General features: G+C 41.3%; 8 protein-coding genes and 2 non-coding genes across 13 annotated transcripts in view; 4 read left to right on the top strand and 6 right to left on the bottom strand.

Annotated features, from left to right (window-relative positions):
* The window catches only part of LOC141906834 (phosphatidylglycerophosphatase and protein-tyrosine phosphatase 1-like), a 3367-nt gene extending 2898 nt beyond the window's left edge, over positions 1 to 469 (bottom strand). Inside the window, exon 1 of the mRNA XM_074796258.1 lies at positions 339 to 469. The gene's annotated coding sequence lies outside the window, so the exon portion shown is untranslated. The remainder of the gene's footprint in view (positions 1 to 338) is intronic.
* Positions 470 to 1842: 1373 nt separating this feature from the next.
* On the top strand, positions 1843 to 1914 carry Trnag-ucc (transfer RNA glycine (anticodon UCC)). Its single transcript has one exon. It is a non-coding gene; the product is annotated as a tRNA-Gly (tRNA).
* A 343-nt stretch (positions 1915 to 2257) lies between these two features.
* On the bottom strand, positions 2258 to 9277 carry LOC141907539 (solute carrier family 49 member 4 homolog). Of its 2 annotated transcripts, none has more exons than XM_074797216.1 (11): positions 8565 to 9277; positions 7929 to 8019; positions 7269 to 7432; positions 7069 to 7141; positions 6844 to 6905; positions 6205 to 6270; positions 5375 to 5504; positions 4544 to 4720; positions 4143 to 4261; positions 3627 to 3809; positions 2258 to 3082 (listed from the first exon to the last, which is right to left on the bottom strand). In XM_074797216.1, exons 1-11 carry the CDS (start codon positions 8950 to 8952, stop codon positions 2862 to 2864), a joined length of 1674 nt encoding a protein of 557 aa, XP_074653317.1. In that variant the 5' UTR covers positions 8953 to 9277; the 3' UTR covers positions 2258 to 2861. The 2 variants fall into 2 exon arrangements, with proteins under 2 accessions (XP_074653317.1, XP_074653318.1); XM_074797217.1 differs by having other exon boundaries at positions 2944 to 3392.
* A 14170-nt stretch (positions 9278 to 23447) lies between these two features.
* On the bottom strand, positions 23448 to 26303 carry LOC141907338 (juxtaposed with another zinc finger protein 1-like). Its single transcript, XM_074796949.1, has 4 exons — positions 26141 to 26303; positions 25748 to 26042; positions 24748 to 24882; positions 23448 to 24666 (listed from the first exon to the last, which is right to left on the bottom strand). The coding sequence occupies exons 1-4, from the start codon at positions 26238 to 26240 to the stop codon at positions 24072 to 24074; spliced, it is 1125 nt and encodes a 374-aa protein (XP_074653050.1). The 5' UTR covers positions 26241 to 26303; the 3' UTR covers positions 23448 to 24071.
* A 220-nt stretch (positions 26304 to 26523) lies between these two features.
* LOC141907406 (ATP synthase lipid-binding protein, mitochondrial-like) lies at positions 26524 to 29943 on the top strand. Of its 2 annotated transcripts, none has more exons than XM_074797032.1 (5): positions 26524 to 26579; positions 26783 to 26874; positions 28023 to 28088; positions 28418 to 28607; positions 29086 to 29943. In XM_074797032.1, exons 2-5 carry the CDS (start codon positions 26830 to 26832, stop codon positions 29247 to 29249), a joined length of 465 nt encoding a protein of 154 aa, XP_074653133.1. In that variant the 5' UTR covers positions 26524 to 26579; positions 26783 to 26829; the 3' UTR covers positions 29250 to 29943. The 2 variants fall into 2 exon arrangements, with proteins under 2 accessions (XP_074653133.1, XP_074653134.1); XM_074797033.1 differs by lacking the exon at positions 26524 to 26579 and adding an exon at positions 26618 to 26647.
* Positions 29944 to 31423: 1480 nt separating this feature from the next.
* Positions 31424 to 41138, top strand: LOC141906846 (uncharacterized). The gene is made up of 9 exons (XM_074796281.1): positions 31424 to 31799; positions 32428 to 32661; positions 32739 to 32918; positions 33453 to 34025; positions 34299 to 34468; positions 34881 to 35028; positions 36873 to 37009; positions 37913 to 38039; positions 38243 to 41138. The coding sequence occupies exons 1-9, from the start codon at positions 31736 to 31738 to the stop codon at positions 39904 to 39906; spliced, it is 3297 nt and encodes a 1098-aa protein (XP_074652382.1). The 5' UTR covers positions 31424 to 31735; the 3' UTR covers positions 39907 to 41138.
* Positions 41139 to 47868: 6730 nt separating this feature from the next.
* LOC141906986 (UBX domain-containing protein 4-like) lies at positions 47869 to 53451 on the bottom strand. Its single transcript, XM_074796507.1, has 11 exons — positions 53056 to 53451; positions 51528 to 51614; positions 51333 to 51438; positions 50707 to 50735; positions 50306 to 50577; positions 49720 to 49889; positions 49399 to 49521; positions 49213 to 49315; positions 48587 to 48712; positions 48218 to 48405; positions 47869 to 48144 (listed from the first exon to the last, which is right to left on the bottom strand). The coding sequence occupies exons 2-11, from the start codon at positions 51607 to 51609 to the stop codon at positions 48051 to 48053; spliced, it is 1293 nt and encodes a 430-aa protein (XP_074652608.1). The 5' UTR covers positions 51610 to 51614; positions 53056 to 53451; the 3' UTR covers positions 47869 to 48050.
* A 2897-nt stretch (positions 53452 to 56348) lies between these two features.
* On the bottom strand, positions 56349 to 56421 carry Trnar-ucu (transfer RNA arginine (anticodon UCU)). Its single transcript has one exon. It is a non-coding gene; the product is annotated as a tRNA-Arg (tRNA).
* A 1043-nt stretch (positions 56422 to 57464) lies between these two features.
* Positions 57465 to 61475, bottom strand: LOC141907109 (uncharacterized). Its single transcript, XM_074796677.1, has 6 exons — positions 61379 to 61475; positions 59889 to 60673; positions 59575 to 59699; positions 58750 to 58941; positions 58149 to 58424; positions 57465 to 57671 (listed from the first exon to the last, which is right to left on the bottom strand). Exons 2-6 carry the CDS (start codon positions 60658 to 60660, stop codon positions 57465 to 57467), a joined length of 1572 nt encoding a protein of 523 aa, XP_074652778.1. The 5' UTR covers positions 60661 to 60673; positions 61379 to 61475.
* Positions 61476 to 62966: 1491 nt separating this feature from the next.
* On the top strand, positions 62967 to 67801 carry LOC141906842 (splicing factor U2AF 26 kDa subunit-like). 2 transcript variants are annotated; one of them, XM_074796273.1, is made up of 9 exons: positions 62967 to 63032; positions 63255 to 63342; positions 63883 to 63949; positions 64291 to 64367; positions 65017 to 65088; positions 65180 to 65313; positions 66294 to 66338; positions 66809 to 66913; positions 67483 to 67801. In XM_074796273.1, exons 1-9 carry the CDS (start codon positions 62989 to 62991, stop codon positions 67667 to 67669), a joined length of 819 nt encoding a protein of 272 aa, XP_074652374.1. In that variant the 5' UTR covers positions 62967 to 62988; the 3' UTR covers positions 67670 to 67801. The 2 variants fall into 2 exon arrangements, with proteins under 2 accessions (XP_074652374.1, XP_074652375.1); XM_074796274.1 differs by lacking the exon at positions 66294 to 66338.
* The last annotated feature ends 2155 nt before the right edge of the window (positions 67802 to 69956 follow it).

The following is a 69956-nucleotide window of genomic DNA, read 5'->3' as shown; positions in this document are numbered from 1 at the left end:
CAACTTACCCCCGACCCCTCCCCCGCTAGTTTCAATCAATGTTAATACCTTACACAAACCACAAAATTCGTTTCCTAACTTAAAAAACGTCCATCATAATCCAAAACGACGATTTGATTTCTTTTAGGTCATTAAATTGATTAATAATTTATTTTAAGCGAAGTATCAATTCAATTCAACATATTCCATCAAAATAAATGTCAAAAGAATTGCTTCCTACTCAATCGATCCCGGAAATGGGGGTCAGTCTTAAACACACAGACAAACAGTGAACACATACCACCTCTGAACTGAGTAATTAAACCTGATTCTCAGCAGGATTTAAATCGTATATTTACCTCTGAAATCAATCAATCTTTCAATCCCGTGACTAGAAACTAACTGCGGCAAGTGAATAACGTTGTCTAAACGGGCAGTAAATACCTCTAACGCGTTTGACATCACCGACTTGAGAATGGTTTTCTTCTCGAGTACTTGGTACTAAGCCTTTGCAGACTGGCAGCCTTTCCCATTCAATTAGACTGGTTTCTCTGTTGGTGCGCCGGAGCTGCGGGCCTTTAATGAATCACTCTGAAGGCCGAATGGGGCCGAAGGGGGACATGCTTTCTTTATCAACCATATGTGAAATATATTCTGTGAATTGAGATGTTTGCATATTTTATCTGAAGTTTACAATAGTTGAATCCTTGTGGCACCCTTTTGTCAGTCGCGGCGATCCTCCGGCCCGACGCCACAGACCGAAGCGAGTTGGGACACAGACTTGGGTAAGAGCAGTAATTCAGATCGACTGGATAATCTGATCAGGCTAACCATAACCAGGTCCAGCAGCCTATTCAAAATGAACCGATTACAAATTTTATCGTAGTTTACAAAAGTAGTCGGGCCGCTGCGGAGAAGTATCATTACTAGCACTGATTCAAAACAAACAACAAACAACAAGATTTATTTATTTTTATGGAACATACAGATAACTACAGACTTAAACAAACCAGTAAAAACTGCGCATCATCATAAATAGAGGTATAGATAATGCTTAATACAAACAAACAAACTGTAGGTTTACCGAAAAACTTTACATGATTTAATCATCCAATAAAAAGTGTTGCAACAACAACATAAACAATTTACAGTCATAATTATTAAATTAAATTGGTATTTCATGAACCAACAATTATACCTTGCTAAATGACAGGTATTATACTCAAGGAATTTATTTTTGGGCCCGCAGTTGCTTTACAATACCCTCAATACCCCCTCAATCCACGCCTGTGACCAGACCCTCCAGTAACGTATATGATTCACGATTACAAGAGCCAAACATCGACTGCTCATAGAGAACAGGAAACATCAATCTAACCCAAAACAGCCATCTCAGAAATCATTCTTTCCCGTAAATATGTCTGCGCCCTTGAATCTCCTTATGACGTCATATGAAAAAAGTGGTGACTAAGAATGTGCTTATGACGTCGGAATTGATATGGAAAAGAAATTCCCCTATGACATCATGATCTCGATGTGGTTAGGCATGTGATACACTTCAAGAAAAGATGTTTGCTTCCGTTAATCCCCCTATGACGTCATTGAATTGATGCGGATATATAAACACACCCTTCTAGAAAACATTGGATAATGGCTGCCTTCATGGGTAACCCTTTGACATCATCGAATTTAGGTCACATCTGGAACATAACCCGTATGATAGAAATAAACATAAACCCGTATAAGATATGTAACCATCTGTTGAACACAATACGCCACATTCAGACGGTCGGAGATTTTATTTCAATCTCCTAACCACGTGTTAGAAATGGGTTACTAGTCGAAATGCACCGTTTGCAAGCGGCGTTCGTGGTGTAAAGGTTAGCATCGTTGCCTTCCAAGCAATGGATCCGGGTTCGATTCCCGGCGAACGCACGAATTAGTTTTTTTTTTCATGAAATTAAATATCCCAGCATTTTATTCTAACCAGGCACTCCAGGGTCCAGTTCTACAGTTACGGGTTAAGATTCATCTCTGAGTTACTGTAACTCACAACACTGTGGAACTGGGTTCAGTAGTCTTACTGCAGCCCTCTAGCCCGTAGCGACCGGGTGTGTCTCGGCGGTCCGTATCATATCTGTATAAAGTGACCACTAAGTGACCATCGGTCCTACGAGTTTCTCTAGTCGGCCGGACCAACCATCCGACCAGAAACTTTTGGAGCACGCCCGGTCTATATCTGGTGGGCCACTTCCGATGTGGTGATCGAACTCAACAAAAATAATATCATTAAAAAATTCTGTTTATTGAAGCCAAACAAATTTCTAAAAACTGTTTCTGGAAACAGCGCCACATTACGGCGTATTTACAAACTAGAATCACAGATATATTCTTCGATTTACACGCGGTATAAAAATATGTTTAGTTTCAATTCTTTTGGTTATGTACAATTCATTATTCACAATTACTGTCATATTTACAAAATAATTTGATTGAATTCAGTGTAAAATATTTCCCAGAAAATTTAAAGAAATATTTGTGAAATTTCATTTTTATTGCACGAAGCGAGGATTGAATTTGATTTTTAACAGCTAGATATCCGTTCATTACATTATATACGGTATATTAGTTGTAATCACATGTCCAGATAAGTTTTTTTCATTACTATTCACACCATACCATGGCACCCCCCCCCCCCCCTCCTCTCCGCCCATTCCCCCTCACTCCCCTGCTGGGATCTCCCCGACCTCCCAGCCTTATGGCATACAGAAACCATGATTTCGGGAAACAAATTTTCCTCGATCAAACATGTTTGTTTCCCTGTTTCCCTGCGTTGGGCTGGATCTCGATGGGGCAGGGGGTCGAGGGTGCGTCGGTTCTATTTAAAGAAAGTGAATTTCTGATTCTGAAGATATCGATTTACTGCGTCCGTATTCATCGTACTGTATATGATTCTCATTGTGATGTTCGTTACCATGGTGAAGTACTTCATCCGCATCCGGGACATCCAGTTCCAATCGGTTATAGGTGACTTTAGCGAACATTAATATCGGTATAGCGATAAACAGAGCACCCGTTAAACACCAGTTCATCCATTCCGTACCTAGAACATAATAAATATTGAACACGAGTTCATTATAAAACATCAGTTCATCCATTCCGCACCTAGAACATAATAAATATTGAACACGAGTTCATTATAAAACACCAGTTCATCCATTCCGCACCTAGAACATGATAAATATTGAACACGAGTTCATTATAAAACACCAGTTCATCCATTCCGTACCTAGAACATAATAAATATTGAACACGAGTTCATTATAAAGCACCAGTTCATCCATTCCGTACCTAGAACATAATAAATATTGAACACGAGTTCATTATAAAACACCAGTTCATCCATTCCGTACCTAGAACATAATAAATATTGAACACGAGTTCATTATAAAGCACCAGTTCATCCATTCCGTACCTAGAACATAATAAATATTGAACACGAGTTCATTATAAAGCACCAGTTCATCCATTCCGTACCTAGAACATAATAAATATTGAACACGAGTTCATTATAAAACACCAGTTCATCCATTCCGTATCTAGAACATAATAAATATTGAACACGAGTTCATTAGTCGTATACTTACCGATATTAGGAATATAGAAGAGTAGAAGGAACGTCACTCCACAGATATTGTTTAGTAAAGCAAACATGCCGCTGATCACAGACTCCGCTATCGGATACGCCGATTCACAAGCCATTTCAAAAAACAGTGCTATACACGTGTATATCAATAAACCGCCCACTATTATAGATGTATATAGTTCACCTGCGAAAGGAGAGTCAGAGAAAATATAATTAAATCTTAGGCAAAAAATATCGATACCATGATTCTCATTTCTGCTGAGTTTAAAAGTTGACCCGGTCCAGCCGCCTATCTACCCTGTGCATTACTTTTTGTTTTAATCGTGATTTATTTTATCATATAACAGACCCGGCATCAGAAATAAATTGATTACAAATTTAATCATATTTTACAAAAATAACCCGGCCGTTGCGGACAAGGTATCATTTTTGTTTAGCCTTAACAGAAAATTCCGAATTCAAATGATATTTGCTTTCTAATTAATCGTCTCATTGAGACTGGTGATTATTATCTTACCAGAATTGAACGGTATATATTGACCAATAAGTAACATGCTCCACAAGGCGGAGCCACCAGCACCAATAAACAACACGATACAAAATATCTTCATGTGACCCAGGAAATGATCGGAAATCCTACAGCACAAAACACAAACAAAGATATAATCATTTTGTGATAAATGCGTTTGCAGTTGGGACCAAATTCATTGATTTGTTGATGACTTATATACAAATGATGACTTACACTTAGTAAATTGAATTAGAAATACAAATTGAGACTCAAAAATAGAGATGACTTCAGTAATGTGACGACTTATCCAAATGATAGACCGAATTTTGTTTACCGTAATAATTTTCAGATAATCATTTTCATCTAAATAGTAATAATTCACTAATAATAATGATAATTTAGCTTACCAGGACACGATAAGGGCTCCGGTACAGCCGGCCATTACAGCGTAAAACCCGAGCCAGCCTGCTTCAGACTGCTGTATTCCTAACGGGCTCAAATTCACATCTAATATCGCGTTCCAACAGTTATAAACACCTAACCCTAATCCGTATGGTATTGCCATTACCCACAATCGTGCGTGACTAAAAATACAAACAAAATGAGTCCGAGATTTTCATCTGGTAAACAATTGAATTAGTTAGTTTGGAAGTTGGGGAGCAAAGAGTCATTAATATTCTTCAAGAAAAGAGTGATATGTAGTGAATGGCCACACGACCAGTTACCACACCTGACTGGTCACCAGTCACCACACCTGACTGGTCACCAGTCACCACACCTGACTGGTCACCAGTCACCACACCTGACTGGTCACCAGTTACCACACCTGACTGGTGACCAGTTACCACACCTGACTGGTCACCAGTTACCACACCTGACTGGTCACCAGTCATCACACCTGACTGGTCACCAGTTACCACACCTGACTGGTCACCAGTCATCACACCTGACTGGTCACCAGTTACCACACCTGACTGGTCACCAGTCATCACACCTGACTGGTCACCAGACACCACACTGACCAGAGAAATTTACAAACTCTGTCAGACGCTACAGGTCTATGGTCTAGGGGTTAGTATGCTCGGCTTGCATGCCGGAGGTGGCAAGTTCGAGTCTAGGGTTAGGGTTATTGGTGACTGGTTAACTGCTCGGATGCAGGCCATGGTCAATGGTACGACGGTTGCGAACACTAATTTTGTGCTGAAATATACTTTTTTTGTGAAAAGAAAATAACTTACCAGAAAGCCTGACCGAGGCCTCGTATGAAACTGACGCGATCTGTAGATGCTGATATTGTCGGCGGTAATGGCGGATGTGGAGGGAAATAGATGAGGATACAAATAAACACAATCACGTGGAACGCCTCCTCTACAATATATACACGTCATATCATCATTATACTATATATCTATCAAATTGGTATTAAATGTAGAAATATCGTCTACAATATATAGATAACATATTATTTTTTATTCATCTATTTATCCTATCAAAATTGTAGAAATATTGTACAGTGTCAAATGTAGAAAGATTTAGGCCCAATCGCAAAGCAAACCCAAGCCCAATATGGAAGCTGAGGCCTAATCAAAAAGCCGAGGTTCGGCCTCGAAGCCTGTCCGTTCACGAAGCTCGAAGCCCAAGCATCTCCCGAGGCCCAAGCCTATTCTCGAGGTCCAAGCCCGTTCACGGAGCTCAGACCTATTCCCGAGGCCCAAGCATATTCCTGAGGCCCAAGCTTATTCTCGAGGCCCAAGCATATTCCCGAGGTCCGAGCCTATCTCGAGGCCCAAGCCTTTTATCGAGGCCCAAGATTATTCTCGAGGCCCAAGCTTATTCTCGAGGCCTTTCATTGACAGCCAGACAGACAGATACTGAGTGTTTACCCTGTCGGTTGAAGTACTGAACTTAAGACGCGCTGAAATTCTTAATGAACTTTGTATCAAAACCACTATGCAAGAAAACAAACTCTGTTCGGCGGTTATCAGAGGTTATCAGCGAAATTATCATTTATTTATCATTTTGACTTGTGATATTTCCGACAAAGATCGATAATATATAGATCATATACCTATGTATAGAAGTATCATTATTTCCGCCCTTTGGGCCTCTATCGATTCGTTGTCCTTCGAAGGGGCTGAAAAACAACAAAACAACTTTACTAATTTACATCGAATACAATCCTACAATCCATGTTCATGTTGGTTTGTATATATTTTGTCTATTAACAGTTGTAGAAATCGTTCGAAATCCCACATATATTTTTATAGACCGGGGTCCAGTTTCACAAAAAAGATTAAGCCCTAAATCGATTCAAGATAAACTGAATTAATGAAGAAATTAAATCGATTTAAGAATAAAAACTTTTTGTGAAACTGGGTCCTCAATAGTCATTGAAAATGTATTAATCGTTTCATCATCATATAGTAGATAATTTATTGAAGAAACGCGATATTGCAAACTGATGCAACCCCTCGAAAACTGTTCTACGTAGGTTACACCGGGGCGGAATCGCAAGGTCGAGGTCCAGGAGAAAAATAAGGACATTTCTAGGATAATGTAGCCACGCTGAAGGCCACTTAGCGCGGTTAGGGGTTTGACATTATTCCTGAAGAAATGAATTCAAATAGATGCAATTTCTAAGAAGATGAGCTTCATGTAAACAGATTATATCGGTCTAATCTCTCGGGCAATAAGATAAAATCCTCACCTAAAGTTGGTGGCGCCACCGTCACATTGGAAGTATTAGAAAAATCAATAAAAATATCGGAACTGAAACAAATCAAAGATAACAAAGTTTAAGGTAATATATAATAAGTTCATAGACCCGATTTTCGACGAGCACCTGATGGTACCTGTCTTTGATATAAAATAACGAAGTTTATTGAGCAATCTGCATCAGGTACTGGTACCTGTAGCTGTAAATAAAACTCACCTGATGTAAGATATATTAGGAGTTGGAGTTGTAATATTATTATAGGTTGTATGAGTATTCACGATTAACGGACCTGGAATAAATTAACTCAGGAGTAATGAAATATTCAAATCCAGCGATTAAATTTAATATCTATATCAATAAAATCAATCAAATAGAATTTCCAATTTATTTTTGTAAACTTCTGCCGTGAAACTCACCCAAAATAAACGACAATGCTACTCCTAAATAGTTGGATACGATCATGATGGCCGTTGCTGTAGTTCTACCGTTAGCTGGGAACCAGGTCGCCGAAACGCACGGAGGTCCAGCCATCACTACCGGTCCAGCAAATCCGCTTACAATACAACCCAGATGTGCCAACCTATCCGATATCATTTAAAATTAAAATATGCAAATATTAATATGCAAATTCTGTGTCCAATTTTATTATGCATTTATTGGAAATTTTAATGGGGATTTGTTACAATCCCATCAGTAAATGAATCTGGTGCATATCCGAATATGGGATCGTATTTATTGGAAAAAACCCAAAGCCTTGACTGTTAAGTATAACAGCGAATCATCAGGCGGAATGTGACCAGAAACAGACGAAACACGTATTAACTCAGTGTATATACTTCTATTGTATAAGGAGGCCTATTAGAGGGACTTTGACTTTTCATTTCTACACTTGTTGGAATTTCAGGTCCCCCCTCAAAGGCTAAGTAGGTGACGACACGGGCCCAATGAATGACATCCTCGCTTGCCAGGGTTTGATTGCCGCCCGCTAAAGTCACATCATTAGTGTTGGCGTGAATCTATTTCCTGGTCGGGGAAGGGAAAATTGACGAATAAATAAATCGACGATAATTTATTACCAGGTGAAGTATGGATCCCACTTCGAGATACATTTTATACCGCATCCAACAACCAGTAAAGCGGAAGTCAATATCACCGACACGCGTAAACCTATTCAATAAAACATTGAAATATATACATGTTCAGAGATACCTATGATGAATTTAGTAATTATTGAATGTTGTTCTCGTATAAGCCTCTATTGTAAACTGTTAAGCCTCCTTTGTTGTGTATTGGATAATGATTCATTGATTCATTGGATAATTCCAGTGCAGGAATTATTAAACTTAGACATGTCCGATTCGGAATTTTAACGAATTCATTTTCTCGCTTCCTAAATAATCCTCCGAATAATTTTTTCTTCAGTTCTTACAAAAGTTAAAAAAGTTTCATCTGACAATTTTGAAAATATTCTCAACTCATTGAGACTAGAGCCTCTGCCTTAAAGGGTTGCAAGAGTATATAATAATATCGCTTTATGAACAATTATTCTTCTAGGGCCCGGTTTTACAGACTGGTTTAACCTTTAACCCGGGGGCTCACTTAATTCATTATCAATTGAGTTAGCCCGGGTCAAAGGTAAAACCAGTCTATAAAACCGGGCCTTGGGAATTTATTTCGTCTAATTCGGTCTTAAATACAAATTAGCGACAAACCTTTTACTTCTAGAAGCCACGAAAAGAATACTGACGACAAAACGTACGTAATACAGGCCCAGTTCGTGGATAGGGCTATCGTCGAGTCCTGCCAGCCGAATACATCTTTAATCGACTGACTGATAGGTCCGAACGAATTCCAAACACATCCCTGCCCGAGTCCTAACAGCGAAAACATGAATAAAATATACCAGCGCCGTCCGTAAACTTTTACTTCAGTCTGATTTCTGATATCTTTATTCCGTAAAACATCGGCGTAAGTGTTAGTCCTTTCTCTGTGACTGCCTTCAAAATCGACGGAGCGACTAGTCCCGTCGTCGTGGTCATCCGATCCCGGACCACCGGGGACCACCCGCAATTCCCGCGGTAATAACGGTTCGGTTTCCATCGTTACACAATTCAAATTATTTAACAATCAACAACAGTTAAAACGACATTCAATGAGCAGTGAGGTAGGAGAGCAGTACTGACTGGAACACAGATCGATACTCAGATCCACAGATATCCACAGGTTAGCGATCGAAATCCTGCAACTCACTCTATTATCACCACTGTAAATAGCACCCGAACTTAATGAGGTATTTCAGAATTTTTCGACGCTGTAGTTAAAAAGATTCCACAATAATTAAACCTGATCTCGATATATGTCATCAGAATAGCACTGATATAAACAGAGCCATACAACAGGTTAAAACAGCACTTCGATCCGTACTGTAGTGCCTAGCTGTGTACAGTACTGTGTACTGTATGTCAGTCAGCTGATTAATGTTGTGTTTATCTAGGTTACGTAGACGACACTTTAATCGATAGGCTATGAATAAATCGCCTTGCAATTACAACCGGGGTTCCGTTCAAGCACATTTAACTATTTAAAAAGATTAATCTTGTTTATTACGTAATTAATTGTCTGTATTATTACGGATTCGAAACCGATCGCTACGAAAATTCCAACTCTAGCAAGCGTATCTTGGTCAGTACTGTTTCTCAGCCGGCAGTGACCAATGGATATTCAAAAGGAGCGCTCCGAATACGTGAACTCGCTTCCCGCAGGCGCTTCGGAATCTGCATTTTGACGCGCAGATTTTCCAAGTATAATCTATATAAGGGAAAGACAGGGAGGAGGAATGAATATCTCTGTTTGTTTTTAATATGTATGTAAACGATACGGATAACAGAACGATAACCTGTCAAACGTGGTGAACGGATAATAAGATAAAACCCCACTATTTACAGATTAAAAGAATTTAAAATCAAGAATTTATTTATTCAATCTAAAATATATAAAATACACGACGTTTCGATCTCACCCTAGAGATCATCGCCAGATGTCGTGTATTCTATATATTTTAGATTGAATAAATGAATTCTTGTTTTTAAATTATTTTAATCTGTAGATAGTGGGTTTGTATCTTATGATACCAAATTGTTCATTAATCATGAATAGTCCCGGTGTAGACCACACGGGCCGGGCTATGAAAGGACCTCCTCGCACATGCGCACCAGTCACTCCTCGTATTTGAACGATAAGGATAATACACAATATCCGCAATACTTTCAGAGGCGGAGGAGGGGCTTAAAATTCCCCTGAAAAAAAATCATACTAATTGTGTCTTTCATTTTGTGTCGAGTAAACAACGCTAGAATTTTGAAATGTAATTTTAAAGATTGTGTGGTAAACACTGGCAGATTTTACTGATGATCTCGAGGTATCTATAACACATCGGTTGCTACAAAACGCCAGGGATATTCGTTGAATATATTTTTGCTATAGGCTGTTCGCAGTTCGCGACTCGTTGTATATGGTAATTGGTACGTACTGTGGATGGCGTCAAAACGTTGATATAACAGCCATTCTCTCTCTCCCTCTTCAACTCGTAGAGGATCGCTGAACACACAATGTTAAACACGACCGGTGCAGTCGTTGAGTTGACTGATTGCGAAAAGTGGAAACAGAGAGAGATCAGATGGGATTTTAAGTTCAGCGTATTTGTGTACATCTATTTCTTCGGACCGGCAACGATTTTCAGTATAATATTCAACAGCTTTACCTTCGTAATTTTGAACACGATGAAAAGTCGTTCTTATTACTTAGTAAAAGCGGTAGCGGTCAATGATGTTCTGTACTCGTTGTCTGTATTTGTCATGTACCCGCTGAGGACTATTCATGTTTACCGACTTCTGGGAGATATTGTTTTTCGTGTGGATGACTGGCATTTCGGGAGAGCATTTGTTAAAGTTTCTCACGGATGTTATTACATATTCTTGCTCACTCGCAACTGGTGTGTTTTCTTGTTGAGTTTTGAGAGGTGTGTTATTGTATTGTTTCCTTTGAAATCACGTGTTTTTTGGACGAGCAAAGTCGTCAACTCGTGGTTAGTGATTATACACCTCGGTTCAGTAGCCATGTACTTTCCTCAACTCGTCCCCAGATCGCCTTTCTTTTTTGCAAAACCATGCGGTGAATCGGGACCGACAATAAGTATGCACAAAAATATTCCACTCTGGCATTTCCAGGAATTACTCTCAGTGCTTCTGGAATGGATCGAGACGACCGTTAACGGGCCGGATTTCATATTCGGGGTTTTGATTCCGATGGTATTCCTTTGTATAACAAACACGGCCTTAATCGTGAATCTCCTTATCAAACGTAAGTCACGTGGTAAGATGCTGCAATCGGCGCAAAAAACTGAAAAACAAACGGAATCGAGTTCGATAGAGAAAAGAGTGTTGAGAATGGTTATAACTGTTGTGACTGTTTACATCGTTTGTGAGTCGGTGTTCCTTGTTCACCGATTCATTGGTAGGGGTTACATAAAAGTGAACTACAAATATAAATACGGATTGGTTGTAGGGAAAACGGGTATCGGACTGACTGTGGTAGATTCGTGCGCTAACTTTCTCCTTTACAGCATAACAAATTCCAATTTCAGGCGAGCTGGTTGGAAACTATTACAGGCTCGGTCATCAGTCGAGGATTAGTGAGCGCCAAAACCGTTTACGATTAGTTTCAATATTGTTTTGAAGTCCACATGAATTCGAAAATTAACGTATTAAACTTCAAGATGGTAAAATTTTTTTCAAATGACGGGTCACGCGCGCAGTCCGTGCGGTTAATATATCTAATCGATCCACAGTCTACACGTTATTTGGTCAGACATGTTTTGATGGAATAGTTCATGCCTCTTTCTATCGGGGGTTCGGCTCCGGATAGTTTTACGTATTCAAACAGGGGGGGGGGGGTAGGTGAAACTATGTATCATTGTTCACCTTAGTAACGCGAAGTTTCATAAGTAGTACATGTGCTGAGAGTGTGATATAGCACAGACTCAGATGTAAATATCGATTTGAATCCCACGATAATGATTGGTTTAAATGGAATATACAGTAAAGTCGTAAGTCGGATAATCTCTAATCGTATATCGGATGAATATTGATGGTCCAGATTTTTCCTCTCTTTTTTAAAGAAATTTCCAAAATTGAATTTCATGAGTCGAAACATCGCCTTGTAGAACTTCGCTTTGTCTGATAATAGAATATCAGTTAAATCATTCAGAGGTCAGGCAACTGACACTGATTCAGAGTGGTACTGATGCTGAATAGAGGATGTACAGGGGTGTCCCGGGTTCGAACACAGTAATTACTGACACTGATTCAGAGTGGTACTGATGTTGAATAGAGGATGTACAGGGGTGTCCCGGGTTCGAACACAGTAATTACTGACACTGATTCAGAGTGGTACTGATGTTGAATAGAGGATGTACAGGGGTGTCCCGGGTTCGAACACAGTAATTACTGATACTGATTCAGAGTGGCCCTGATGCTGAATAGAGGATGTACAGGGGTGTCCCGGGTTTGAACCCAGTAATTACTGACACTGATTCAGAGTGGTCCTGATGCTGAATAGAGGATGTACAGGGATGGCCCGGGTTCGATCCCATTAATTACTGATACTCATTCAGAGTGGTCCTTATTTTGAATAGAGGATGTACAGGGGTGTCCCGGGTTCGAACCCAGTAATTACTGATACTGGTTCAGAGTGCGGTACTGATGCTGAATAGAGGATGTACAGGGGTGTCCCGGGTTCGAACCCAGTAATTACTGACATAAGAGTCCTTGGTTATTATTCATTAAGAAACCTTTGATGATTGCGGTTTATCTCATATTTGGACACAACAATTTATGGGGAACAGTAGGACCTTCTCAAGGCGAATAAAACGGATTCTTTGTGATCAACACCTTCAAAATACAATTTCCACAATAGATGCTAGCCCGACATACATTAATTACAGGCAATACAAAAATGATATTAAATTAGAAAGATATATTAGTGAACTTGATGAAGATTTAGTAATAAGTTTATTCGAATTTAGAATTGGATCTTATCTTTTGCCTGTAAATAAATTATCAAATCTTCCGTTAGATAGAAATGATAGATTATGTTCGGCTTAATGTTTTAGGTGATGAATTGCATTTTATTTTTAACTGCAACCTACTGAATGTAATCCGTGAAAATATTTTGAATCTGAATTCTTTTGGCAATCTTGTTATTCTAAAAAATCCTACAATCCACCTTGTATAATTCATTAAAAAAGGCTTAGATGTATATAGATCCCTTCAATAATTAGTATGTTGTAAATAGTGTATGTATATATTGTTAATAACTTTGTTATATTTTATCAAAACAAGTTTAAACTTTCTGTTAATTGTAAATATTGTATACTTCATATAAGTCTCCCTCCATGTACCATAGAAATGGTTGGAGTTTAAGTAAAATCCTAATCCTAATCCTAATCCTCATCCTAATCCTAATCCTAATCCTAATCCTAATCCATGTATTGTCAAAACAAGTTCATTTTCATTGATATGTCATCACAGGACTAGTTTATCTAGTTTTCATTAACGTAGTTAGATTCTGGGTGCTCGAATCCGTACACCGCTTTACAAGCATTCAGACGCTTATGTTTGTAACTTATGTTGTAATTATATATTATTCATACTGCATATATACAGTCATGGTGATATAAATATTACAAATAAATCTACGGTCATCATGAACGAAGATCAAACGGACACGATTGGGCCCGGGCCAAATTGGCGCGGATCAGACTCGAGCCAAATTATGGTCCGTGCCGAATTAGAGAGCACGTTCACACGTAAACCACTCACGATATAAATAGCGATATGACCGATATGAGACCCGCAATATCGAACTCGCGCCCTTAATTCGGAACCCCTCGAGGAATAACAAATAAAAAAGTACGGACCACAATTTAATCCGGGTTCTTTAAAAGGGACGTTTTATCCGTCAGATTTTTTTATTTATTACAGATTTTATTTTACAACAAAAACAATCAGTAAATAGTTTAATAAATTCTTTCCGGAAAACTTTCAATGTTCCAATGTAGATAAAGAAATTCACGCAGAACACAAAGTGTCGAAATGTTTGCAGGAACCATGTTAAGTGCATCCATATACCACTAAGAAGGTATCGTAAATAAGGGTTTATTAAATGGGCAAAGATATATCTTCCTTTACTTCCTTTAGACGACCGCTGTAAGGTGTTTATTACGTCATGAATGGTTTTAACTACAGCATGCGGTAAAACTAGTAAAATATACACCATAACTATAACTAGAAGAGTTTTACTGGCTGAAGATTGATGACGATTCGCTCTTATCTCAGATCTCTTATTGCGAAATGAAGCAGTTAACACTGATAATATTACAATCATTATAGAAGGAACTTTCTCTCGTAAAATTCTTTTTGCAAGTGTCATTGCTTCTCTCTGGGCCAGGCTTGAAGCGATTGTCGGATAACACGAAAAATAGACGTATGTTTCGTTGAGTCTAAGAAATTTAACTAAAGCAACACGACTGCGCATGATTGCTGAATCCAAGTTCATAAAATACGCCCAGAAGATGATAAAAACTACTGCAATTTTACGGCGAGTGACGGTGAAATGTTTCATGTGAAAGAAAGGAAAACGAATAGAAACAAATCTCTCGATAGCGATCACTATAACTGTGTAGTTTGATACAGATATTGCCTGGTCGTAAAATAGGTTCCGTAGCAAACACATAGGAAACAGTTTATTGGGCAGATAATTGAAATAGTAATTGAAATAGTAAAGTGATGGACATAGTTTACTGTGTTTAGTGAATGTCAGATATCTACTGCGACATGCTCTATAAAATCCTAGACGAGAAACTACAAAGTCTTTCAAATACCAAGGGAAAGCCAGTAACTCAAACAAGACGAAAAATTGATCTGAAAACGCGATAGTTATCAGATAAGGGAACGTGTAACGAACTGACTGATATCTGCGACACTTAATCAGTAAAATTATTGTCAGAAAGTTAAACACACTTCCCGGTGGAAGTAAGAAGAGATAATTGAAGTCTCGGCTAAACACAATACTGAAGGCTGAAAACCTTATGAAAGCTAAGATATATCCCGGTGTCTTCACAGTGGTGCGGTATATTCGAGTTGTAGTGACGATAGCGGTAAAATTGTCCATGACAAGAACAGAACAGTTTGACGCGACAATCTGTGTAGTGACTGCGTCCCTCACATTGTGGGTTACAGCCGTGGTACCACGATTTCAAAATACTTCCATCAAACTCCTGCTACAGAACACACTATAATCATTTGAACATTTTACGCGCTCTGTTGAAATTACTACTCACACGATTCGCTCTGAGAGTTTACTAAAAATCCATCTGAAATAATCTAAGTTTCATATGAAAATTCGCAGCAGTTTTAGACTCGAGTTTATATACAGACAACTGTAGAACCATAAAGTTTGAATTTCGTGAATACAGGTCTCTGTGGTAACATGTGAGGCGTGAAAACTAATATATACTAGTATTACATATACCAGCACTGATACACTTCAAGTTCCATTGAGACACAAGAGGCGAAATGCAACAAACAGCATTTGGAAAATTTACTTATTTCCGATTATGTATTTATTGATTCAACCTTCTGTACATAGACAACAGGGAGCAGTTTCACCAAATAGTTTAAGCCAAAAAAACGGTTAAGTTTGAATTGTTGTCCTCATTGAAAACATGAAGTAACCAATGGCGGCAATTACACCTAAAATTTGGGTTAAATTTGTTTGTGAAACTGGGCCCTGTAGGAAGTTACTGTCAGTACTATTAGATCGATGAGACATATTTAACGACCATACGACATACATCGCGCCCGATCTACAATCGTTACCCCCACCGTCCTTGAAGTGGTGCTTGTATACCACAATGCTGATGGGATAGCAGGAGTTTCTGCGTCTCAACAAAAAACTCAACAATTCACCGTTATCTCTCCGTACATAAATGTTTATAACTTTACTTTCTTTGAACGAATTTGTTTTTGTAAAAATGTTTTACAACATATTTGAATGATTCAATTGCATCTCTGCAATGACTAGATTTTACACCCCAGCGCCCCCCCCCCTTACACTCCCCTCCGAGTCGAATACGAACTGTGTCTCTGTGGACTGAGCATTTACTGAGTATTTACTGAGTATTTACTATAAATACAATTTCCTTGTTCTCCTGCAGAATATGACTTAAGGCCTAGACCGACGTTTTTGGTTGGCCCAAATAGGCTCGGGCCCATTCGGCACATGTCTGAACAGGGCCAAATTTGGCACGGGCCAAAAATGCTCTCGTGTGATCGGGGCTATGGGTGGAAATCATACACGGATAGTGATTTCTGTTAGTGGAATCGGTGGAGTATTTATATCAGGGAAGTGACGTCACAGCTTAGCTCCTTACGGCTATTGTTGGAATAAACATTTGTGGAGATTAAATCACCTACATAAACATTAATTCTATTTATAGTTTCGAAAGCATTGAATTTCCGTAGAAATTAATGGACTACAATTTAATCCAACTTTAAAGGAGTCACGTGGAGTGATCAATATTTCAGTCCCCTGTATAAATAGTTCACTGATGAAATTCAGGTTCAGGAATTTCGAAAATGAAAATGAATCACACAGATTCGGGTTCTTTGAAGTTTATACGACAGATTATGTTCCTTATTTTACAACAAAAACAATCAGTAAATAGTTTGATAAATTCTTTCCGGAAAACTTTCAATGTTCCGATGTAGATAAAGAAATTCACGCAGTACACAAATTGTCGAAATGGTATCAGGAACCATCGTAAGTCGATCCAAATTTCATAAAGTAAGTATCGTAAATGAGGGTCAGTGATGTTTTTATCATTTTTTTTAATCACTTGGTTTAAAGCCAGTAGTAGATAGTAGATGCTTTTAACTACAGCATGCGGTAAAACTAGTAAAATATACAGCATAACTATAACTACAAGAGTTTTACTGGCTGCAGATTGATGACGATCTGTTCTCTTCGCTCTCATCTCAGATCTCTTATTGCGTAATGAAGCAGTTAACACTGATAATATTACAATCATTACAGATGGAAATATATCTTGTAAAATTGTTTTCGCAACTGCTATTGCTCGTGTCTGGGGCTGGCTTATAGCGATTGACTGACGACACACAAAAGAGTCGTATGTTTCGTTGTATCTATGAATTTTAACGAATTTAACACGACTGCGCATGATTGCTGAATCCAAGTTCATAAAATACGCCCAGAAGATGATAAAAACTACTACAATTTTACGCTGAGTGACGGTGAAATGTTTCATGTGAAAGAAAGGAAAACGAATAGAAACAAATCTCTCGATAGCGATCACTATAACTATGTAGTTTGATACAGATATTGCCTGGTCGTAAAATAGTCTCCGTAGCAAACACAAAGGAAACAGTTTATTGGGCAGATGACGGAAGTAGTAGTTGAAATAATAAAGTGATGGACATAGTTTCCTGTTTTTAGCTAATAGAAAATAACTGCCACATCCTCTATAAAATCCTAGACGATAAACAACGAACTCTCTCAAATGGAAAGGGAATTTCTGTAACTCAAACAAGACGACAAGTTGATCTGAAAACGCGATAGTTATGAGATAAGGGAACGTGTAACGAACTGACTGATATCTGCGACACTTTATCAGTAGAATTATTGTCAGAAAGTTAAACACACTTCCAGGTGGAAGTAAGAAGAGATAATTGATTGTGTTGCTAAATAAAAAACTGAACTTTGCAAACCCCTTGTAAGCTATGATATATCCCGGTGTCTTCACAGTGGTGCGGTATATTCGAGTTGTGGTGACGATAGCGGTAAAATTGTCCATGACAAGAACAGAACAGTTTGACGCGACAATCAGTGTAGTGACTGCTTCCCTCAAATTGTGGGTTACAGCCGCGGAACCACGATTTCAAAATACTTCCATCAAACTCCTGCTACAGAACACACTACAATCATCTGAAGATTTCACGCGCTCTGTTGAAATTACTACTCACACGATTCGCTCTGAGAGTTTACTAAAAATCCATCTGAAATAATCTAAGTTTCATATGAAAATTCGCAGCAGTTTTAGACTAGAGTTTATATACAGACAACTGTAGAACCACAAAGTTTGAATTTCGTGAATACAGGTCTCTGTGGTAACACGCGAGGTGTAAAAACTAATATATACCAGAATCAAATATACCTGACCAGTATCAAATATACCTGACCAGTATCAAATATACCCGACCAGTATCAAATATACCTGACCAGTATCAAATATACCTGACCAGTATCAAATATACCTGACCAGTATCAAATATACCCGACCAGTATCAAATATACCCGACCAGTATCAAATATACCCGACCAGTATCAAATATACCCGACCAGTATCAAATATACCCGACCAGTATCAAATATACCTGACCAGTATCAAATATACCTGACCAGTATCAAATATACCTGACCAATATCAAATATACCCGACCAGTATCAAATATACCTGACCAATATCAAATATACCCGACCAGTATCAAATATACCCGACCAGTATCAAATATACCCGACCAGTATCAAATATACCTGACCAGTATCAAATATACCCGACCAGTATCAAATATACCCGACCAGTATCAAATATACCTGACCAATATCAAATATACCTGACCAGTATCAAATATACCTGACCAGTATCAAATATACCTGATCAGTATCAAATATACCTGACCAATATCAAATATACCTGACCAGTATCAAATATACCCGACCAAAAGTTGTCACCATAAACCACGGATTCAGAATCCGTTAACACGATTTAGTTAAATTGATTTTCAAAACGAGTCAATAAACGAAAGCCTCATTAAAAAAAATAGAATCATTTGGACTAGCAACAATTCCATTTATTCTATGATATCCATTTCGAGAATAAGAGTTGATAGACTTATTGAAATGATTCAGAGTGGTCCTGATACTGAATAGAGGATGTACAGGGATGTCCCAGGTTCGAACCCAGTAATTACTGACACTGATTCAGAGTGGTCCTGATGCTCTATAGGGGATATACAGGGGTTACCTAAATAAATATTAGAATATCATTTACAATTCAAGTATCATTGTTTATTAGAATTAGGTGCTGGTTCGTTATATTGTACGTAATAAAGAAATATTATGTTCCGGCATTGGTTTGTTGTTTTTACTTTAGTTTACCGAAATCCCGCTATCGTTATTCATAGTGGCAGCACCAAACGGTTAAGATCTAGCACAGCTAGTTATTCGACTGTGGCATGCGAGGAATACTGATATTTTTCTCAGTCAAATTTCATCGATCACTCAACACTTGTTTGTTTTGAATAAATATTTTTATCAGTGCAAAAGCTTTATCTAAGGGGAATTTGCTTTTATAAACGAAGTTCGAGCCACTTTTAATAGAACTATTTTGCTCAGCGAATGTATTAGCATCCGGTGAAGCGGTAGAACCACATGCCACAGAAGGAATTTAAAGCAAATTAAATTATATTTCCAAAGATTTCTGACCACGAATTAAATCATTAATTGTACTACTCGTATTCCACGGGACCAATTAATTTTACTTATGTCACTCATGTACTATGAGAAGTTAACTGCCAAGCCGTGACCTTGGATCTAGATTATTTGATCTCCCGATTGTTGGGTCCAGCGGGGTTGAGTGGCAGGACTGGGAACCAAGAGGTCCCGGGTTCGAAACTAGCTCTGGCGTTGGCTGTCAAGACTCATAACAATGGGTTGTGAGCTATAAGGACCTGTAAAAGGCTTTGGCCATCTCTTGATCCCTTGCAGTGGGGCAAGACGTAGATCTTCCAACTAATCATTCTCACATTACAAATGCTGTAATTTTCAGCACTTTTTCACATTTGTAAGTGAAGAAAGGTAAGCACAAATTATTAGGGCCACAGAAATTGTTTCCAAAAAGTAGCACTTGACTTGCTGGTACTGATAATTAACAACACCAGTCACTCTATTCTGGAATATAAGTGATGATCGCTACTGTTATTATTTCAGACTGAGTTTATTTTAATGCATTCCCAGCTCACATTGCACGCATCAGATATTTTCATATCATTATACAGATAATAAATACATAAATTATTGGCAACAATTCGGATTCTGTTTTATAATTGCAGTTTGTTCTATTTTTCTACAACACGCGATTGATTTTCAGTCCACAGTTCCAGTTTGTCACTAATTTCAAATTTAAAGGCTTTACAAAAATGATACCTTGTTTATCCTCATCGGCCGCAGGTCATTTAACTTAGTGCACTTAAATAGATCATTACAGAGATCATTTCTATAACTGCCGGGACTTTTATTGTTAGCTTGACCATGATTTAAAAAAAAGTAATTTACGGCCGGGTCAACTTTTAAAATCAGTATAGAAATCGAGAAACAAGGTATCAATTTTTTGGGCCTTGGTTGAACTTCATGTTTTTCAGAATGAGAACAACAATTCAAACTTAAGCTGAAACTTTTTCGTGAAACTGACAAAAAAGCTCCACGCACATTTTTGGCCTAATTGCTATTGGTCACTTCAAACTTCAAGGATGTTTCTATGAAACTGGTCCATGACGTCAGTTTGTGTTTGTTCAGAGACTACGGAATGGGACACGAGACTTGAGTAATATAAATAACTAAAGAGACAGTGAAAAAACTATAAAAAAAATAAATACTAACAACGTGAGCGATTGACTGATAGCAACTTCAGGCAACTACTAATCCATCTATCATTAAATAAATAATAAAATTATCATAAATATATCACAATAATGCTAAAAGAAATTCAGTATCAAACTCCACAGTTCTAGGAGGTTACAGTCACTCGAAAGTTGGCTTATCAAGTTAACCGGCGGATAAATACCGTGATAATAATACAGTTTTAATTGATACTATGATAACTAGCCACTGGTATTTGAACCAACTTTTCAGTAACTGTCGACCTTGGTACAACATGAAATCCGTTCATTACTGAAGTGTTAATTAATCAAACCTAGATTGAAAATATAAACCGTAGAACTCAATTCTACGGTCTGGTATTAATCTCTTTACCGAACTGTGAGGTGCCGGGTGACCAGTTCCAAAAGTCAAAACGCACAGGTCAAATAGAAGTGACCTATGGAACCTAATAAACTGACTACAGTTGCGTGACTATAGACTGTACTTAAATAAATGCACTTTGACAAAATGATAACCTTAACATATTATATATATATATATATATATATATATATATATATATATATATATATATATATATATATATATATATATATATATATATATATATATATATATATATATACGTGTAAACTGATTACTGGTTTTCAAAGTTAAACTCGCTATAAGTCGTCAATTGGATGACTTGTCACATTGCCGAAGTCATCTCTATATTCTTGAGTCTGTATTTGTATTTCTTTTCCAATTTACTTAATCAATCTTCATTTGGATTTAAGTCAATGACAATATGATGAAAAGTAAAACTTAAACAGTTACGACTTAGAAAACCGTAACAAGTTTATGACTGGCATTTGATTTATACACATTTAATACTTCTGAATGAAACTTTGACTTCTCAGAAAAACAAGTTTCGCTTTCAATTTTTACTCTGACTATTTTTCATAAGACCAACTCAAAATGACTGAAATAATGAATAGAATATTTCTTACTCTTCTATCAATTTTAAGTAAATCCGAGCCTTTTACACCCCTCACACTCCCTGCCCTCTCTGAACCCCTCACTCTCCCTCCCCTTTTCACCCCCCTCCCCCCTCAAACTATACTCTACACTGTATCAATAGATGAACTGTTTTAGGCATGTGTATTAAATAATGCAATATAAAGCAACATCTGAGTACAACATCAACAATCACAAATACAGGCACACTTACCCCCTTCCCCCCTCCTCCAGCACGAATAAAAATAAAATCAACCCCCTCCTCATTCTCGTTGATAATACACACTCACGTCACTACATATACAATCTTAATTTGGTTTTAAGCAACATAGAAAACGGTTTATATTCAATAAATGCAATTGATGTTTGTTTTATGTACACAACACAAAAATGTCAAACAAGAGAGAATGCACGCCGAGACACTCCTGAGTCACTCCTGACATTTATCTGACGTCTATCTCAGAGACAGCTCCTCAAATCAGAGATAACTGTACCCTTTCAATAAATACCCTATAGTGCTGAAGATTATTTGAAAATTCTGAAAAATTCCAGTCCAGTGTGTTGAATGACAGGAATATCACTATAATGCGTCTACACCACGGCGCGGTGTATCGTTAGTTACTAGTATTTCACAATGTTTGACAGGTGCTGCCATTTTTCAAGAGAGATAATTACTAATTACATCAATACACCGCACTGCAGTGTAGACACACTGAAAGGGTTAACTCAGAGATCACTGTTTAACTAAAAAAAATGTTTAACTCAGAGATAACTGTTTAACTCAGAGATAACTGTTTAACTCAGAGATAACAGTTTTGTGGGAATACTTTTTCAAACCCTTAAAATGTATGAACTAATACTAACTCACGATATTGCATGCCGGACAAATTGAGTTGAGTGTTCCACCAGCAGCAGGCTAGAGGTGGCGTTGACTGGAAGGGACACATTGACTCTGGTTTTATACATGGTGTGTACACACAATAATACTGAACAATTAAATAAGGCAATATTTACAATACAATAAATACAGGACACAATAGATAATAAATTAACACTAATCACAGGAGCAGAAGCAGCTCAATAAGAGCAAGTCTAGCTTGAGAGGAGCAGGAACTAAGTGTAGCTTGAGACAAAAGTAGAGCAATAAGCGTAGAGGTGCAGCAAGCAACAGGAGAAGAGGTGCAGTAAGGGTAGGAGCAGCTGAATAAGGAGCAGTAAGGGTAGAGGTGCAGTGAGGGTAGGAGCAGCTGAATAAGGAGCAGTAAGGGTAGGAGCAGCTGAATAAGGAGCAGTGAGGGTAGGAGCAGCTGAATAAGGAGCAGTGAGGGTAGGAGCGTAAGGGTAGAGGTGCAGTAAGGGTAGAGGTGCAGTAAGGGTAGAGGTGCAGTGAGGGTAGAGGTGCAGTGAGGGTAGGAGCAGCTGAATAAGGTGCAGTAAGGGTAGAGGTGCAGTAAGGGTAGAGGTGCAGTGAGGGTAGGAGCAGCTGAATAAGGAGCAGTGAGGGTAGGAGCAGCTGAATAAGGAGCAGTGAGGGTAGAGGTGCAGTGAGGGTAGGAGCAGCTGAATAAGGAGCAGTGAGGGTAGGAGCAGCTGAATAAGGAGCAGTGAGGGTAGGAGCAGCTGAATAAGGAGCAGTAAGGGTAGGAGCAGCTGAATAAGGAGCAGTGAGGGTAGGAGCAGCTGAATAAGGAGCAGTAAGGGTAGGAGCAGCTGAATAAGGAGCAGTGAGGGTAGGAGCAGCTGAATAAGGAGCAGTAAGGGTAGGAGCAGCTGAATAAGGAGCAGTAAGGGTAGAGGTGCAGTGAGGGTAGGAGCAGCTGAATAAGGTGCAGTAAGGGTAGGAGCAGCTGAATAAGGAGCAGTAAGGGTAGGAGCAGCTGAATAAGGAGCAGTAAGAACAGAAAGTGAGAACAATGAATGTAATATTTCAGCGACTATCAATAATTTACACACAACATGTAATAAACACTTAGACAGAGACACCTATTGGTGAATATTGTTCCCTGTTTGATCAGCTCATTGTAACTGTTCATACAATACAAACAGGTCTGTACCTTATTCATTTAGCTCACAGGGGGCAGCACACTCCACAGGAAGGCCCGGGACCCTTTCTACTCAGATTCCTCTCAGTGTCTATTGTGCTAGGTTTGTTATTGTAGGGGGCGCTGCGAGACCCCACTCTATTCGGCTACAATTTGTTCTATAGCTGATGATACTGATTGTACTAGGTTTGTTATTGTAGGGGGCGCTGTAAGACCCCCCTCTATTCGGCCACTATTTGTTCTATAGCTGATGATACTGATTGTACTAGGTTTATTATTGTAGGGGGCGCTGCGATACCCCCCTCTATTCGGCTACTATTTGTTCTATAGCTGATGATACTGATTGTACTAGGTTTGTTATTGTAGGTGGCGCTGTAAGACCCCCCTCTATTCGGCTACTATTTGTTCTATAGCTGATGATACTGACTGTACGAGGTTTGTTATTGTAGGTGGCGCTGTAGTAGTTAAAGCGTTATTTGTAGCGTTTTGAATGGCCTGTACGACCTGTTTAGCCTGAGCCTGTGCGTGAGCTAGTGCGTGTGCTGCCTGAACGTGAGCTTGTATATTATTCACGTTTCCTACTCCTCCCCCCACCGGATTAATCCCTAATCCAGGATTAATCCCTAATCCCGGATTAATCGTCGTCGTCGTATTCTTCGTATTCGACGGGTGATTGTCGGTAGTCATGGTTACGCTAAGCGGTGCTGCCATTGTTGTGACGAGTGTTTGCGGTTGCGGAGGAATAGGAAGCGGAGTGATACAGGAAACGGCTGGTATCGATAACGCCAGCGTCGGCTGCGTTACTAATTGAGAAACGGTTGCCGTAGCGATAACGGCTTGCGTTGTTGTAGCTGTATTTGATTGTTGCGTCGTCGCTGTTTTAAGAAGCGTTGTTACCGGGTGATAAAGCAGTTGATGATTGCGTAAACCTTGAGCCGACCGGTAACTTTTACCGCATTTGCATTTGAACGCTTTTTTCACTCTGAAAACGTAAAATAAATCACCATGGAAACGACGAGGTAAACGACGAAACAATGAACGAATGACGGTTATGAATATTTACACGAATCGTGCGTCTTTACGATGACCGTGTCTCGCGTGATATTTGATTCCATTCACATTTTTATATCGTTTCTTACAACCGGGAACTGGACACGCAAACGGTTTATCGCTCACATCTTTTATATTCGCCATCATACTATAATTAATTATAATCATAATAATCATCATCAGGATACTATACTACAATTGATAATGATAATCAAACTATAATTCATGATAATTATAATAATCATAAAAATGATAATAATCTTATTATGATTAATAATAATAATAATCATACTATAATTAATTATAATAATCATAATCATCATCAGGATACTATACTACAATTGATAATGATAATCAAACTATAATTCATGATAATTATAATAATCATAAAAATGATAATAATCTTATTATGATTAATAATTATAATAATCATACTATAATTCATTATAATCATAAAAATAATGATCTTATTATGATTAATAATAATAATAATCATACTATAATTAATAATTAATCATATCCCAGAATTACGTCAGTAAACTCCTCCTAATCGGTAGTGTTTATCTCAGTAGGTTATTGGGTGATTTTGTGAGCACATTTCTATCCACTATACTAAACTCTGTTTCTAATTCTGTAACCTCCTAATTGGCTAACAAAAAGATCCTTGTTTCAACTGTACTGATTTAGGTGGTTTACTATACAACTACAAACATGTCTGATTGTATATTTCTAAAAAATTGAAGGAATTCTGACATTTTGCTCAAATTGAAGGAGTTTCAAGCACATTTAAAACATTTTCCATTAAAGGGCTGCAGTTGCTCAAAAGTTGGTTAAAGATAACCGGCCAATAGCAACAATGAACTTCTAATTGTCACAATGTCAGCTATCAACTGAGAAACTCTAACCAACTTTAGAGCAACTGCAGCTCGAGGAGTTAAAGGAATCGAGGAGTTGTAAAAACCCTCGCATTTTACTGACGCCATTTGTCCGGAGCCAAGGGTTAAAACACCCACCTGAGAATAACTTCCGATGAAAATTCTTCTTGCGTCGTCCAAGAATCATCGCTATCCTCGTCGTCGCTGGCGGCAACGACATCATCGTCGTCCAGCTCGCTCCCGGTCGGGGTAACGCTACGAGCCGGTGAGACAGCGCCACCTCGTGGTCGTTTCTTCAACTCATTACTGACGGCAGCGGCGGCCTCAACGCGTTTTGTACCACCAGCCTCACAAAATAACCTGAGTATATAACTTAATGGAAGAGATGGAGGCTGCTGTAATTCCTGTTTCTCTATAACTCGTGGATCCGACTCTTAAATAACAAACAACAAAATTAGAACATTTGAACAACTGTCAAAATCTAAAAGTTTTGACAGTGACACCTGTCAAACTGAGAGTGTTGATATTTACCGATATGAGTGTCCTCAATATGCTGAATGAGGTCACCCAGAGTCGAGAAATTCATCCCACAACTATTGAACTTGCATGTGTTCATTAAAAACACAGCCATGCTCCTCGGGTCGTCATCCAGCCCTCTCTTGATGCTGCTGATGCTGCTGAGGCTGAGGCTGGGGCTCCCCAAATCTTTACTTCCGGGTTTCCTCGGGCGCTTTCCGAACTCTACCGGAAATTACCGATCGGTTTAATTATCTCTCTTTTTTTAATGAGAATTTTTGAAATGAGTAAATTACCGTTCCTAATGCCTACTGTCTATAAGTAGGTATATGGATGTATTTTCTAATTGTAGGGTTTGTTTTAGGGGTGTCTCCTATTGCTCGACCCCTCTACCAGTAATTACCAGCTCGTAACGACGCATGCGCATCTCGACTCTCTATCGGTGATATTTTAGGTAAGCCGGCAGTCGCTTTCAAATTACTCCTCTAATCCGTTCAAATAACACATTTCTACTAATCATCTGTAGGTGAATATCTGTGATAAGATTTATTATATCGTTTTCTTTGATTTTATGAGAATAGTTCGTTTTATAAATCTTAATTTTGAAGGGAAATTGTCGGCGATTATAAATAGTGAAGGTCATTCTGTATATTTCAGTGGCTTGTAACCCACCCGCAGTCGGAGCAATCAAATCATCTACTATCATGTATTCCTGCGCTAAATACCTCACACCCATCACACGCAGTCTGGTAAGTCGTTTACGCTTTTATTCGGAAATAATGTCTTGAAATTCATGAAACAATTTCTTCTCTTGATTCGTCCTTGACCCGTTGACAGTAGTCTCGGGGGCGTATGTTCAGTTTGTTACGTATTCCCTGAGTTAAATTAGACAGTTTATTGACTAACTGGTAATTAAATGTCAATTTGGGAAATCATTGGAGTTAAGTCAGGACCAGAGGAGGCCGAGGGGTACAAAATGAGTTCAGTTCCTGAGTTCGGGGGGGGGGGGCTTTACTGCTGAAACCTCTTCTATCAAAGTTGTTTTAAGCATTGTAACTAAACAAAATGTTGTCTTAATGTGTTACTATCACTCAATGCAGAGGGGACCGAGGAGCTGTAAAGCACAGGCACTTGAATGTGGGCTTTGATAATGGATAAATATTTGATAATTTACCAGCGATACGTTAATCCTACTTTAATAGATCGCCATGTTTTATAATAAATTTACCCATGATGCAACGAGCGCCAGTCGTTTAGCTATACTATACAGAAAGGCTGGAAACGATCCTATCTCCATAATGCTTAAATCTACCTGCAGTTATCGGGACAGATGACGTCACAGCAATCCCGAAGAGGCATCGTGAATTTTCAAAAATCAATTTTGTTGCCATTTAAAATCTTTAACGGAGCTAAAACGGTGTCAATGTTTCCAAAAAAATCATCTACAATTGAAATTATGGGCGCTCCTTATATATCAGGGTTAAAATTGACACTAAGGACGTACTTCGGCAATCATCGGCAGTGTTCGGCTGTCCCGATAACTGCGGGTAGATTTAAGCATTACGGAGATAGGGTCGTTTCCAGCCTTTCTGTATAGTATAGCTAAACGACCGGCGCGCGTTGCATCATGGGTAAATTTATTATAAAACATGGCGGATCTATTAAAGTAGGATTAACGTATCGCTGGTAAATTATCAAATATTTATCCATTATCATAGTCCATATTCAAGTGCCTGTGTGTAAAGTCCCAAAGGGAGTTCTGATTCTGCAGAGGTGTGTTCTGTGTTGTTTAGGGGGGGGGTGTTCTGGTTGAGCCCACTCACTGCGGAGATGCTGTAAGTAGAATTCACTGATTCTGCCGTTGTCTATAGTGAAATATATTTCTCATTATTTATAGGTTGCGTCGAGAGCGATTACAGTCACTCGTCCGATCAGCTCCGCGGTTACAAGCCGTAAACAACCAGTAAGTATTCAATTCTCCAGATTCTGTAACGCTCAGCGCCACCTCACTAGATGCTGCGTTCATTAGACACTTATCTGTATTAGAAATGGAAACAGTCAGGAGATAGTTTGAAAAGAAAATCTAAACTTGGTGGAAATTTGTTGAGATAGCTAGAATCAAGTTCAGTTTCCATCTGGTGTAAGGACTGGGTTAATTGATCGAACTCTTAGCAGATCAAGTCTGGGAAATGGAATACACTTGGAAGTCCAAGAATACGCAAGTCAGGAAAGTGTCACACCCTGATCAGCGATTGTAAACTAAAGTTTGTTATTATATTGTGTGTTTTCTAGGTAACCGTGACGAGTCCCGCTGCTGCTGTTAACAATGTATCGACAATGTGCACGTTAAATAATGTTAATTTAATGTCCGTTCTGAATTCACAAATACGTAGTCTACAGACATCAGCCGTAAGGCGTGATATCGATCAAGCAGCTAAATACATCGGAGCTGGTGCAGCTACTGTCGGTGCAGCTGGTTCAGGTACGTTTACTAGCTATCATTCTACATGGTTCGAATTTGGGCAGCGACTTAAACAGTCTCAAAATAAATCCCCGAAAATTCTGTCAAGACCAATCTGTAGAAAGTTGTTTGGAATTTTAGGAGGAAAAGGTGCCGACTTTTTGTCTCTGTAGTCTGATTGCTACAGACCTTATGTTCAGCCCTTAACGGTTTCAATTTTCCGATGGTTTTGATAAATTGCATTTATCACGTTTTTCACTTGCTGTTGTTTTAAATTGAGACTTGAGCGACATCTATTGGATGTCTGGCGGATGAAGAACATCAAGGATGTATGAAAACGTTCACAGCCCTAAGTGAATGGTTGTGAACTTCCGCCCAAAACCTTTTAAGGGGTTGAAGATTGATTTATCTCGTAAATTTCAATGAAAACTGTCTGACAAAATACTTTCATCTCATCCCTGTCAACATCTAACGCAGTATTTTAATTATGATATTTCAGGAGCTGGTATCGGAAGTGTATTCGGTAATTTAGTAATTGGTTACGCCAGAAACCCGTCGTTAAAACAACAATTGTTCTCGTATGCTATTCTAGGGTTTGCTCTGTCCGAAGCTATGGGTCTGTTCTGTCTAATGATGGCGTTCTTGATTCTGTTCGCTTTTTAATCCGACGCTCGAAGCCTAAACGAAAAAATAAAACTAGCAAACGATTCTATTAATTGATAATATTGTGTATAAATTAATGATTATTATTATTGGGTTTTTTTTTTTTGTGCGTTTGAAGAGTCGGGCGTTGTAAAACCGGGGTCGAGCTCTTCTCGTAGAAAAAAATAACCACGTTTTTGATATTAAACGTAAAAAAACAAAAAACTATGTCAAAAGTTTAGACGAAAATTTAGGCCGAACATCATTAATTAATTGTTTTAAAGCAGAGATGAATAATAAGTATTTTGCGAGGTTTGTGAAATGATTTGATAGTTTAGATTTGATTGACCACTAACGTTACTACATTGGGTAATATATATTTCCGAAAACTTTCGAAGTGAGCAAGAATTATTGTTCTTAATGACGGTCGCCCGCTCGCGGAGCAGGACGTCTAGGTACGAAAACTGTGGACCATAAATATATGCATGTACATATTACTAAATACATCTCTGTAATGTGCTAGTGTTAAAAAAAAATGTTAAATTAATTTATTGATTGAAGCGGCGTCGTCGTTAAGAGTGTAAAATCTTGAATATCACCCGATCACCACCACTAGCGCCATCTACTGGTATAGTTTAGAGTTATTGTACAGCCTGAGCAGAGCGATTTCTTAGTTGTAACAAAATAAAGTTGTGATTCCATAGTAAAACATTCATTTGTTTGTTTCGTCTTTCTTCTGGAGTTATTTATCTTCGAGACTTCACTGGATTTCATGAAGGGACCAAAGGAAGGATTTCTTTCTCGAATACTGTAAGCAGCTAAATCTTGACTATAGATCCCAGACTGGACTTGAGGATTGTTTATTTAACCTCAAGACTGGACCACGGTCTCGGAAGTCCACTGTGAAACAGGAGTTTGACCCAGCTCTGAGGCTGACCCTATTGAATTGTCCATCAATCCTATTATGAGCTGTCTGTTGCCGCACACTAAACAGGTCTGGACCTACTTAGTTACCTAATCGTTGGTAAGCTTTTTATAATCGGATGGACTTATACCAATATACCAAAATATGTGGTTTGTTAAAATATCCGATTGTGAAACTAAACCACAGACAGGTTACTGACTAGTCTGGACTCAGCTCGAAGACTGATCCTAGTATTGGATTGTTCATTGACCCTCCTGGTTTTTAAACTGTTGCCCGCACACTGTTAGCTGCCAGCAGGAACTGGAACTTAAAACTAAGCTGCACTGCAAATAGGGGCTACTTAATGTGGGCATTTATATGTGGATCACCTGAAACTTGTTAAACTACTTAGTACTTCAAGCTCCACATGCATGTTTATAGATAATTACTAATTGGACTATTCTTGGCGTTTTCCGGAAATGGAATCTGACCCCAAAGCTTCCATCATCTAAATCAATAGAATTTAGAGATTCATGAAAAAAAAGTGAAGCGAGGCATGATATATGGGATTCGAACCTCATTTTCAAGATAAAATAGATTCTTCCTGTGGCATGCGAGTTTTCGGTGAAGCCACGTACGCACTGTTTTAACTCATTATAACCATTTATAATCACCAGTGTAGGAAAGATAGATGAAAATTATTATTTTTAGTCCGAAAAAACCGTTTACATCGTTTGTTTATCAACTCTGGAGTAATGTCAGTTCATGCGATCGCATTACGTTAGATGGCGGATGAGTCGTAGGCGTTTTTGCACTTTTAGCGAGTACAACACGGAGGAAAAACATCGAAACGCGAAATATAAATGAATTTAAAACTTCATTTATCGGAATTGTTTTCAAGAGTTATCTAACTCGGATATTTGCAGCAATTCGACGACGTTTACAACGAGTCACATACATTTTTTATGCCTTTTTTTATTTTATGGTGATTATGCACTCCCTCTCACGGCAGACACGTCGAACTACGATCGACGGCATCTCCAGACATTAGACTCGACCTTAATAGGGAAAGTGGCTTCAATGATAAAATGTAAATAATTAAGTCTGGAAGCAGTTTCTCATCTCAGAAAACGACGAAATTTTCACAAAACTTACTTAATTGAGTAAATAGCAGACTAAGGGTGGAATATTAGTGGATTAGTCTATGAAGTTGATTTGAAAGTAAATCAAAGATTACAAAGTCAAACCTACCTCCCCTTTTCGATAATGGAAGTAGCTCAATGATCAGACATTGAAGGTGTCTTCATTTTTGACGGAAATTGCTGCAAATCTAGTAAAATATGCGTCTAGAACGGCGTAGAACAATGAAACAATTACAGATCTCATATAGTAGGCGCAGTTCTATTGAACCGACGTGTCGACAGTCGAGTTGAGGCCCTGTGAAATATGGAATCGGCGTCTAAAGACAAGTGAAAGTTGGATGTTGTTTTTTGCTGGTTCTGGTGTGTCAGAATGACTGAGTACTCAGTGCGTGGTGCGGTGATTACAGGGTTGATCCTGCTGATATTATAGATTTACGCAGTTACCGAACAGTCTATAGACAATGGTTTTGATAGTGAATATTCGGTGTGGTTTGTGGTTCACGGGGATAGCTCTAGTTTTGACAGGTAAGTTGCTGTGATTAGTTGCCGCAATCGAGATCTTCCATCTTGGACAGAGATCAGTCAAGTGTGTCCAATAAGCAGTTCTTTAGACCATAGAATACCTGATCCTACACCACTGTCCCCCCGCTCAGGCCATCATCCCCTCTACTAGCAGAGAGACAGAGTCTTATAAAGTTGAAATCCCTGCCGCTGAGGGAGGAATGTGTCAGAGTCTCACGATGTCATCAGGTTCGAATCCCTGCCGCTTAGGGAGGAACGTGGCAGAGTCTCACGATGTCATCAGGTTCAATCCCTGCCGCTGAGGGAGGAACGTGGCAGAGTCTCACGATGTCATCAGGTTCAAATCCCTGCCGCTGAGGGAGGAACGTGGCAGAGTCTCACGATGTCATCAGGTTCCCATCCCTGTCGAGGGAGGAACACGTGATAGAGTCTCGCGATGTCATCAGGTTCGAATCCCTGCCGCTGAGGGAGGAACGTGGCAGAGTCTCACGGTGTCATCAGGTTCGAATCCCTGCCGAGGGAGGAACGTGGCAGAGTCTCATGGCGTCATCAGGTTCCTGCCGATGAAGTAAATACCTCTAAGGGCGAAGGCCTAAATACCTGAAATGGATGTAATTTCTATATATTTCAGTGGTTCCTATAGGAGTCAGGTCGACTGTATGTCGTTTCTATGAAAGCGCTAAAACGAGCTCAGATGGATCGGTGGTGAACCCGACAATGGGTCTCGGAGCTGAACCCAGTACCGGTAAAGTGTTACCCGACGGACAGACTGTTCACTGTACCGGTGAAAGTGGACACAGTTTTTGTTTCTCGTACTGGAAACTGGGAGGCGCCAACAACGATTCTATCATCTGGATCAAAAGAGGTTTGTGTGATTGTTCTATCGGCATCCATCAGGTGTCGCCACTGTTAGTAACTGTAGTGTTGTATTATATTTGGTAGGTTGCTGGGATCATCCCGATAAACAGAATTGTCGCAGTAACCGTTGCGTTAATGATAAGCCATATAGTAAAGAGGATGCAAGATTCTGTTGTTGTAATACAACTCTGTGTAATACACACGTCTCTGATGTATATAAACCAGCGCTGTTCTCTCCAACTCATAAACCTAAATCTACCGCTAGTAAGTATCGATATCAGACAGCAGCCTGGAGCCTTCCCTTACAACCTGGAGCTATCCCTTACAACCTGGAGCCACCCCCTACAGCCTGGAGCTATCCCTAGCAGCCAGGAGACATCCCTCACAGCCTCAAGCCATCTCCATTAAACCTGGAACCATTTCTTTCAACCTGGAGCCATCAAGTACAGCTAGGAGCCATCCCTTACAGCCTGGAGCCACCCCCTACAGTCTGGAGCCATCCCTTACATCCTGGAGCCATCCCTTACAGCCTGGAGCCATCAAGTACAGCTAGGAGCCATCCCTTACAGCCTAGAGCATTCCCTTACAGCCTGGAGCCACCCCCTACAACCTGGAGCCATCCCTTACAGCCTGGAGCCATCCCTTACATTACAACCTGGAACCACCCCCCCCCCCCCCCCTTACATTACAACCTGGAACCACCCCCCCCCCCCCCACAGTCATTCTGCAGTCACTTCTCCGGGACAATCAGTTTTTGAAGTTGTGTTGATGAAATAATTTTCTTTTCGAAAATTTCAGCTCAATTCTTACCGGACCACGCTAATTACCGAGAGAAAACGATCATAATCGCTCTGTTGTCCGTCGTCGGGGTAACGGTCGTCGTAGTTTTACTTTATTTATTTTATCGCCTATGGTTGAGCAGGCGTAAATGCGACCTTGACCCTTTACGGCGAACGCGCAGCGACGACGACGACCTTGACCCGCCGAGTCCGTGTTACGAGTTGAGTCGATTGAAACTGGATAAACTGTTACAATCGGGTCGTTTCGGCGATATCTGGCAGGGGGCGCTGTTCGATCATACGGTAGCGGTGAAGGTATTTACGTCTGCTCAGAGACAGTATTACGTAAACGAACGAACCGTTTACACGCTACCGTTTATGAATCACGAGAGTTTATTGAAGTTCTACGGATCGGAGGAACGTTTCACTCCAGACGGTGAATCACAATTCGTTATTGTTTTAACCTATTTAGAACTCGGTTCGTTGAATTCGTATTTGAAGAATAACACCGTCGACTGGCTCACTTGCCAGAGGATGTGTCACTCGATAGCTAACGGTTTAGCTCATTTGCATACTGATCAGCTGATCGGAGGTAAGTACTACATGCAGCATCTTCACCCGTCAAGGGATTCGAACCCACAACGCTAAAGCTGTTCGCCGAACCCCTTGACCTCACGAGTAGTTGGAGTCGGTTACTAGCCGACCAGAGTCAATAAAGAAAACATACATCGTGGTGCAGCCAGGGGGCGCTTGTGGAAGCGAGTTCGGGGGTGACCCCTGGCAAGTGAGGATGTAAACGCAGGTACCCGGAACCTTATCAGAGAATGAACTAATTGTACTAATCGTTTTCATCCTATTTTTGCAGATAAATTTAAACCGGTAATCGCTCACCGGGATTTAAACTCGAGGAATATTTTAGTAAAACCGGATTTAAGTTGCGTAATAATTGATTTTGGTTTCGCGATGTGCATCAGCGGATCACGTTTATCCAGAACGGGACACGACGATAATACTGAACAAACTTCATTGATTGATGTAAGTTAACCACGCCCCCAACGCTTCTCTAAACTCCACCCATCTCTTCTCTAGACCACACCTCTGGTGTCCCTCTAAACCACACCCCCACTGTTCTAATGATTGATTGATTGATTGATTGATTGATTGTAGGTTGGTACATTGAGGTATATGGCTCCTGAAGTTTTAGATGGTGCTGTCAATCTCAATCTAAGCCACACCCAGTACCTCTAAAACCACACCCCCACTGTTCTAATGATTGATTGATTGATTGATTGATTGATTGATTGATTGATTGTAGGTTGGTACGTTGAGGTATATGGCTCCTGAAGTTTTAGATGGTGCTGTCAATCTCAATCTAAGCCACACCCAGTACCTCTAAAACCACACCCCCACTGTTCTAATGATTGATTGATTGATTGATTGATTGTAGGTTGGTACGTTGAGGTATATGGCTCCTGAAGTTCTAGATGGCGCTGTCAATCTCAGAGACTGCGAAGCATCTTTAAAACAAATAGATATTTATGCATTAGGATTAGTTCTGTGGGAAGTGTGTTCAAGATGTGTAGATTTATATCAAGGTAATTTATTTTCCCGATTTCGATCGATTTCTTTTCAATTGCGGAATTCTGGCCGGTGCTTTCAACCAGAATAAGCTCTACCGATTCCTGAATTCTCGCCCTGGTTACGTTCATTTCAACCGGAATAAGCTCCACCGATTCCTGAATTCTCGCCCTGGTTACGTTCATTTCAACCGGAATAAGCTCCACCGATTCCTGAATTCTCGCCCTGGTTACGTTCATTTCAACCGGAATAAGCTCTACCGATTCCTGAATTCTCGCCCTGGTTACGTTCATTTCAACCGGAATAAGCTCTACCGAGTCCTGAATTCTCGCCCTGGTTACGTTCATTTCAACCGGAATAAGCTCCACCGATTCCTGAATTCTCGCCCTGGTTACGTTCATTACAACCGGAATAAGCTCTACCGATTCCTGAATTCTCGCCTTGGTTACGTTCATTTCAACCGGAATAAGTTCTACCGATTCCTGAATTCTCGCCCTGGTTACGTTCATTTCAACCGGAATAAGCTCCACCGATTCCTGAATTCTCTCCCTAGTTACGTTCATTTCAACCGGAATAAGCTCTACCGATTCCTGAATTCTCGCCCTGGTTACGTTCATTTCAACCGGAATAAGCTCTACCGATTCCTGAATTCTCGCCCTGGTTTCGTTCATTTCAACCGGAATAAGCTCTACCGAGTCCTGAATTCTCGCCCTGGTTACGTTCATTTCAACCGGAATAAGCTCCACCGATTCCTGAATTCTCGCCCTGGTTACATTCATTACAACCGGAATAAGCTCTACCGATTCCTGAATTCTCGCCTTGGTTACGTTCATTTCAACCGGAATAAGTTCTACCGATTCCTGAATTCTCGCCCTGGTTACGTTCATTTCAACCGGAATAAGCTCTACCGATTCCTGAATTCTCTCCCTGGTTACGTTCATTTCAACCGGAATAAGCTCTACCGATTCCTGAATTCTCTCCCTGGTTACGTTCATTTCAACCGGAATAAGCTCTACCGATTCCTGAATTCTCTCCCTGGTTACGTTCATTTCAACCGGAATAAGCTCTACCGATTCCTGAATTCTCGCCCTGGTTACGTTCATTACAACCGGAATAAGCTCTACCGATTCCTGAATTCTCGCCCTAGTTACGTTCATTTCAACCGGAATAAGCTCTACCGATTCCTGAATTCTCTCCCTAGTTACGTTCATTTCAACCGGAATAAGCTCTACCGATTCCTGAATTCTCGCCCTGGTTACGTTCATTTCAACCGGAATAAGCTCTATCGATTCCTGAATTCTCGTCCTGGTTACGTTCATTTCAACCGGAATACAATTCTGATTCTGGAAAAGCGTTCTGTTCTGGGGTGTTGGTTTTTCAACCAGAATACTCTCTATTGATTCAGGAATTGTATAATCAGATTACTTTCAATCAGAACCGGCCGAAATGTGTGTAAATGCCTCGATAAGTTAACAAGTTCTAGATCAACTGTGGTTAATTATATATAAATGTAGAACAACTGGTTAACAACTGGTTAATTATATAAATGTAGATCAACTGGTTAATTATATAAATGTACATCAACTGGTTAACAACTGGTTGATTATATAAATGTAGATCAACTGGTTAATTATATATAAATGTACATCAACTGGTTAATTATATAAATGGGGATCAACGGGTTAACAACTGGTTAATTATATATAAATGTAGGTCAACTGGTTAACAACTGGTTTATTATACATCAATGTAGATCAACTGGTTAACAACTGGTTTATTATATAAATGTAGATCGACTGGTTAATTATATATAAATGTAGATCAACTGGTTAACAACTGGTTAATTATTATATAAATGTAGGTCAACCAGTAAATGAATATGAAGCGCCGTTCCACAGTGAACTGGGAACTCATCCAACGCTGGAGGAAATGCAGTTATTAGTTTCGCGTAATAAACGTCGTCCTCTTTATCCACCCGCTTGGAGGGATTCTAACGAGGTAAGGTTCCACATTCCATCATCCACACTTCATCATCCACAGTTACTGGATCCAGGGTTCCACAGTTACTGGATCCAGAGTTCCACAGTTACTGGATCCAGAGTTCCACAGTTACTGGATCCAGAGTTCCACAGTTACTGGATCCAGAGTTCCACAGTTACTGGATCCAGAGTTCCACAGTTACTGGATCCAGAGTTCCACAGTTACTGGATCCAGAGTTCCACAGTTACTGGATCCAGAGTTCCACAGTTACTGGATCCAGAGTTCCACAGTTACTGGATCCAGAGTTCCACAGTTACTGGATCCAGAGTTCCACAGTTACTGGATTTAGAGTTCCACAGTTACTGGATCCAGGGTTCCACAGTTACTGGATCCAGAGTTCCACATTTACTGGATCCAGAGTTCCACAGTTACTGGATCCAGAGTTCCACAGTTACTGGATCCAGGGTTCCACAGTTACTGGATCCAGAGTTCCACAGTTACTGGATCCAGAGTTCCACAGTTACTGGATCCAGAGTTCCACAGTTACTGGATCCAGAGTTCCACAGTTACTGGATCCAGAGTTCCACAGTTACTGGATCCAGAGTTCCACAGTTACTGGATCCAGAGTTCCACAGTTACTGGATTTAGAGTTCCACAGTTACTGGATCCAGAGTTCCACAGTTACTGGATCCAGGGTTCCACAGTTACTGGATCCAGGGTTCCACAGTTACTGGATCCAGGGTTCCACAGTTACTGGATCCAGGGTTCCACAGTTACTGGATCCAGGGTTCCACAGTTACTGGATCCAGGGTTCCACAGTTACTGGATCCAGGGTTCCACAGTTACTGGATCCAGGGTTCGTACAAATCGTACAATTTCAACTCAACATTTCAAATAATGTGATGATTATTGTGTTGCTAGGCGATACGGTTGCTAAAGGAGACAATAGATGATTGTTGGGATCAGGATGGTGAAGCGAGATTAACAGCTCTCTGCGTAGAGGAAAGATTCATTGAGATTAGCACTTTATGGGATGTGAAATATAGAGGTAAATATTAGCCAATCACACAGCAGTATTTCGTGTATCAGCCAATCACACTGCAGTATTTCATGTGTTGACCAATCACAGATCAGTATTTCATGGGTTGACCAATCACAGATCAGTATTTCATGCGTTGACCAATCACGGATCAGTATTTCATGCGTTGACCAATCACGGATCAGTAAATGTACTATTTTTCTATATTACAGGTACAACGCCTACCTCGCACCCCTACGGTAACAGTGGACTACCCGATAATAGTGTCATGTTTCGTAATCTAGTACCGACCAATCAGACGCGAGATCTCGATAAAAATACAAACATCGATCGACCATATATGGATTTACATCAGATTCACCACCCGGGGTCGTTCGGCGCGGAACAGAGTGTATCGGAGTCTACTGCTGAAACAACTCTATCACCATCTGAACCGTACCCGTCAACCGATCTCCGTAGTAACAATACCGCACCGGTCACCGCGGCAACGGTCGCCGTAGTGCAATCTAATTATAAAGGACAGAATCCTACGCTGGAATTAAACACGCACAAACGTAGCGACGAGGAACTTACCGTACGAGGTAACGTTTTACTCATAGATGGCGCCACTAGGGTCGAAATGTTAGACGCCGAACGGAGGTACGATTTATTGGACGTCGCTATGACGACGACTAACGATAATTTAGACTCGTCTCTCGTTCAAAATGATTTATTAAATCAGCAGACGCAGAGACCGATTCCGTTCTTACAGAATCAAGTATCCACCGACCCTCCGGTCGTTAGACCTAAACAATCTAATCGACCCGGTAACGGTTACCGAGCAACTAAATCTGACGTGAACGCAGCTCGTGTTAAACTAACTAATCACAGACAACAACAGACGACTAATAAACTGAACGGTTTTAAATTCTCATTTTTAAATCCGTTTGCTAAAACATTTAACGGTTTGATATCGGATAAAAACTGTAAACCATCGCCAGGTGGAGCCACCGGTCAGTCTCAATTAGCACCAGGGGGAGCCGTCGGTCAGTCTCAACAACCACCGGGCGGAAGCAACGGTCACACCCAACAACCACCAGGTGGAGCCATCGGTCAGTCTCAACAACCACCAGGTGGCGCCACCGGTCGGTTTCAAGCACAACCAGGCGGAGCCACTGATCAGTCTCGTGCGCCACCAGAGGGAGCCACCGGTCAATCTCATTATCATAACCAGTTAGGAACTGATTATTCTAAATCTAATTTACTTCAACATCAAAAACAACCTTTAATCCAAACGCAGGTTCGGCTTCTCAATGGTTCGGCTGTAGTGTGTCCTACCAGTAGTCCGAGTCCTACCAGTAGTCCGAACGATCAGTTACAGCAGAGCTGCGTAATCAGACCGGCGTTATTACCGTTATCTAAAACACATTCACCGGCTGTCGCTACTAGCAACGGTCGGCTCGGTATAGCTGAGGTGGGCGTCGCTAAATTACAACAATCGAACTGCGAACTGACGGCCCCGCTTATAAAACACCGCAACCCAGCAACAGCGGCAGCCGCATCGCCGCGCCAACAACAACCTGAACAGACTTCATTGTTACTCAACGATGAACTACGAGACAAAGAGAATAACAACGAAAAACAGCAACAACAGCAGCAGCAGCAGCTGAGCGCTGTGAAACACAGAGTAAAAACACCGTGTCACCTAGCAACTAAAACAACAGGACGTTTCTCATTGTACGACGATCGCATAATGGGATCAAACACGGACCCGGGCCCGGGCCCCGATCAACCTCATTTCATCATCTGTAAATCTAGTATTTCATTACATCATTTCAAACCTGATGAGATCATCGATATCGGCCAGTTAAAACAGCGTGAGGATTTCCAGTTCTAATCAGACTGTGGCTCCACCTGGTGTCGACAGACTGCAGCTCCACCTGGTGTGTCAACAGACTGCAGCTCCATCTGGTGTCAACAGAGACTGATATCATCGATATCGGCCAGTTAAAACAACACGAGGATTTCCAGTTCTAATCAGACTGCGGCTCCACTTGGTATCGACAGACTGCAGCTCCACCTGGTGTGTCAACAGACTGCAGCTCCATCTGGTGTCAACAGAGACTGATATCATCGATATCGGCCAGTTAAAACAACACGAGGATTTCCAGTTCTAATCAGACTGTGGCTCCACTTGGTGTCGACAGACTGCAGCTCCACCTGGTGTGTCAACAGACTGCAGCTCCATCTGGTGTCAACAGAGACTGATATCATCGATATCGGCCAGTTAAAACAACGCAAGGATTTCCAGTTCTTATCAGACTGTGGCTCCACCTGGTGTCGACAGACTGCAGCTCCACCTGGTGTGTCAACAATCAGCAGCTCCACCTGGTGTCTGTGAGACACGAGTGGTTGTTGCGGATATCGACTGTTGACTAGTCATAATTGCTACGGTAACCGCGTGCGGATCGCCGTGGAAACAACTGTTGCTCTGTGATTGTTGTAATTTACGGTTTCTCGATTGTTAGTTATACAACAATACGTGACAATTACTGCCACCTGGTGGTACCTGTGTTATATTATTAAATTGTGCTTAAACTCTTGTTTCACCTGATAGATGGCACCACTGAGAATTCACCTATCATTGGCGCTTAGTTTAGTTTCGGCCATTTGCGAAACTGTCGGCCATTTTTATCATGCATTTATATGCAAATTAATGAATATTAATTGATAAATCAATAAAACTCTGATGTGTGTGAGACATGTGCGCATGTATAAGGCTCAATTATATGTGTAGATTAGTAGTAACATTAATCCGGGATTAAATCTTACTCTGTCGATATTATTAATCTATGTTACTATGATAACTAGACTGGTTCCCATAGAAACTGGAGAACCAGTCAACTAAAGAGGACACCTGTCCAGAGAGGGTTCTGAGGGGAGGGGATGGGGTTGTCTCAAAGATTTGTGTGTTAATTAGGAGTAAGAAAAAAGTGTCAAACACTTAAAATGTTAAAAATGGCTAAAATTAAGTAAATAAATGATTAATTAAATTCGCTTCATTTTGATGAAAAATTGACGTATTTTCTTTTTCATGAGAGGTAGTTATAACAGCAAATGTCCTGGGTTCGAATCCAGTAATTACCGACACTGATTCGGAGTGGTCCTGATGCTGAATAGAGGATGTACAGGGGTGTCCCGGGTTAGAACCCGGTAATTACTGATATACTGATTCAGAGTGGTCCTGATGCTGAATAGAGGATTACAGGGGTATCCCGGGTTCGAACCAAAATTGCTGAGGCGTTTTTACGAGCATCCGATTTTTGCGATCGATCGTAGGAACGCATTTACGAGCACCGATTTTTGCGATCGATTTCACGATCGGCGTTTTTACGAACACGATTTTCCGATCGATTTTTGAAATCGACCAACTCGCTCGGCGAGCGATTTGGCGATTTGATTTCCAAGATGGTGGCACCGGGTAGTTCAAAACCATACATTTTTTTCCTCAACGTCGCCATATTTATGTCATGTGATTAGCCAAATCCATCGTCATTTTTACGAACATTCGATTCGATCGTACGATCGGAGCAAATCGTTCACGAAATCGATCGCAAAAATCGGATGCTCGTAAAAACGCCTCTGATCAACTGAGAAAATTGAGACGTGCTGCCCACTACACCGTCCGGTGCTGCCGCTATGCTCAACATAAGCGGATTTTTCATACACTAACGTGAATCGACTCTGGGAATCAAGGAGAGTCTACTGCCAGAGTCAGTTCGTGTTAGTTTATGCAAAATCCGCTAATGTCGATCATAGCGGCAGCACCGTATAGCATGGTTTACTAACACTAGATCAGTGGCGAGTGTGTACAAGAGTGTCCCGGGTTCGAATCCAGTAATTACTGATACTGATTCAGAGTGGTCCTGATGTTGAAGAGAGGATGTACAGGGGTGTCCCGGGTTCGAACCCAGTAATCACTGATACTGATTCAGAGTGGTCCTGATGTTGAAGAGAGGATGTACACGGGTGTCCTGGGTTCGAATCCAGTAATTACTGATACTGATTCAGAGTGGTCCTGATGTTGAAGAGAGGATGTACACGGGTGTCCCGGGTTCGAACCCAGTAATCACTGATACTGATTCAGAGTGGTCCTGATGTTGAAGAGAGGATGTACACGGGTGTCCCGGGTTCGAACCCAGTAATCACTGATACTTAGTCATAGTAAACTCCGCAGCATTAAAAGAATAAATTGAAGTAATTTCTATAATTTCAATTTTCATCGTTATCTTTATTTCTGAAATTTCTTTACATCATTTTTGTTTATGCGGCTTTGAGTTTATTCCTCACATTGTTCAACCTTGTAACGATCATATACCCGGTACAGCCGACTATATTATCAGTGGTGTCGTGACCTTGACATTCGTGATGAGTTCTCACCGCGTACAGGCAATCCTTCACACACGTATCGGTGTTAATTGTGTTGCACACATTTTTCTCACAAGATTCTCTAACCACACTCTCTCCGGGCCAGTCAAAACCATGAGCATTCATCACCACTGATAACACTATATCAACAGAGAAAGAAACTAGCATTAACTAAACAGTTATGAAAATTAGTTATGAATAAAAAGACCTCAACAAATTCACCTAAAAACTTTATTGACTACTTAAGAAATAAACTTAATATTGTCGAAAATAGATAACTGACCCCCTCAATGACTGCCCCCTTAATGACTGCCTCCCCTTAATGACTGCACCCTTAATGAATGTCCCGCTTAATGCACTGAACCCCTGCGAGCTTGGGCGGATTTATGAGGGGGAGGGGGGAGGTATTTGACTCGGACCCCTTTTAATCATCAAAATATCCTTTTTTATATAAAGCCATGGTCAAAATTCTTTATTTTACAAGGGAAAACCACCCGCACTAAACCCGGCGCGTGCTACAATGCTAGAAACACAAACAACACTTCATTATACGAAAATAGAAAAGGGCACATGAACCTGTGGTCGATCTCAGAACCGCTATAAATAGGGGCGGATTTAGCGGATTTCCCCAGATCCACCCCGATAAAGATGCTCAGAAAATGATCCTTTTTTTCAAATATTCTTGTGAGAGGAGACCTAACCGCCAACCCCCCGGAGACGCCTCGCGGTGATTGGAGTTACCGCACCCGCGAACACTTTCGGGTGTACGGTCTCCAACACCTACCAGGTTCCACGAGACCGATCCGCGAAGCAGCCGAACAAGACTGGATACGACGACTCGACACGAACACGCCCCGAGGCATCAACGTCCCGTAGACCGCCTCACTACAACAATTAACTCTTACTACTTTTTTACAGGGATAACCCGCTTCCCGTGCACTAGTGGGGGGACTCCAAACCTTCGGTTCAGTCCCCTAAGCCCTGACCCTCCTACTAACTCCATACCTCTGAGATAAACCCTTACCCTAACTGTGTACATACCCAACGCAACGAGAAATAGTGTTTTATTCATGATGACTTGGAGATGACGATATCAGCTTCGTATGAACCACACAGAATATGAAACCAGTTGTAATGGACATCGAAACATTCAGAAACAATCGCTTTTATCCCGACGCGCTACAGGCTTTTACTTGAGATTTCTAAACGGATTATTTCTCAATTGCTTTCGAACACAAAACGAACAATGGATTCCACTGATTATTGGTTATACGTTCATTTGTTCAGGTCATTTTCTATTTTCTGACGCGCTGCACCTTTCTACTTGAGATATTTCTAACGGATTATTTCTCGATTGCTTCGAACGAGGAATTCACTGAAGATTAATTGTTCTGATGTGATGTGTTTTCACGCATTTTGTTCAGATTGCATTCGAACGAAAAGAAATCAATAAAACGAAATAATCGATGACGATTATTGGTCGCATTCAGATGATTCTATGCTCTGTTTCTATTTGAGAGATTAGTCTATCGCATTATTTCATTATTTCTCGATTGTTTTCGAGCTTATTGTGTATAAAAGTAGTCGAATACTCAAATCCGTGCACACTGCAGATTATCGAACAAATCCCACAATTCCAATTTTATATGTTTTAAATTATCATTTTTATTTGAAACTGCAAATAACGTTTCGGTTGTTGGCTAAATTCCACCCGATGATGGCTGCGTTAGTCAACAGCCGAAACTTTGTGGTTTCAAATTGATGAATCTTATCATAGAAAATTCGAATTGTGTATTTCTTCGATAATGCGTACATCAGTTTCATAAGGGGTCCAGGAAAACATGGACTGGTAAGGAGAGAATCCCACAATGATAATAAAAAGTCCGAAAATGAAACTTCGAGATAGTAGTTTATTCAACGTTTCGACTATATCCTAATAGTCATCTTCAGGAAGGATATAGTCGAAACGTTGAATAAACTACTATCTCGAAGTTTCATTTTCGGACTTTTTATTATCATTGTGGGATTCTCTCCTCATCGCGTCAACACGGATATTGTGTTTTACCAATCGTGATGGACTGGTAAATTGGGTTTTATAGATTGGGATACCCCAATGTGTTTACGTAGATCCGGGATACCCCAATGGTGTTTACGTAGATCCGGGATACCCCAATGGTGTTTACGTAGATCAGGGATACCCCAATGGTGTTTACGTAGATCCGGGATACCCCAATGGGGTTTACGTAGATCCGGGATACCCCAATGGGGTTTACGTAGATCCGGGATACCCCAATGGTGTTTACGTAGATCCGGGATACCCCAATGGGGTTTACGTAGATCCGGGATACCCCAATGGTGTTTACGTAGATCCGGGATACCCCAATGGGGTTTACGTAGATCCGGGATACCCCAATGGTGTTTACGTAGATCCGGGATACCCCAATGGTGTTTACGTAGATCCGGGATACCCCAATGGTGTTTACGTAGATCAGGGATACCCCAATGGTGTTTACGTAGATCCGGGATACCCCAATGGGGTTTACGTAGATCCGGGATACCCCAATGGTGTTTACGTAGATCCGGGATACCCCAATGGGGTTTACGTAGATCAGGGATACCCCAATGGTGTTTACGTAGATCCGGGATACCCCAATGGGGTTTACGTAGATCCGGGATACCCCAATGGTGTTTACGTAGATCCGGGATACCCCAATGGTGTTTACGTAGATCCGGGATACCCCAATGGGGTTTACGTAGATCCGGGATACCCCAATGGTGTTTACGTAGATCCGGGATACCCCAATGGGGTTTACGTAGATCCGGGATACCCCAATGGTGTTTACGTAGATCCGGGATACCCCAATGGTGTTTACGTAGATCCGGGATACCCCAATGGTGTTTACGTAGATCCGGGATACCCCAATAGTGTTTACGTAGATCCGGGGTACCCCAATGGTGTTTACGTAGATCCGGGATACCGCAATGGTGTTTACGTAGATCCGGGATACCCCAATGGTGTTTACGTAGATCCGGGATACCGCAATGGTGTTTACGTAGATCCGGGATACTCCAATGGTGTTTAGCATTTATTGTTCTGGATGTGCTACAGGTTTCTAGTTGAGATTTCTAAACGGATAATTTCTCCAATAGAGAGAGGATTTGTGTTCATTCAGATGATTCTATGCTCTGTTTCTATTTGAGAGATTTCTAACGCATTATTTCATTATTTCCCGATTGTTTTCGAACAAATAAATCATTCACTGAGATATATTGCGTATAGGGGTCCAGGACAACATGGGCTTGAGTAAATTGGAGTACCCCGTGCGGTTTTTGTAAATCGGAGTACCCCGTGCGGTTTGTAGACGTCTCATATATTTCGCATTTTCTATATAATATCATGCAACTATGCGTTTATTCAATTTCTATTTGAATGATTAAATCGATAGGTTTTCGGGATATTTGTCAAGTTTGGATCACATCGCATGAAGCAATAACAAAATTATCATAGCGCCATTTTGCAATCAGTCAAATTCTTGATTACTCGATGCAGTTCTTGGGGCCACCAATGACGTCATCCTGCGTAAGATATTGCATTTTTCACAGATTGTTATTTCACACAAAGGAAACTTGAGAGATTTCTATCATTTCATTATTTCCAACAAATAAATTATTCACTGAGAAACATATGCGTATAACCCTAATAATGGGGTTTGTAGATCGGGGAAACCAATGGGGTTTGTAGATCGGGGTAAACCAATGGGGTTTGTAGATTGGGGTAAACCAATGGGGTTTGTAGATTGGGGTAAACCAATGGGGTTTGTAGATCGGGGTAAACCAATGGGGTTTGTAGATCGGGGTAAACCAATGGGGTTTGTAGATTGGGGTAAACCAATAGGGTTTATGTAGATTGGGGTAAACCAAAAGGGTTTGTGTAGATTGGGGTAAACCAAAAGGGTTTGTGTAGATTGGGGTAAACCAAAAGGGTTTGTGTAGATTGGGGTAAACCAAAAGGGTTTGTAGATTGATCGCAGTCCTGCAGGTATTTCGCTATATTCATACGCCCATTATATTCTTAGTTGATTTCGATAGGAAATTATCTAGTTTTTCTGATGTTGTTGAAATCTATATTTGCGCAGTTCTCACAGATGCAGCTGAACCCTTCAAGCGCCCGAACAGAACACATTCACAAATATAGGTTTGATTCCAAGTGGTTTTGGTTCTGTGAGATGGATGGTGTGGATTTAAATCTGGTAAAAGCTTTATGCAAAACTTATATGTGCATTATCTGGGTCTGCCGTGTGGCCATCCACTTGTAGGCTATCCATATAGCTGCCTATCGCTTTCCCTAGCAAACTACCATAATCTATTCCAGACTTTAAGCGACAAAACGAATGGGGCGTAAACTGTGATATATCAATTTCAGATTAGTAATTGTAATGTTCTGCTCCGTGCTTTAGTGGTGACTGACAATAGAACATAGCTCAAGGTCGTGTGGGTAATTGTAGCGTGATCGATGGTGTTTTATGATAGTGAATAAAAATGGTATCAAATAATCGAGGATCTCTGGTTTTTATCTTTGTTTCGAGGCATTTCAGTAATTACTGATGGTTGCTAGGATACAGTAAATCTGTACCTCCTCTAATCAGCAATGGACCGGTTTTGAACCCGGGACACCCCTGTTTATACTCTCTTCAGCAGCATCGGGACCGCACTCTGAATCAGTAGCGGCTTAACTGTAACTCTATATCAGGTTGTACTGGGTACGAACCCAGGAGACCCCTGTAAATCCTCAATTCGGTATCAGGGCCCAGTGATCGACACTGATTCGGTGTCAATAAACTGTACTGTACGGTGCTGCCGCTATGATCGACATTAGCGGATTTTGCATAAACTAACACGAACTGACTCTGGCAGTGGACTCTCCTTGATTGCCAGAGTCGATTGACGTTAGTGTATGAAACATCCGCTAATGTTGAGCATAGCGGCAGCACCGGACGGTGTAGTGGGCAGCACGTCTCAATTTTGTCAGTTGATAAGTAATTTGGGTTCGAACCCGGGATACCCCTGTAATCCTCTATTCAGCATCAGTACAACTCCGAAACAGGTCAGTATCAGTAATTACCGGGTTCGAACCCGGGACACCCCTGTACATCCTTTATTCAGCATCAGGACCACTCTGAATCAGTTTCAGTAATTACTGGGATCGAACCCGGGACACCCCTGTACATCCTCTATTCAGCATCAGGACCACTCTGAATCAGTGTCAGTAATTACTGGGATCGAACCCGGGACAACCCTGTACATCCTCTATTCAGCAACATCAGGAATTGAATCCTAGTAGAATTGAACCCTGGTAAGTGGGTGTCGATGCAAACCCTAATCTAAAATCTAAAACAATTTTTTTTTGTTAGTGATAAAATTTTATTCCACACCAAACAAAAAGCTACAAGTTTTTATTATTGTACAATTGACGAAAATCATTATTTATGCAGGTAAATAATTTAACAATAAAAACAGAAACACCGGCGACACCTAGTGTCAGTTAGTTTAACTAACACACAGACACCGGCGACATCTAGTGTTCAAACACAAACCCCTTGAGGGCAGCACCGTTTACATCTGTTGCGTAGAATTGCCATTCCAGGTGGCGTTGTCATCTCCATCCGGACGTAAATCGTGTAATCTCCCTTGACGACGTCGAACACCGCTGAAACAATACATCACAACAATACAACGGGTCGTCAACAGGTCGATTGATGGTTACTATGGGAGATACGTACCCAGTAGCGGTAGTGTCAGTGGATGGAGGAGGCGTGGCTACTGATGATGATCCCGGTTGATTGACAGGTGAATGCTGACGACCGAACAGTAATGAATACAGGAATGTCCAAATAGCAATAAACGGAGCAAGAATCATCGTTACGATACTAGCGGCGCCCCCTGATGGTCGACTTACAGCACTAGATGACTGAAATATAATCAATAATAAGTCAGAGAGCAGCTCCACCTGGTGGTACTCACTGGTATCACAATAATAGCAGCAGACGGAGCTAGTCCGAGAGCAGCTCCACCTGGTGGTACTCACCGGTATCACAATAATAGCAGCAGACGGAGCTAGTCAGAGAGCAGCTCCACCTGGTGGTACTCACCGGTATCACAATAATAGCAGCAGACGGAGCTAGTCCGAGATTGCGAAATGTATCGCTCATTTCGTCATCCGTAAACGTTCGTCTGGGAAACATTGTACTTAACGATACATTCGATACACCAATACGCTAGAAATGATACAATACAATACATTAGAACCGAGTCTCTCACCTTCCCTTTCATATCTCCTCACATCTCACCCCTCCTCCCCCTCCCCACCTCCTCCCCTCCCCCTACCAGCGGTACTGATTACCTGCGATATAAACAGTCTAGCTCCCCTCTCACCCCCTCCCCACCTCCTCCCCCTCCCCACCTCCTCCCCCTCCCCACCTCCTCCCCTCCCCCTACCAGCGGTTCTGATTACCTGCGATATAAACAGTCTAGCTCCCCTCTCACCCCCTCCCCACCTCCTCCCCCTCCCCACCTCCTCCCCTCCCCCTACCAGCGGTTCTGATTACCTGCGATATAAACAGTCTAGCTCCCCTCTCACCCCTCCTCCCCCTCCCCACCTCCTCCCCTCCCCCTACCAGCGGTTCTGATTACCTGTGATATAAACAGTCTAGCTCCCGTCTCACCCCTCCTCCCCCTCCCCACCTCCTCCCCTCCCCCTACCAGCGGTTCTGATTACCTGTGATATAAACAGTCTAGCCGTTGATAATGAATCATCCGACGGAAAATGCTGCGTCACAGACGAACCATCCGGTAAACGAAACTGTATCCTAGCAACCAGACTAATTTTAAACAACAATACAAACAGTAGTTAATGTTATCGATGAATCTGACTCGAAGGTGACGTTGTAGGAGAGAGTTATACCTCTTCTGAGCTGCATTCACTGCCGCCGTTTCTTGTTCTTGCCTCAATTTCTCGTTCAGTTTTTCTTGTTTTAACGTTTCTTTTTCCGATTTCTCACGATTATAACGAGCTGCGCGATCGGCTCTTTAATTAAACAATTCATTATTACCATGACGACGACGACAATGAAGTCCGGTGAGCGGTGACCAGACTAACTATCCGAGTGATTTACAAGTCACAACTCGGAGTCACAAACTGTCCTAGCTTGGACAATCATAAAATTGACTTATGACTTATACAAATAATGACTTATGACTTAGAGTAGTAAATCTAAAATCTTACCGATCTTGTTCAATTTGAGCGCGAACTCTTTCTCGTGCTTGTTTCGCCTCTAATTTATCCTTCTTTATTTGATCCTTTATTTCCTCTGCGTTTTTCTCTTCTTTCCACTGTTTGAATTTCGTCATTTGTTTCCCGACTTCAATTCTTTCTTTTTCCTTTTCCAACTTTTCCTACAATTTAAATTCCAGGGTTCGTTACACCTGTAACCGATCCGGGTTCGTTACAGCTGTAACCGGTTCGTTACACCTGTAACCGATCGGGGTTCGTTACACCTGTAACCGATCGGGGTTCGTTACAGCTGTAACCGATCCGGGTTCGTTACACCTGTAACCGATCCGGGTTCGTTACACCTGTAACCGATCGGGGTTCGTTACACCTGTTACCGATCCGGGTTCGTTACACCTGTAACCGATCGGGGTTCGTTACACCTGTTACCGATCCGGGTTCGTTACACCTGTAACCGATCGGGGTTCGTTACACCTGTTACCGATCCTGGTTCGTTACACCTGTAACCGATCGGGGTTCGTTACACCTGATACCGATCCGGGTTCGTTACACCTGTAACCGATCCGGGTTCTGATCTTACCTTCTCCTCTTTTTCAGATTTTTCAAGTCGTTTCTGGTTCAGTAATTCTTGCGCTCTCTGGACTTTCTCTTCCTTGGATACGGTTGCTGCATTCTCATTGGTTTCCGCTGATGATGACGACGCTGTAGCGCCCTCTGGTGTTGACCGATGTCGTAGAACGACGGACTCGAGGGTATGAGTAAACTGCGGAGGCGTTTGAGGTCCGCCCGTTATTTCTAACGGTTTTCCATCATCCCCGATGAAATAAGTACTCGGCACGCAGATCACATGATCTAATTAATTATTCAGTTATGAGAAACAACCTTGTGTGTGAGTGATTGACAGGTGAACACGTAAAAGGGGGAGGGGCTTTCAATAAGCAGCTCTTATTGATTGTTCTGTGAGTTTTAAATAAAGGATACAAATTTCTGAAAATTGAACACAAGCCTGACTGAAAAACAAAACAAAATACATTTCAATATTCAACACAAGGTAACAAGTCTGCTTAGACTTCACACAGATATTTCAAGAGGAGGGAGGCTAGCTATTCAACTCACAGGTAATTCACGAGAGGAAGAGGGAGAGAGGGAGGAAGGAGAGGGAGAGGGAGGAAGGAGAGAGAGAGAGGGAGGAAGGAGAAGAGAAGGAAAAGGAGAGAGAGAGAGGGAGGAAGGAGAGGGAGGAAGGAGAGGGAGGAAGGAGAGGGAGAGAGGGAGGAAGGAGAGGGAGAGGGAGGAAGGAGAGGGAGAGAGGGAAGAAGAAGAGAAGGAAAAGGAGAGGGAGAGAGGGAGGAAGGGAGGAAGGGAGGGGAGACTACACTAGAGGCCTATTCATTGGACTTACTCAACTCACAGGTAATTGAGGGGAGGGAGGGGGGAATAAGGGAGGCTAGCTATTCAATTCACAGGTATTTCAGGGGGAGGGAGGGGGGAATAAGGGAGGCTACCTATTCAACTCACAGGTATTTCAGGGGGAGGGAGGGGAGGGAGGGATGAGGGGAGGGATGAAGGGGGGGATGAAGGGAGGGGATGGAGGTTATTCAACTCACCTACTAGCTTTTAGTTTTAACGCGACACAATTAGAATCCGTTGCTATTTTTGTCACTGTTTCATCTTCCCAAGTTTCATCCATGTTTTTAGACAAATCATCTTCACCTGTGACAAATACAATAATACCGCCAGTCAGTTAGCTGTTCCATATAGGGGTGGAGGGGTGATAGGGGGGTAGAGGGGGGAACTAGTACCTGATATATAGACTATAAATAAAGCATGTTTTTGTCTCGCTGTCTGAATTGCGTCCGGAATTGATCCTTCAAACCACTTCATTTTATCTATAAAATATACAACAAATATACAGAGATGAAGAGAGGTTCATTGAGATGCCCCTACCCTACCCGGACATACGGATCAGTGCTGGAATAGGGTCAATAGGGTGAACCTACGGTTGCATTGTGGCTCAGTAGGTAAAGCACTGCAGGACTACTGCGAGATATTTTTTGTTCGGTTATTCGACTTGAACTGCGTTTCATCCCTTGTGATTTTATATAGTAAAGCATCACGACCGTCGGATACTGATTCTTAACGACCAATTGTTTATCAGAACTTTATAGCGGATAAATAAACAATATAAACACAAGGTATTTCCGTGATATTTTGAATTTATTCGCAGTTCATATTTAACGCCACTCTCGCGAGATTATCAACAACCCGGAAATTAAATCCAAGCTCATCGCCAAACCCCTGTGATTAAATCCAAGCTCATCGCCAAACCCCTGTGATTAAATCCAAGCTCATCGCCAAACCCCTGTGATTAAATCCAAGCTCATCGCCAAACCCCTGTGATTAAATCCAAGCTCATCGCCAAACCCCTGTGATTAAATCCAAGCACATCGCCAAACCCCTGTGATTAAATCCAAGCTCATCGCCAAACCCCTGTGATTAAATCCAAGCTCATCGCCAAACCCCTGTGATTAAATCCAAGCACATCGCCAAACCCCTGTGATTAAATCCAAGCTCATCGCCAAACCCCTGTGATTAAATCCAAGCTCATCGCCAAACCCCTGTGATTAAATCCAAGCACATCGCCAAACCCCTGTGATTAAATCCAAGCTCATCGCCAAACCCCTGTGATTAAATCCAAGCTCATCGCCAAACCCCTGTGATTAAATCCAAGCACATCGCCAAACCCCTGTGATTAAATCCAAGCTCATCGCCAAACCCCTGTGATTAAATCCAAGCTCATCGCCAAACCCCTGTGATTAAATCCAAGCACATCGCCAAACCCCTGTGATTAAATCCAAGCTCATCGCCAAACCCCTGTGATTAAATCCAAGCTCATCGCCAAACCCGTGATTAAATCCAAGCTCATCGCCAAACCCCTGTGATTAAATCCAAGCTCATCGCCAAACCCCTGTGATTAAATCCAAGCTCATCGCCAAACCCGTGATTAAATCCAAGCTCATCGCCAAACCCCTGTGTGTGATGGCAATAAATGCGGGTTTTACTTCCAATACTGGTAACTAATGTGCATGCGTCTTACTTACTACGGCTAACCACGGGTTCAATATAAGACGAGACTCCAGAAAACTGACTTCACTTTTGCCAAGTCATCGATTCACGATAGTTTTAGACCCCGTCGTCCCGGCCCCAAACTGTAATCTTCCTGCTGTGTGAGCGCCCGAGCCCCAGGGCTCAGCGAGATTAACCTTAATTCCCCTTTTTACCTTAAATATCAACTACTGAACTGAAAAACTACAATATTAAACAATTTACCTTAAAAACAGTGAATAAACAAACAACACGTCACTGTTAAATTCACCGATATCGCTAGAGGAATTCCCCAGATGGCATCAATTCCGGTATCCCGTGAAACGTCATTATTCCAACCTGAATTTGAACCCTCTGAAATTGCCTTAAGCTCGGCTGCAACTAAATCTCGGTCACGGCTTGTTGGATGTAAGCTAAATCTCGGTCCGAGGACTTACATCGAGCATCCTCGCTTGCCACCAGCAGAACCCCGGCACCCGACCGAGCGAACTTCGGTTATCGGAGTTTGTCTCAACTGTAGTCGAACTAAACGAAACCGAATGTCAATTAGTCGGAACTATGGTCCAGAAATGGTCGACCACGGCCGATTGAGCGCGGTCGCTGTATGTCCGACCCACGACACTTGTACGACCCGATCTGTGTTCCGACCACTAGTCGACTAGCCACGAACACCGAAGTTGGTCCAGCCTGCCGATACAACAACCATGGCCAAATTCGGTTGTCATATCTAGACTAGTGGTCGGAACTAAAAACCGAATGCGCTTGATTTCGTTCCCGGAATATAGTTCCAGACTAACGCGGACATTCGGTTTCGTTTAGTTCGACTATAGTCGAATTACTTAGATAACCGAAGGTGACCCTGCCGGTTACAGATGGTTACAGAAGTTGTTCGATCGTATCACAGATGATATTAATGCAGCAATGTGATGTGAGCGTCGATCAGTCCTCCGAATACTTACAATAACAACGTATCTCAACCCGCAAAATCAGTGACGAAAACAAACTGAAGTTTAACTGCATGAATAGATTTATATATTTATTTATTCATCTCATACAGTGTCGAATTATTGGCTCGATATACAATCATCATTTGTAGCAACACAAAGTAGGATTGAACCATCCTGGTTCAGCACATCGGCTGTATCCTTTAGGGCAACGCTAACTTTGCCTGAATCGCACATACACCGGATACCCCGTTTGGCTATATCCTGCGACAATTCTGAATGATAAAAATCGGTAACGATATAAACTGCTTGAGAATAGAATATAAACGAGAATTAAAACTTCTTTCACTCTAATTGTCCAGAGGAGTGTTAAAATACGGTGCATTATTAGTTCATTTGAAACGAACTTAAAATCTAATGTAGAATTTACAAAAAGATATAAACATTTCTAAATGTTCTAAAGGTAAAGTAGACACCATGGTCTATTATTAAGAATTGATATCGGGAAAGTGCGAATGTCTCGCCTGACTTGACTAAGTTGGTAAAACATTTCTTTTTCTTCTGGTTGGTTTTGAAAAATGTGCCAAATGACTCGCTTATGATTTAGTTTCACCCAGTCCTGAGAGTGGCCAGTTCGCGCAGCTCCGTGTATGCTACGTGTACTAAGAGCTCGCGTGAACCATAAGGGGTCGCGATAGCGATATAACCGCTGACACTAAGGATCTCAGTGAAGATTTGGTAATCGGTTATGACTTAACCAGAATTTACCGATACCATCCATGTAGTGTATGTTATTCTTTCCGTAAATTCTTTATTGATAATAGAATAAAATATGATCATTATTATCATTTAGAACCAGCACAACAGCAGTTGTCACTAAGACCTGCAGGTGGACCAAGAGTTTGGTAGGTTCACGGTAATGATATAGATTTATATATTGGAGGTGAAATAGTTAATTTACATTATGTTATCATTATGTAACTGACGAGGATGCGCCATCCAGTTCAGTATGAACTCCGCCGCCTGTTTCAAAACCTCATCCCATTTGTTATCTTGTTTAAAGTATTTTTTTTTGAAAAAAATGGTGCATAAAGAAACTTGCAGATCTCTGTCCTATTTCTCACTAGCGACACCTGGTGGATCCTCTATTTCCGCGAACAGTCCCCTCGATTGCCACAGTAGACTGCAGATTTTAAAGTCTACTGAGTACAAGTAAACATTAATTTAAGTTGGTTTCTAAATTGAAGTCTTGAGGCGCAGTAAATAAAGAAATTACAAGATGTTACCAACATTCTTATAAGTGCCTGTACAAAATATCTATACTGATTTCGCCGGAATCTTTCATTCTTGATGACTTCAATCCAAATTGTTAAGCTGCCGTATAAAGCAAATGAGTTTTTTATAAGATATAAACAAGAAATGACAACTAATGTCAGAGTTAAACTACGCTCACTGCTGCTGCTGCTGCTGCTGCGGCTGCTGCTGTTAGAAGTTTGATTATTTGTAGACATTGTTTTTCTCGCTGCTCCTGCGCGTCTCAACGTGAAAATCAATCGGATAGTTATCAGAATCACTATCACTGTCGGGATTATGGTAAATATTGGAGCGCGCACAAAAACCTGGTAATATTTCAGATAAATATTTCTAGAAAATGAAGTTAACTTTTGATTCCACACTATATGACCTCTACAGGCGTTACGCGAAATGCGAGTTGTATATCTAAACAGATTTGGAATCTGATCAGACACAATCAGTAAAACGATACAAATAATGTAAATGTAGCTTTTCTCTTTGTTGATAATTCTTACTGATTTCAGAGGCCAACAAACAACGATATATCTATCTACTGATATCAACAATATAACGATATCCCCGATCTTCGAAAATGACAGAATGAGATATCTTGTGTACGAATAAAGGCGCTGCATAGCGTGGTTCATTTCATCGGTCATATCCAATAGCAGCGTGCGAGTATAGAGTTGATAGTGAAAGTCAAATACGATATAAGATAAACATGTAAACAGATCAGTAACGGCCAAACATCTCAAATAGAATATACTCGTGTTAGTCGAACGTTCTGTACTGAGAATTATAAAACATAGTAAATTTGCAAATACGCCGAGAACCGCGAAACTGAACACAATATAATTCATGAGCTGTATATAGAGATTAAAATGTAACGGTTTGTAATCTGCGTGATGAATATATTTACACTTAGGATGAGGTTTAAACGCTCCTCTCGCAGTGGTCGTCATATCAGTTGCATTTAAGATCAAATCTAATGACGCGTTCATCGTTGAGAACAACTTCACATCGACTGTAGGTTCACAGAAAAATTGTAACAGCAAATTTCAGAGGCAAATTGTACTGCGAATAGATATTTGTGACAACCATGTAATTGAAGTATTATGACGTCATGGAAATGATTATATGTAATAGGCTGTAATGGCTGTAATTTTTATAGTGACAAGATCGATCGGTGCAGTCTGGTGAAGTGAGCGGGTACGATACGCATTATCTTAAATTATATATACATTTTCACTTACTTTGTCGCATTGGGAAAAACTAAAAGAACACCCTCGATGGGATTCGAACCCACAACCTCTGAATTAGAAGTCCAGCGCGCTATCCGTTGCGCCACGAGGGCTGGTTATTATCGGGGCTAAACATTAAAATCATAATTTCATAAATAACACACGCATTAATGAATTCCTGATCTGCAAAAATAGATATGATAAATACTCGTTATTTATTTCAAGCGGTTTACAGTGTTAATATATTAGTTCAATGTTTTGCCGCCGGAAGTTGGTGTAGCACCATGGCGTCTGCGCCTGGTTCCAGTAGGACTCAGGTCCATTCAAGCTTTCTCAGAAATGCTGTAAAACCTTCACTATTTTCAGGCCCAGAATGCACCCCTCCCCGAGATCTGCATAATTTCTGCCTTCAAAAAGCGATCGTCTGCTGAATTCTCCTGAACGATGCAGTGAAACGCAAGGATACATATTTCTGTCTGGTGTTTTCCGTGTTTTCGGCATAATGTGCGTTCTGAGTTAGATTTTAGAGCTTGATTTTGAGAATCTAAATCCCTGTGACAGACTCGACTCAGTAGGAACCCCGCCGCGTGCCTACAAACTTCGTACCGCGTGTGAAAAGTATCTTTTTAAAAAGAATGTGAATAAAGAAATCAGATTGTGGTGTTCATGTGCACCCTTGAATTCACATAAGTTACAGATTTGCATTTCATTTCCATTTTAGGGCAGTGGCTCGGGTTTGCCGGACCACCTCAGTGCAGTTGCTCGGGTTTGCCGGACCACCTCAGTGCAGTTGCTCGGGTTTGCCGGACCACCTCAGTGCAGTAGCTCGGGTTTGCCGGGTCATCTCAGTGCAGTAGCTCGGGTTTGCCGGATCACATCAGTGCAGTTGCTCTTGTTTGCTGGGTCATCTCAGTGCAGTTGCTCGGGTTTGCCGGGTCATCTCGCGGCAGTGGCTCGGGTTTGTCGGGGCTACTAAAGGGCTAGTTAGGGTCTGGGGGCATAAGGTCGGATTTGGTGGGCTCTTTCACCGCGGCCAGGACGACTATAACTATTCAAACCAATCACAATCAATTAGAAAATTTCGATATTTTTTGCATCTTTCGATATTTTTGATTATCGATATTTTATTGATTTCACTCGTGAAATTCGTACGATTTTATAGGAACACGACTTCATCGTTCTGTTCGGCACCGCCAGTGGGCGCCTCGAGCGTATGTACGGTCGTGTTCAAAACGATTTTCTGCGCATTGTTGTTCATCTCTTTAACGTAACCGTAAATCGTTTCCAAGGGGACGTCTGGACACGTGACTTTCGACGAGACGAGACCGGGGAAGTATTTAGCGAATGAATCCCATAATTTTACCTGTGATAAAAGAAAGATCCATCTGTATCACTACTGCAGACGACCTTCTCAATCCGTTATGAAGTTAGTCGAAATGTTGTATTAAATTAAGTCTTAACACTTATTTTAAACTGTAAGATTGACTGTTGAAGTAAATTAAGCTTAGACTGGTCTAAGGTTGTGATTGGTTATAGAACTAAGATGGTCTTAGATTTAAGGCATTACTGGGCTTAAGTACAAGAGCCATATTTGGATTCAACGACTGCACTGTAGAAATCGAACAGAGGCCCAATCGTGATCTAAATCAAAATATGGTCTTAATCTAAGCTATAACTATTTACAAGGCTCCTGAGGCGAATTGAACAATCTTAGTTTAGATTTGAAACTGTTTTTCGAATTTCAAATTACGATTGAGGAACTTGGAAAATCGATATCGGAAATAATAATCAGATTATGACGCGGTGTTACTACGCTGATTCCGACTTAATTCGAACTCACCTCGAAATAATGTTGATCCTTAGGTTTGCTGATCACACTCTTCAGTTGTTCTCTAAACTGAACTAGTTTATCTCCGACCCCGACCCCGATTCGCAGCACCTCGTCGGCCTCCAGTAAATCTATCTGCTTCTTCAAATCGATCTGATTTAACCGTTTGGCTTCCTCGGTTTGCGCATGCGTATTAGCGTGCCAGTTACGCGAGTTCCAGATTTCACCGTCTGCGATGATAACTAGTACTTTCTTAGCGCCGACTCTCACGTGTGAACCGGTAAACATCTGAAATATCAAAAATATCATCACAATAATAGATTGTTGGCAGAATTGGGATAAATAGATAGTGTTTTTGATGTCTCATCAGTAAAGTGTAAAATATCACTTTTTTCCTGTTCAGTTCTGATCAAGATTCCCTAAGTTTTTGAGATATCATATTATTTGATATAACTGGATAGTGGTTTTTGATATCTCATTTGTGGAAAATTTTTGCAAAGTGTCAATAAAAAACATCACTTTTTCTATACTGATTTTGAAATATGATATTTTGAGATGATATTTTCGATATAAGTGCCGTTTTGATATCGATATAAAGTGTAAAATATCACACCTGTTCTCGGATGAGTTTCAAAGCTTTATCAGTATGAGTTTGACCGTGATGAATATTCGCCGCCATTATTTGTGTTTTCATACTTTGTGAACTTTGCGCGTTTGTCAAATCTGTCAAATGGAAGATGATTTTCGTATCGGCTTCACCCGAATACATCATTACACCGACTCTGTAGATCACTTCCGCGGCAGCCTACAGTTTGTATAAACCATTCAATCAGACAATACTCGAACAATTGATAACCAAAAACAGTTGAAAATACAAGAATTATCAGATCAAATTTACAATGTTCAGTTAAATAGCCTGATTCGCATATATACATTACAGTTGAACCTGGTTACAGCGAACATCGAGGGACCAGAAAATCTATTCGTTATAACCGATAGTTCGACGGCATGAAAACAATTAAATTTTCCTATTTGGGGCGAAATTCTTTATTGGTTATATCAGATGAATCGTTGTATCCGAGTTTGTTATAACGAGGTTCCACTGTTTATATTTCAGAGTGAATATTTTTTTTATATATTCGACCGATCAAATCGAGCACTGTCTGTAGGCCAAGCCCCCCATCACCCCCCCCCTCACCCCCACCCCCACCCCTTCCATCTGATTCACAAAATTTATTCTATAAACCCGGAATCCAGTGATAGATATAATATTTTACATGCATTGTGATTTCGATAGTCGTGATTATCGATATCTATTTTCGATCTCACGAAATGATATTTTCCACAAGCTGGATATTGTTTGATGTTTTGGGCACTCACTCCCTTTAGCACCACCCCCCTCTAGACAAACTGGTAATCAATAGTATATTGTATTTACCGGATTGATAGGAAGAAGTTCGATCATTTTAACCGCTGATTGTTTCACTAATTCAACGGCTCCGGCGTCGTTAACGCTACCGCTCATATCAACTGCTAACACGATATCGGTTTTCTGTTTACAAGCTGCAAATCACAACAACATGCAGTCAATATCCTACAATTGTTGAAAATATTTATCTAAAATATCGAAACATTTTGAGAGGTTTATACCACTCTTTTTCACACTAAAATGATGTCCACTCTCCCCACTCCTCCTCCCTCTCCCTCCCCCCTTCTCCCTTTCCTCCCTCTATCCTATAATCAGAAACTTACATTTTCCTTCATTCGTATTGTTGATTAAATCAGTATCAGTGACGATATTACCATTGGATACGGTAGCGTTTATCCGTTCACCGGGGTGTACTTCCGGGTTGTTTTCGGTCTGTCCACCAGGGGGCGTTGTCTTGTCGTCGTTACCTACTATAACATCTTTCGGATCAAAATTAGTAGCATCAACGATCATTCCAGATTGCCTCTCCCTATCCCTTTCACGTCTACGATCGGCGATAAAGGCGGCTAAAGCTGGGTCTGTACCAGTGTCGCCCTCTGCCGCCTGGCCGTCAATTGATGCTGGATTGTTTACGGTCTGTTCACCAGGGGGCGGTGCTGGATCTACCACCATTTCGGGTCGTCTATCCCTGTTCCTATCTCGTCTACGAGCAGCGAGAAAGGCGGCCAAATCTGGGCCTGTACCAGTGTCGCCCTCTGCCGCCTGGCCGTCAATTGATGCTGGATTATTTTCGGTCTGTCCACCAGGGGGCGGCACTGGATCTTGGTTTATCACATCTACGGACATTGCGGGTCGCCTTGCGCTATTACTGCCTTGTCTGCGACCGGCGAGATAGGCGGCTAAATCTGGATCAGGTCTAGTTTCAGGTTTAGTTTCAGGTTTAGTTTCAGGACTAGATTCAGGTTCAGATTCAGGTGTAGATTCAATTTGAACTTCACTTGCCGCAGGCTCCTCAGCAGCTCGTCGACTCTGACTGAACTGCGCATGCGTAGCTACCATCAGAATAGTCGCTAGCGTGAAAATCTTCCACATCATGATTTCTTTTTAACTAGAAAGTAGAATATTGCTAAGAAAAGATTTGTAAGATCGCAAAACCAATAGAAATGTTCAAAATAAATTCACATGATAATTATTCAAAGGATTTTTAATTCGTTTAACCTGATCATATCGATGCAAACTCGGGTTTGAATACGAATTTCGATTATTTCTACGAATTACGAAACATTTATGAAATTTCCAATAAAAATATGAGATATATTTGTAAATTATTTCAAATCCGCTGAAGAAATTTGATTAAGAATTTGGAAACTTTGTGAAATTGGTTTCCATCTAAACAAGTGTCCCTTTGTTAACACAAATATGAATATCTAAATCTTAGAGACAATCGTCACAAACCTTGACGTTGATTGCAACATCTAGAAATAGTTCGGAACGTTTTTAGTTTTCAATCTTAGAATAATATATTTAGCTTTTTAAATTTTGCTGTTTAATACGTTAACATCGATTGTCCCCGTCGGAGAGCTATTTTACTAAAACTATTAGAGGATTTCCAGAGGTTTTAACTTGAATGCAAAAAAAACGAAAATTCTAACGAGAGAGAGGTTTATCGAGAAATCAACTCTTAAAACCTAACTTTTTATTCAAGCTATGGTAAATAATAATGATAATGATGATAACAATAATGATAATACTGATGAAACTGCGATTTGTTCTGCATTTGTTGGTGAAACCGTATATGAGAAACAGGATTTACCTGATTTGTGTTTTTCGCTCGAACTGCTGCTGATATCACCTGTCTGTGTCTGTTGTATCTGTATCAAAGGTTGGTTTGATTATGAAACCTCAACTGGTCCCTAATGTCAGTATATATATATATATATTTATATATATACATATATATATATATGTGTGTGTATCTATAGGGAGCAATTGTTAATATACAAAAGCCTCCTCGACATCAAGTCCCCGAGACTGGAATCAAGTTTAAACACAGCTGCGTTTAGTTTTAGTCATTTCAAAAAAAAACGACTCCTGGATTTAGAACAAAGAACCACAGGGTACCGTGTACTGTGCGGATGAGTATCACAGGGCAGTGAGTGACACAGGGCAGTGAGTGACACAGGGCAGTGAGTGTCTCAGCGAATGACACTGTGTGAGTGACACTGTGAGTGTCTCGGTGAGTGTCTCGGTGAGTGTCTCAGTGAGTGTCTCAGTGAGTGTCTTAGTGAGTGACACTGTGAGTGTCTCTGTAAATGTCTTTGTAGGACCGGGGGACGCGAACTGTCGTGTATGACTGGATACCAGTGGTATAAATTGAAAAATAGATTTAACAGTGATTTTAGCTATAAGTGACCGAGCAAGGTCTTCTGCGGTACAAAATTGAAAAGCCATGCAGCCGCCTAGCAGCCACCTGTTGAAACTGAGAATCCCTGATAGGTTTAGGTTACCCCTCATAGGGGGTTCTTGTAGCTAAACTCGATACGGCGAACGAATCAGACCCGGTGGAAATACTGCACCTCCTTAGAACTGCTGACGATCAATACTGATTTAATTTCACTTATTCAAAATATCACGAAATCGGAAGCAAAAATCGATTGATTTTTATTGCGGAATTTATTTCAACACGCGACATGTGTTTTTCTCGTTGTTTCCAGGGTTATATATTTGTCAAGTTTGACGTGGCAGCAACAGCAACAACAGCAGCAGCAACAGCAGCAGCGAGAGGGACTGAGGGAGTGAGGAACTATATACATTTCCCTATTATTTGTTTAAACCTCGTCCAAATCGACATCTGTCTTTTTTTCAACGGCAAACAATTAAATCGTCTTCGATTACACGCGATTCCTTTTTTTTCGTCAAATATCAACTCGTAGTAGAGTCATTGAAAAATTGCAGAACGTGATGAAAAAATTTGAAAGAAAAGAAAAAAAGATTTTTGCAGGATGTTATCGGGAACGAGAATCAGAATTTGACATTTTATCCAACAAAAAAAGGAACGTTCTCGAAAATCACCTTTCAAATGTTTTGTGGATACTTGTTGAGACCTATCGGTATCTGATTCCGTACCGGTTTTTGTTTCTAGCGCAGGCGTGGTTTTTAAAAGTCTTTCGAAGATGCTTCTAGTTTTCATAGGTCAGAAAAGGCCAGGCACAAAATTACGAGTTTTATCCTAGGAAAGAAACGGCCACTCACGACTATTTCGATAAAGATTCAAATTAAACAAATCGCTGATTATTCGTAGTATCATTTCTATTGTCGTGATTCGTTTTTCAACGATTTAGAATTTAAAACATTTAAACGCTCTTGTATTCGTCGTTGGATGGCGGTAATTAGTACGTCGACTGGCGAATAAAGAAAATCAAAATGGCCGAATATTTAGCGTCGATTTTCGGTACAGAAAAAGACAAGTAAGTCGCTTTAATTAACGTGATTAATTACTTCTTATTAGCACTAATTTGTAGACGTTTAGCTGTTCTAATTGTTTAAGTGAATTTTGTCTTGTTAGAATCAATGAAATTCAAAGAATGAATGAATTTACTCGGGCACTCTCGTGTAGTCTGTGTGACTCCGTTCAGTTACTCGTGTAGTCTGTGTTTATTACTCTCTCTCTCTGTCTATTCTTATTTCAGAGTAAATTGCTCGTTTTATTTTAAAATTGGAGCTTGTCGTCACGGAGAAAGATGTTCAAGACTTCATAATAAACCCACATTCAGTCAGGTATGTCGAGCGTGGAGCCCTTGTGACACAGGGTGTGGTCGCCGGGCCAAGCCAGGGCCAGAGGGCAACAAAATCTTGAAACTTAAGTAGACTCAGTAGTAGGCCTATCCATCCCGTCCGAGTAAGGGAGGATCATGCTGCCCGCGTCCATATTTTATGCATTTAAGCTTTGATATGATTTGTGGATTGTGTTTAATGGAACGCCCTAAAATGATTGACTCTAGTTTTAATTCATTCAATTAATCAGAGACTAACTGTACCCTGTCAGCCTCACGTTGCTGCTGCTGCTGCTGCTGCTGCTGTTGTAGCAACAGCTGCTTCTGTAGCTGCTGCTGTTGTAGCAACAGCTGCTTCTGTAGCTGCTGCTGTTGTAGCAACAGCTGCTTCTGTAGCTGCTGCTGTTGTAGCAACAGCTGCTTCTGTAGCTGCTGCTGTTGCTGCTGCAGCTGTAGCTGCTGCTACTGAATATTTATGATACTCATTAAAACTGTTAGATGATGATTTAATTTCACATTCGTTATATTTCCATATTTTTTGTAGACAATTTTGATTCCAAATTTATACATCAATCCTCAGAATAGTGCATTAACAGCTGATGGATCTCACAGTAAGTAGAACTCCCCCTCCCCTCCCCTCCCCTCCCCCACATCTCCCCCCTCTCAGAATAGTGCATTAACAGCTGATGGATCTCACAGTAAGTAGAACTCCCCCCTCCCCTCCCCTCACACACAGCTCCTCCCCCTCAGAATAGTGCATTAACAGCTGATGGATCTCACAGTAAGTAGAACTCCCCCCTCCCCTCCCCTCACACACAGCTCCTCCCCCTCAGAATAGTGCATTAACAGCTGATGGATCTCACAGTAAGTAGAACTCCCCCCTCCCCTCCCCACATCTCCCCCCTCTCAGACTACTGTCAGTTGAAATGTTTGTTTGTTGTGTATTTTCTAGTTCAAGTTACTGAGGTTGAAATGCAGCAGCATTACGATGAATTCTTTGAGGAAGTTTTTGTGGAACTTGAAGATAAAGTAAATTTAATATTAATTCTGTTTGTTTCCCCTCTCCTCCCTCTCTCTCCCTCTCTCCTCTCTCCCTCTAACTCTCTCCTCCCTCTCTCTCCCTCTCTCCTCTCTCCCTCTAACTCTCTCCCTCTCTCCTCTCTCCCTCTAACTCTCCCTCTCTCCCTCCCTCTCCTTCTAACTCTCCCTCCCTCTCTCCTCCCTCTAACTTTCTCTAACTCTTGCTCTGCCCTCACTCCCTTTCCTCTCCACTCTACTCTCCCTCTCCCCCTTTAACTCTCTCCCTCCCTCCCTCTCTCCTTCCTCTAACTCTCCCTCTCTCTCCCTCCCTCTCCCTCCCTCCCTCTCTCTCCCTCCCTCCCTCCCTCCCTCTAACTCTCCCTTTCCACTCTACTCTCCCTCTCCCCCTTTAACTCTCTCTCTCCCTCCCTCCCTCTCTCCTTCCTCTAACTCTCCCTCCCTCTCAACTCCCTCTAACTTTCCCTCCCTCTAACTCTTGCTCTGCCCTCACTCCCTTTCCTCTGCACTCTACTCTCCCTCTCTCTCTCCCCTTTAACTCTCCCCCTTTCCCCCTTTCTCCTCTCCCCTCACTCCCTTTCCTCTCCACCCTACTCTCTCTCTGCCCTCTGATTCTGATTGTGGTTATTTATTATTCCAGTACGGTGAGATAGAAGAGATGAATGTTTGTGATAATCTCGGTGATCATCTCGTCGGTTGCGTTTACGTCAAGGTAACACTAAATCCAGTAATCCCTGCACGGTCTCCGTCCGTTGACCGACGGATAACGGATTGATTTATTGATTGATGTTTAATTGTTGTAGTTCCGTTACGAGGAAGATGCAGAAAAAGCGGTCGCTGATTTAAACAATCGTTGGTTTAACGGTCGTCCGATTCACGCCGAGTTGTCGCCGGTTACCGATTTCCGTGAAGCTTGTTGCCGTCAATACGAGATGGGGTAAGCTACGTAACCTCACATCGCCGGCCCTCATCCCCCTCCACCCCCCGGAACCCAGTTTCACAAACTAATTACAACAGAAATAACAAACTCCTCATTATCAATGACTTCAACGATTCAGTAACGAGTTAGTGTGATTATTTGTGAAGCTGGGTCTCGTGTGTGTTCGTGTCGCGACGGTTTTTAAGATGTTTCTGGACGAGCCCGGAGATGACGGTGCCCTCTGGTGGCAGTCGTATTCTCTTTTTCTTGCAGCTGATGATCCTAATCTAATTATCTCACAAAAAAAAAACAATCTCGGATATTTCGATAATGAAAGATTGAAGTCATTGATAATGAGAAGTTTATTGAGTCCGCCTAGGAGACAGGTTTTTGAGCGTGGGCGGAGTCAGATTATCTCAGGGGGGCGGAGTCAGAGTATCTCAGGGGGCGGAGTCAGAGTATCTCATGGGGCGGAGTCAGAGTATCTCAGGGGGCGGAGTCAGAGTATCTCAGGGGGGCGGAGTCAGAGTATCTCAGGGGGGCGGAGTCAGAGTATCTCAGGGGGCGGAGTCAGAGTATCTCAGGGGGCGGAGTCAGAGTATCTCAGGGGGCGGAGTCAGAGTATCTCAGGGGGGCGGAGTCAGAGTATATCAGGGGGGCGGAGTCAGAGTATCTCAGGGGGGTGGAGTCAGAGTATCTCAGGGGGCGGAGTCAGAGTATCTCAGGGGGGCGGAGTCAGAGTATCTCAGGGGGGCGGAGTCAGAGTATCTCAGGGGGCGGAGTCAGAGTATCTCAGGGGGGCGGAGTCAGAGTATCTCAGGGGGGCGGAGTCAGAGTATCTCAGGGGGGCGGAGTCAGAGTATCTCAGGGGGGCGGAGTCAGAGTATCTCAGGGGGGCGGAGTCAGTGTGTCTGATTTATAACATGTCGATTCTCTCTATTGTGATGATAACAAGTTTTTGCTGGTATAAAAAACTGTGTTCTAATTTATTATCTCAGCTGCAAGAATCGACAGAACACTTCAAACCCTAGCTACGAAAACAGGTACATATTTACTGCACCCGATAAATCGACCGTCCCTTCCATTGACATCATCGTCGTCCCGCCGCCGCCGGTTTCAAAACGCAGTTCAGGATGGTCTCCTCCCGAATCGGGAAAATCATAATTCATCGTCACTATAGTGATTCATTGTTGATAAAATAATCCATTGTTGATGTAATGATTCTAATTTGTTGCTAGGGGATCCATTGTTGACGTCATTAATCAAATTTGTTGCTAGGGGATCCATTGTTGACGTCATTTATCAAATTTGTTACTAGGGGATCGATTGTTGAGGCGATTATTAGAGTTGGTTGCTACGGTATCGATTGTTGAAGCGCGGTGTGGTGAATGCTGTGGTGTATATTTTTAGGGGATCCATTCGACGACTGAAGAAAAGACAATTAAAGAAACGATTGACGCGAGTTGATTGTTAGATTGATGATTTTAAAGCGTTTAATTGTTTATATTTATAGAGAATGTACTCGCGGAGGATTCTGTAATTTCATGCATTTGAAGCCGATTTCTCGTGAATTGAGACGGGAATTGTACGGACGACACAAAGGTGGTCATAAACGCAGGTTAGTTATAATCCACCCTCCTCCCCCTCCCCTCCTTCATACACTCCCCTCCCCTCATACACCCCCTCCCCTCATACACCCCCTCCACTCCCTCCTTTATAACCTCCCTCCATACACTCACCCTCTACCCTCCCTCCCCTCCACTCCCTCATCTCTTAACACCATTGAGTCCGTTTAAAGGGCACATGCACAACAGCCCTATCTTGATGCAGTCTAGTGCACTCGATAATTCCTTTAACTTGGGACCAGCATTTTTTGGACTGATGCATAACCAGTGAATGGAATAAACAATAGATGGCGTGCGCTGCCTCTGATCTGGCGGGACCTATTGATATGATATACTGAATTAAGGAGCCTCTAGTCCTGGATCCAGTTCCACAGTTGTGAGTTAGAGTTAAAGTTAGTTCATTTTCAATGTTTTAACCCAGGGTCAAATCTTAACTCACAACTGTGGAATTGGACCCTGTAGTATAATTCCTGCTATAACCAGTTATTGTACGCGGCCTCATATCGAGTCAAAACTATTCTGAATGTGCGAGTTTTTACCCTATCACATCGTCTGATTGCAGATCTAGGTCAAGGTCACCGCCGACGAGACACAGCGGAAGTCGAAGTCGCAGCCGAGAACGAGATCACAGACGTCGTTCCAATAGTCGTGACAGAAGGTCAAGGTCGCGTAGTCGCGAGAGAGGTCGTGGAGGACGCGGAGGTGGCGCTGGTGGTCGCGATCGCGAAGAACGTCACGGTCGTTTCTAATAATAGTTCGACGTACGGTTGTCAGATGGCGCCACGGGCACCACGAGCAGTTTTGTATATAGTGAAAAAAAACATTTTAAAATTTTGTCGTGTATCGTTTAAGATCCGTATCACATTAAAATAAATAAACATCGATTCATTTAGAATAAATTATTATTTTAGTTTTAAATTATTACGCTTACGGGAAAGGAAACATTTATTTGTGTCTTAATCATCCTCCCGTTCCTGCTCGCCGGGCCCGCGGCCAGCGATCATTTGCACCGTCAAGTGCTGCCTCTTTATAAACTATTAGCGGTGAATTCGTGAACTAATTCGACTGTACAGTATTCCTACTGCGGCAGTGAACTAACTCATTACTCGCATGCCGCAGTAGGAATATTGCGCTGGCAAGTTAGTTCACGAATTTGCCGCTAATGATATATATAGGGGCAGCACTTGACGGTTGGTATATAAAAAAGCGGAAATACAAATTCTCGCGTCAATGTGAACGGAAGCCTCCCCCTGCGTCAATGTGAACGGAAGCCTCCCCCCTCGCGTCAATGTGAACGGAAGCCTCCCCCTCGCGTCAATGTGAACGGAAGCCTCCCCCCTCGCGTCAATGTGAACGGAAGCCTCCCCCTCGCGTCAATGTGAACGGAAGCCTCCCCCCTCGCGTCAATGTGAACGGAAGCCTCCCCCCTCCCGACCAGCTGTTGGCCTTACAATCCTTTACCAGACGCTGTGAGTTGACCTTTAACCACAGCCTCATTTGGACTAGCTAATTAAGGACAACAACTTCTGATAATACCCCCCACCGAGATGTGCTCCGCAGCGACTGTCTAGTAACTCCCGGCCCTAGTGTCATCAATGGAGTCCCCTTTGGTCGTATGAATATTTGAATGAATGATTTCAACAAACCAATACACGATAAGTCACATGACATTAATAACACACGGCCAGAGGACTCGGGGTACAAAGGCAATCCTGGGACCAGTTTCACAGTTGTGAGTTAACATTTGACTCTGAGTTAACTCATTGAACGTTAACCCACTTTAACTCAGAGTTAACACTAACTCACAACTGTGGAACTGGATCCAGAACTGTGGAACTGGATCCTGATCTCTGCTTAGAATAGAGTCTAATGATACTTGGTTAAACGAATTGTAATTCATTTCAAGAACTCGTGGTTTTAGATTTATATTTATAAACAAAACAAAAATAGAATTGAGAAGGCTTTCTGTAATAATGTCCAAGCAAAAGGTAGAAGGCCGCTACAGCAAGCTGAACATCGGAATCTGAAAAAAAGGAGAGATAGAAACAAAGAGAAGATGGGAAAAGAAAATGAAAAAGGCTGAGATGTAGCGATTTAGATTTTTTGCGTTATCGTTGAGATGGGAGTTTGAAATACTGGAGGTGAGAATTCATTTCGACTATCTGGTTGAAAAGGAATTTGTAAGGAAGTTGTAGATTGTGCCGAATATCTCAGTATGATAATCTTAGGTAATCGATTTAGAATCGATGTAAGACCCAGTTAAGCCAACCGACCCCCTCGCACCCCCCCCCCCCCCAGCTGAGCTGAGTCACCCTGAGAATATCTGCTCCTGCCACCGCGCCGCGCGTGCTAATTGATATTTATTTGATATATTGATATATTTACAATTGTATAATTATTAACCTCGACACGAAATTAATAAAGATGTTACTAATTAGAACCAGTCGCTTACACCCGGCACTGTAGTGTGGGTTTACAATACACACTACATCTCTTGAGTGTCGCATACCATATAAACAATAATAAAACTATTTCCGAAGTCAATCGAAATAAATCAAGCCTGGTCTATTATTCAAGGCAATCATGACGCGTGGCCGGCACTGGATCTCTGTCAATGCCGGACAAAGACATCATTTCAGTAATTAGTTTTACACACTTGTGCGGATACTGAGGAGGAGGGGGCGTGTCTTACAATGTGTCAATCAGCGGTTACGGTCCATCCCATCAATTACAGCTACAGCTGCTGCTGCTGCGTGCTGCTGCCTCATCATCACACTTCTACCGAATTATCTATTTATTGCATCGATTTAGACTGGTACCGGCGCTGTGAAGAGACTGGTTGGCGGATGTCACAAGTTACACCAATAAACACTTATCTAATCAATATCCGTCGCCGGTAACCAGTCTAATACACAGTATCGTCTGCTAATGACTATAAATTGTAGCTTAGAAGTTTCCGGCATCGCGAGTCGGGATGTTTTCAGTAATTACACTTACCTGCGCCCAGATGACTCGTTCCCAGTCGTCAGAGCCCGG

The sequence above is a fragment of the Tubulanus polymorphus genome, chromosome 6 (genome assembly GCF_964204645.1).
Source record: "Tubulanus polymorphus chromosome 6, tnTubPoly1.2, whole genome shotgun sequence".
Lineage (NCBI taxonomy): Eukaryota > Metazoa > Nemertea > Palaeonemertea > Tubulaniformes > Tubulanidae > Tubulanus > Tubulanus polymorphus.
This window is presented reverse-complemented; position numbering and strand designations above follow the sequence as displayed.

Coding starts and splice junctions, on each gene's coding strand:
- LOC141907539 (XM_074797216.1), bottom strand. CDS start 8,952: ATGGAAACCGAACCGTTATTACCGCGGGAATTGCGGGTGGTCCCCGGT. Junction 7,142..7,268: donor AGCATTGTCGTTTATTTTGG/GTGAGTTTCACG, acceptor AATTTATTCCAG/GTCCGTTAATCGTGAATACT. Junction 3,810..4,142: donor ATATATACCGTTCAATTCTG/GTAAGATAATAA, acceptor CTCCTTTCGCAG/GTGAACTATATACATCTATA.
- LOC141907338 (XM_074796949.1), bottom strand. CDS start 26,240: ATGGCTGTGTTTTTAATGAACACATGCAAGTTCAATAGTTGTGGGATG. Junction 24,883..25,747: donor TCATCGGAAGTTATTCTCAG/GTGGGTGTTTTA, acceptor AATTAATTATAG/TATGATGGCGAATATAAAAG. Junction 24,667..24,747: donor CGTAAAGACGCACGATTCGT/GTAAATATTCAT, acceptor TTACGTTTTCAG/AGTGAAAAAAGCGTTCAAAT.
- LOC141907406 (XM_074797032.1), top strand. CDS start 26,830: ATGTATTCCTGCGCTAAATACCTCACACCCATCACACGCAGTCTG. Junction 26,875..28,022: donor CACCCATCACACGCAGTCTG/GTAAGTCGTTTA, acceptor CATTATTTATAG/GTTGCGTCGAGAGCGATTAC. Junction 28,608..29,085: donor TGTCGGTGCAGCTGGTTCAG/GTACGTTTACTA, acceptor ATGATATTTCAG/GAGCTGGTATCGGAAGTGTA.
- LOC141906846 (XM_074796281.1), top strand. CDS start 31,736: ATGGTTTTGATAGTGAATATTCGGTGTGGTTTGTGGTTCACGGGGATA. Junction 32,662..32,738: donor TATCATCTGGATCAAAAGAG/GTTTGTGTGATT, acceptor TATATTTGGTAG/GTTGCTGGGATCATCCCGAT. Junction 37,010..37,912: donor CTTGGAGGGATTCTAACGAG/GTAAGGTTCCAC, acceptor TTGTGTTGCTAG/GCGATACGGTTGCTAAAGGA.
- LOC141906986 (XM_074796507.1), bottom strand. CDS start 51,609: ATGAAGTGGTTTGAAGGATCAATTCCGGACGCAATTCAGACAGCGAGA. Junction 51,439..51,527: donor ATTTATAGTCTATATATCAG/GTACTAGTTCCC, acceptor TATTTGTCACAG/GTGAAGATGATTTGTCTAAA. Junction 50,736..51,332: donor TTAAAACTAAAAGCTAGTAG/GTGAGTTGAATA, acceptor TTTGTTTTTCAG/TCAGGCTTGTGTTCAATTTT.
- LOC141907109 (XM_074796677.1), bottom strand. CDS start 60,660: ATGATGTGGAAGATTTTCACGCTAGCGACTATTCTGATGGTAGCTACG. Junction 59,700..59,888: donor CAATACGAATGAAGGAAAAT/GTAAGTTTCTGA, acceptor TGTGATTTGCAG/CTTGTAAACAGAAAACCGAT. Junction 57,672..58,148: donor AGGATCAACATTATTTCGAG/GTGAGTTCGAAT, acceptor CTTTTATCACAG/GTAAAATTATGGGATTCATT.
- LOC141906842 (XM_074796273.1), top strand. CDS start 62,989: ATGGCCGAATATTTAGCGTCGATTTTCGGTACAGAAAAAGACAA. Junction 64,368..65,016: donor TTGTGGAACTTGAAGATAAA/GTAAATTTAATA, acceptor TTATTATTCCAG/TACGGTGAGATAGAAGAGAT. Junction 65,089..65,179: donor TCGGTTGCGTTTACGTCAAG/GTAACACTAAAT, acceptor TAATTGTTGTAG/TTCCGTTACGAGGAAGATGC.